The following is a 72,089-nucleotide window of genomic DNA, read 5'->3' as shown; positions in this document are numbered from 1 at the left end:
TTCTCATGCAAAGCCCAATATTGGCCCAATTTACTAAATTGGGCCCACCTCACCAAATGGGCCTAGATCCAAGGTCCATAATAATTATTGGGTCTAAACCATTCCATCCATAATGTTCAGTCACGGCCCAAGCCCCACTAGCCCATAAACAGCCCAATCACCTAAGGCCCAAAATCAAAAACCCAACAGAGGGCGTACGCTGGGCGTACTCCTCTGGTACGCGGGGCGTACGCTCGTCTGTACCCAAAAATCTTTCCAAGTGCTTGATGGCTTAAGCACTTAAGCCCATATGCTAGATCCAGTGACAAAAAGGGCCTAGGACTCATAAAGTCTCAATCTTTATCCTTTTGGACGTCCATAAAGCTCTTAACTCAAGGTTTTAACCCATTAAGACCTTCCTACTTCTTATATGGGACAACCAAAGCCATTGGGACCTCATTTTTCTTACTCAAGACCTCTCTAATGGTCTGAAAGGACAACTCATCTTAACCAAAACACATCATACATCAAGATGGGGGTTTTTGGGACAAGAATGGTGTCAAAACTTCACCATACATAGATCTACACAAAATAGATGTCAAGCAAGAAGCTTTATACCTTCAAGTGGTTGCAAAGGGTGATGCTATCTCGGATCTACAAGCTCCAGCCACCAAGTTTCCTTCTTGCCAACCTCTTCTTTCTTCTTCTAAGTTTTCCTTTGCCAAACTAAGCTCCACAAGGTCAAATATCCACAACAATGGAAGAAGAACGGCTACTTAGGGTTTCTGAGAGTAAGAGGGCAGATATGGAGGCTAGGGTTGGAACCATAATGTTCCTTATATAATGGATGGCCCTAAAATTAGGGTTTTAAGATTCTGAGCGTACGCTGGGCGTAACTCTAGTACGCTGGGCGTACGCATCCTTGCACCCGCGGTCATTCACCCTATTACGCTGGGCGTAACCCAGCCTACGCTGGGCGTACCCACGCGTGTCCCAAAGGCATGCATGGCCTTCCTCGTCAACTTTTCCCATTAAGGGCTATAAATGTCAATATCTTCAAAGTGTCATAACTCCTTTATTCTAAGCCCGTTCCCGGCGAACTTTATATCCACGCGAAGGTGGCGAGAAGCCCTACGCTTCTATAAACATACCCCGGTCCGAAACCTTCCCGAATGAAACTCATTGCCCACAAAAGACCGAAACGCCCTTACTCTTGATCTCGGAAATTCATAAATAAGTACTTTTCGAACGGGGCGTTACAATTCTCCCCCACTTAAATTAGGCTTCGTCCTCGAAGCCTGCGGCAACACAAACTTCCGGATGATACTCCTACAATGCATCCACTGATCTCAAACCGGCTCAGTTTCCCTCAAACACAGGTATCGAATCTCTAAATCCATCTCTTCCCTTGCAGGGTTCCGATCAACTGCTTCAAGCCGGTCACCGGCTTCTTTTCTCTGATGACAACGCTCATCAACTGAGTGCCACCTGAAGACACTACCTTACTTCTGTCTCAATCTCCAATCGGGAATCCCTTACCTTCTCCTCTTCCAAGGAGACCGAACACATGCATGCGCATCATCCAACATTGCCACAACGGGCATCCAAACCGTATGTGCTTCCATATATCTGGTACAATCCCAGTGCTTACCACCAATAACCGAAGCATCTTCGATCATCCTTTTACTCTGCATTCCTTCCTCTCAGAGGACCCACACTCCTTCCGGAGCTACATACCTTTCCTTTCCAGGAAGTCTACTCATCAACCCTTACCACACCTATAAGTGCCACAGAGCTATACTCCGCTCTACACTATCCATGTAGAGCAAGCGTTATTCTCTAACTCCCATATACTCTGAATCCGATCACATAACTAACAAGGCCCACCCACGGCCTCCATCCATCTCCATCATCATGATCAATACTTGGGGCCAGACCATATCGATTACTACTTCATGGCGACGTATTTACTCATTCTCCTCATATCGATCTACTATCACATACAGAGTCTTCAGCATGACTGGACCGCCTTTCCAAGCCTTCAGCCTATCTGGACCACTCTCGGAACCTTCAGCATGTCTGGATCGCCCTCCTGGGCCTTCAGCTTATCTGGACCGTTCTCCGAGCCTTTGGCCTGACTGGTACGCCCACCGGCCTTCAGTCTATCCGGACCGCTCAAAGACTGTCGCACATCACTCTGATCCATTCTTCCCGGGAATCTCTCCCATGCAGTCTGTTCTAGCCCTCTTGGGGTTCCGAACTTCAGTTCCATTCCCGGAATCCTTTCCATGGCCTAAACCCAGGCCTCACATCGACCAACTACCTTAACTGAAATCATGGTCTGTTCCCTGCCCCACTTGTCTATCACTTGTTCTAATCATGCCACACTCTCGGCTAACAACACTGATAAATCTAAACAGTTAACCAGCCCTGGATACTTGCTGTTTTACCGGAGAATTTTCCAATTCTCCCCACTTAGTGTACCAACTACTAACTTCCGCTGACAAACTGTCATAACTCGATCGACCTTACTTGATAAAGTTCTCCCTCATCTCCCGGAACTAAATCCCTCCGAAGTGAGCAACCTTCACAGAATACTCTCCCGTCATCGCACATCCCGAACTCCAAGGAAGTTCGAATCCCAACTGAACACTTCTCGCATCGCATTTGCTATCCCTAGCAACGAGATCACATACCTTATCTTTCGACCAAGAATCCTCTTGAACGCTAACTACAACTCCTAACTACTAAGATCCTCAATCATACTACGAAACATTCGGAACAAGGCAGACAGATTTACAATACCACATAATCAACAAGATAACAAGACATCAAAATGGAAACATACCCGTAGCTGCATCTGGCTCTGCCCTGACCTCCTCTGCTGTAAGCTGGAAAGCGCGTCCCTGAGCCCTCGGAGGCTCCGCTCCACCCTGACCTCCACCCGTAATCCTCAAAGTGGTCGGTGCTGGAACCTGCACCGGTCTGGAGACAAGCTGTGGACAGTTGGACCTCAAGTGACCAACCTGATGGCAATGATAACAAATCCTCAAATCCTGAACCGGGGCTGACTGACGACAATCCCTCGCGTAATGCCCCTCTCTCCCACACTTGCGGCACGCACCACCGGACCTACAAACTCCGGTATGACCCTTCCCACACTTCTCACAAGTGTGGCTACCCTGACCTCCCAACCTGGAATCAACGGTCTTGGACCGTTTCGGCGCCGGCTGCGACTGCACCGGGGCCTGCCTCTGATGTCGTAGTTGTAACTCAATCTCCAACTCACGCCGCCGAGCGGCCTCCTGCAACTCCAGCAAAGTCTCGCACCTCTGCGTAGACACAAACTGCCTGATATCCCTCTTGAGCATACTCAGATATCGGGACATCTGAGCCTGCTTCGAAGCAAACTCAGGGCAAAACATCGCCCTCTCAGTGAACATCCTGGTGATCTTCGTCACCGACTCTGAATCCTGCTTCAGCTCCAGAAACTCCTGAGCCAACCTCTCTCTCTCAACCCGTGGAACATAACGGGTACTGAACATTTCCCGGAACTGATCCCACGTAACCGCAGCCCGCTGCACGTCAGAATAAGATCCCGTAGTCAACCTCCACCAATCCTTCGCTCCGAGCCTCAAAAGGTTCAGAGCACACCTCACCCTCTGATCCGCAGGGCATGAACACGTGATGAAACAACCCTCCACGTCTGACAACCATATCATCGCAACGATCGGATCCTGAACTCCATCGAAAGTAGGGGGCTTCGTATTATCGAAGTCCCGATACTGAAAACCTCTACCGGTTCCTCCCCCTGCCGCTGCTACAGCCGCTGTAGCTGCCGCGGCAACCGTCTCCGCAAGAGCTGCGTAGCGCTCATCAAAGTACTCAACCATGGCGGTCTTGATCGACCCAAACATCTCCGGCAACTCAGCCCGGAACATAGCAGCAACCTCATCATGCAGGATCTCACGAATCCTGGCATCCAACTCTTCCGTACTCATCTGACCGATGACCTCGGGTGACACTGCTCCATCCTGACCACCCTCTCCTGATCCCGATCCCGAACCGGATCCTGCCCCGAAACGTCTCGTAATCGCCATACTGCAATACACCAACAAGACCCTTAGTCACATCACATATCCACCTGGGGAATTATCTCATAACCGATACCCTAGAGAGTTGTGACTTCCTTGATACGCGTATGGGTCCTGTGCTTTCAGTAGTACGGGCCCATAATACCTTCCTTGATACGCGTATGGTATTTTGGGGTCTACTTACTGGCTCTGGCTGATCGTACCCTCTGCATCCTCCTTTACTTATTTCAAAAACCTTTTGAAAACCATTTTGAAAATCCCTCCTTGATTTGAGACTGGATTCACACGAATGTTCCTCCAATTCACTCAAACCAAGGCTCTGATACCAACTTGTAACACCCATAAAAATTGAGTCAAATTAAAACATTTTCATTCATTCAAAAACCATTAACTTCATACATCTCGTTTTCAAAATAGTTTATTATCAGAGTATCCCCCATAACCATATCATAAAAATCGTAAAACATGAGGAGCGGTACGATCACAACTTCGCCTTGCCACGATCTCCTGAAGTACCTGAAACATAACACTACAACTGTAAGCCCGAAAGCTTAGTGAGTTACCCCCAAAATACCAACCACACATAACATACTCATATCATATCACAAATAGAACAGCCACGCACATCGGGTCTACTGTGTGACTGGTCCGCCCGCACCGGGCCTTCAGTCCACCTGGTCCACCCTCCGAGTCTAGCCATGTACGTCGAGTCTACAGTGTGATTGGTCTGCCCGCACCGGGCCTTCAATCCACCTGGTCCACTCTCTGAGTCTGCAGTATGACTGGTCCGCCCGCGCTGGGCCTTCAGTCGGCCTGGTCCACTCTCCGAGCCTCGGCACGTCTGGTCCGCCCTCTTGGGGCCTTCAGCCTATCCGGACCGCTCGCTGGGCCTTCGGAATATCCGGTCCGCCCTGGGTATGTTGGCCTACAGCACTAAGCAGGACCCGCCTCAACCCAACCCCCGTCATACAACCATGTGCACATAATGTTGGATTAATGTCTAAGTCCATAACTATAATTGGTAAGACTTGACCCGACCCGGCATGGTCCATTTGGGTTGCATGGCATCATGCATTTGGATAGACTATAATGAGAGAAATAACACTTAAGGTTGGTTAATATATTATAAATTCTAATATATTAATAAGGTTATTTAATTAGTATTGATCAAGAATTAATTTGGAATTAATTAAGTGATCAAAAGGAGACTAATTAAATATATGGGTTGATTGTGTAAATCATTCATTCTTATATATGTGGGCTTGTGATCCAAGATTCCTTATGTTGGACTAAGTCCATGGGGTGACCCATGGATACTCCATGGAGGTTAAAATCCATGGAGCATAAGGAATGGGTAAAGTTATGAGTTACATGGTGTAACCCTAATAGCCACCATATAAAAGAATCCCATGGCTCAAGAAATCGGGCACTAAGGTGTGAGTGTGAGGGCTAGACGATTTCAAGGAGTGTTCAAGTTTCTCTCAAGTTATTCCAAGTGTATTTGGTGTTGTGTGAACCATTTGAGGTGTCACACTTGGGGCACTAGGCACTCAAGCTTCATGAAGACATTCTACATCAAAGAGGTATGTATTCTATCTTGTTATATTTATTATTTTGTATGCTAGATTAGGATAATACCTTGGATGTTCATAATTGTATGTATAATAGAGAAAACATAGATCCAAGGTATTTAGGGTTGCATGTACACTTAGGAGTGTTAGAATGCTCATAACCCAACAGTGGTATCAGAGCCTAGGCTTGTTTTCTTGTTATACTTGCAAAAGTAGCTGAAAAATCGAGTTGGATGCATATATTCGATTGTTTTGGCTGGAATTGGACTAGGAACATTACCCTAAGATGTTTTTGGACTTATAAACTTGTTTTTGATGTGGTAATGTTCATGCTAATCCAATTTCTAAGATAATTGTCATAATTTCAAGATTTGTATTAGTTTGTATGTTCATGCTAATTTCTTGAAGATTGATGATTTGAATTATCTTGTTCTTATGAGGTTCTTAGATTAATAGAAAAGTTGTGTGAAATAGTTGTTTTCAATCCATTTTAATCTAAGAGTTGATTCCAAAGTGTGTTTTGTAACTTGTCCTCAAGTTATATGAAAAGTCACATTTAAGAATCATAAAACTCATAAAAGTTGGCAAAGGTTACAAAATGAAGAGTCTAGTTCTAATTAAATGGTTTTATGACTCAATAACTTGTCCTCAAGTTATGGAGGTTCAAGAGTCTCTTCATTAAATTTAAAATAAAAAAAAAGTGTAACCTTAATTAGTTCCATAAGTTACAATAAAAAAAAGTTATTTTTTTTTATTAATTAGTTTAAAGTCTTCCATAACTTGTCCTCAAGTTATGGAACTTGAAGAGTTTTTTTGTTTTTTTTTTTTAATTAAAACTACTTTAAACACATAAGTTATGGAATTAATTAGTTTTGAATATTTTCAAAACTTGCCCTCAAGTTTTGGAATTTGTAAAGTTTTCCTTATGAATACTTTAATTCCAAGTTAGCCCTTAGAATTTTAAAAGTTAAAATTCAACCCTTATACTTTATAATATTATAAGTTAATAATATTTATATATATGTATAAGAGTAAAGTCAGTCTTACCGTTAGTAGGCCTCATTCACGAAGCGGTCTATAAGGGGGGTATAAGGTTACTGCCTATAAAATGGCAGTTTAATGGGTGTCCACTCTCACCCACCGTTTACTTGACTGGTGGAGGGTCGTTAGCCGAACGGGTAGGACAAGGACTATAATTCTCCTTTCATTAAAAGTATTAATGATAAATACTAAGTAACTAAACTCTTATTAATACCCAATCTTAGTTACTTAGGAAAATGTGAATTTGGTGCTAACCCATGAAATTCCACTTTGCACTTTGCTTAAGTCGTTAGTGGAGCGTGTGTGGTTAACCGGCACACTAACCTGGACTTAACAAGGTAGGCAAAGGGTAACTTAATATTTATCATAGTATCGGTGGAGCGTGTGTGGTTAACCGGCACACTGATTAAGGGGTAAATATTAAGGGTACCAAGTATATTTGCATGGTTATTCACACCTTGTTTTGTGATCCTCGGCATCCCAGTCACAAAACCTGAAGGGCACACTCGAGATTGAAACATGCCTTTGAACAGTTCAATGAATCTCAAAGATCTAGGACTTTCAAATCCAATTAAAACCTAATAAATTTTTTCGTTTTTCATGGTGGAAATTGGTGAATCGTCATTCACCTACCTTCAAATATTTTATAGCTTGGATTTACGGCATCCCTCTTCTAAGTTATAAAATAGTTTGTTGGGTCCTAGCCTTAATATTTCATATTGGGTGTCATATTAAGGACTTTAAATCAACTATCTTGAATATCTCCCAAAAAGATGTCTGGTCTAGACATTTATGATCTTCCCAAATCTCTTGAAACAAGCTTTCCTAAATGAAGATGATGTCCCATGGATATCATACTTCTTTCACCTCCTCCAATTATTCTCCCTAACCCACAAGTTCCTAAAAAGTTTAAGGTCACTCAAGCCCTATTGGCAAGGCAAGGTCTAGGTGTGATCACATCTTGGAGATGTAGTCACATATTGACAAGCCGGGAGAGTTGGGTGTCAAAGTCTTGAGAAAGTTGGTGGCTCAACTACTTTCTAAGTCACATAGTGAGTTCTTTTGGGAATCCTATGAAACAGACTAAGACAAGACCCTTAATGATCTTATCTATTTGCTAAGATCAACTTCCTAAAACGCTATGGACATTGACAATGATGACATTGGATATCCAGTAAAGCTCTCTCTTCCCAATGGAAAGGGATCGGTCATAGTCAACTCGGTTGACCCAATGGTAAAGAGAGAGGCGAAGTCTGAGATAGTCCCATTATCAAGGGTCCATAGGTAACTATTGACAAAGGAAGGGGCATTGGTTACGAAGCTGCCAAATTTACCTAAGGATGTTAAAGTCAATAAGTTTGGCTCTACTTCAGGTAAAGTCCATTGTCTAACTCTATTAAGTACATGCTGATTCTGATCGCGAAGATGGATTTCAATCGCATGGTTCGGTGATCAGAATTTTGGGCTATTACTTAAGAGTTATGATATTTATATTGCTTAGGAATAGATAACAACAAGGTTTTCATATGGATTGTAAGGATAAGTTTTTCCGCAAAGTTTTAAAATAAAAGAAAAAAGTTTTGATTTTATTTATTTTAAGTATCCTTACAATGGCATTTGTGAAAGTTGTTGCTTATAAGATTCCATTGATAGCAATATTGGAAAAATGGATTTGATTCTTTCGGTTGTGGTAGTGTCTAATATTACCAAATAAGGAAAGATTCTCATCACCCAAGGTTCAATTGGACCGAAACTTGGAATCATGCAAGTTGTATAGTATGATGAATGAGAACTTTCAGCTTGGAAAATTAAGACTAATTCCTTATGTGAATAAGGAAAGGACTAAGGGATCGAGTACACATTCTTGTGCACTGGTCAAGTCCACCACAAAAGATCAAGAAGACTATTCGTCATGATTTACTTAAGTTCAGTAAATATGGTTATACTTATAAGTTTAAGTATAAGTCTGTAGCATTGGAGAAATTTCAATGTGAGACAGAACGAATAAGAAGAATCAAAGTATGGCAGAAAGATAAAAGTTTCTCAAATCTGAAAAGATGGGAGAGTACTTTAGTATCATGTTTATGATCATCTTAATGATTAAGATACCATATCACAATTGGTCCTCTAAAGTTATCTTAGTGCATTCTTATGACTAAGAAGAGGAGTCATGAATTGTTGAAATGGTTAAATCAAAAAGATGAGTCATACTTCGTTCCAAAACAATTCTTAGAGTCATACTCCAAGATTGTAACTTGAGTGACATATCTTAAAGAGGGTTTGTTAACACTAGTCAAATGTAAGAGTAAAAGGTTATCTACTCTTGTACATTTGAAATTGGTAAGTTGTGATGTTTTGGATAAAACAGAGACCAACTTAGGCCAATTGTGTAAAGTGTTAGTCTTGATAAAGAATCTGCACTATCTCTTGAATATTTTACAAGGGAGTCTTATATGTCAAGAGGACAGTGGGAGTCTTAAAGCTCTTGAAAGTTTCAAGACTTAATCAAGAATAAAACCTAAAGTCCTTCACTAGCACACGACTTGAGGTTTATAACCTATCGTGTTGAAATTTTTGTGCCTATTCAAGTTGGCTTTGCATAGGAGTTCTGAGAGTTCTCAATTGGTTGCACAACTACTTGGAAGCAATGGCAGGCACCTGAGCTGCCAAATGGCAAGAATTTAAGATTGCACAAGTTTAATCAATATGAGTTTGGATTTGTCACTAACCTTGTCTTGTGATTATGGTTTTGACAAATTCACATGGATAAGAACACATACACTATTAAATCTAAGTGTCATAAGGTTTCTCTCCGATTCATGAAAATGATGGTGAGGAAACACTTTCACTAAGTAGATTTTAGCTAGATAGCAATTGTGATATTTGCATTCTCAAAGTCGTTAGTGGAGCGTGTGTGGTTTACCGGCACACTAACATGGACTTGTGAGAAGTGGAAAAGGTCTAAACAATTGAGACTATGATTACGACATCCCTTTTCATAGTTCTAAAATTGTTTAGACACACATGTGAGCTATCTAAGAGAGGTGTATGATTTTGATAAAGTTTTATCAAAACAATCTAGTATCAGAAATCTGAACTTTGGTAAGAAAGTCAGCTGATTTCTGAGTACATGTCAAAGCTAGTGGGAGCATAAGTGTTATGCTAATAATCATCATGTTAGTGGGAGCATGATAATTATGACAAAGGTTGCAAGTTAGCAATGTTAATTATAGAAAACAAAAGTTTCAATTCGTGAGGTTGCAGGGGTTGAAAAACTTGTTTTGCTATAATTAAGGGAGAGGAAATTATACTTCATTTCAATTCTAAAAGCTTAGATTGAGATTTTAATCGTATTTAATCAAGGATATATATATGAATTTCATGTTGGAATGGCTCAACATAAGGAAATTCTATATATGGGTCCATTATTTGCGTTCTAAAATTCGATTATGATTACGGCATCCCTTTTCATAATCTAAATTTTGAGAACTTGGCAAATTGAAATGGAAATATTATAGCAAAAGACTGGTTTAGTCTTTATGTGAGACATCATGAATCGTGTCCCATATGCTTCGGATATAGGATCGATTACATGTGCTATATTCATCCTTTCTAAAATTTTCCAAATGCCTGGGGCATTATGAAGGGAAAAGGTCTAGAATTGGATATGACTAAAATGATTAAGCAATTGTCGAGGACAATCTAAGGTTTACCAAAGATTGGTTGCTCAAGGACAGTTGGAAGTATAATGTTAATTCTGGAAGGACCATATTGACATAATCTGTAAGGAGGCAACTCTTGTTCAGAAGTGATAGTCAAAATGGAATATGGAAATGTTTCAAAGTTAGAAATTATTCAATCTGTGTAAGATTAGGAAACTTAATGAAAGAAGGATGTTTCCAAGGAGCTGATCTCCTTTGGAATGCTCTGTAATGATTATTGTCAAGTCTTTCTGACTTCGTGCATAATCATTAAGAGGATCAATGCATATAAGTTTAGAATCTAACAGATTTCAGTAAATGGCATGAATTTGGAATTCTTGCATTTGCAGTAAGGATTTGGGACTGTGAAAAGAGGATCATTGGAGTGATGTTCAATTGATCTATTTTACAAAGTAAAGATCATAGACAAACATAGTATGCATACTTGGTGTATGGCATGACTAGTGTTTAGAAAACATAGTGTACATGCTTGGAGCATGGGACAACTATTGTTTTAAATTCAAGTATAAAGTTGATAAAACCGAAACAATGAATAATGAGTAATCAGTATGGTGATAAATAAAAGTGTTTATTTATATTCATAGGGTTTGATACCATATTTGATTCATTTATTCTTGTGTTTCACTTTGCATGTTTTGACTTCCAGAATAACTAAGTCGCTCTTCCTGAATGATTAAGTTATTCAAACCATCCACAGTCGGTCATATGTTGGAAGTAGATATGAATCAAGACTGTCATGGGTTGGTTTTTAGAGGTCCAAGTTGGTGGACAAAGTGGTGCTACAACACTCATGAGTGCTCATAAGTTCTGAGTATTGGATTCAACCCGCGCTCATTTGAATCACTTCATGGATTTTATGACGAGTGATCATGAGACGATAATATCTTATATTCTTCAAACCTAGAGATATGAGTTGTTACTATGAGTTGGTTATACATTGATTGCACGAAAACGCATTGGTAACTCGATGTTATAAAACGTGCCTTTGTGTATGATTCAACAAGTAGTAGAACAAGCCATATGAGTCGAAGTTTATCCATTCCTTTTACCTTCGGGATAAAAGCGATATCTGTGGGCCCCTCGATGATTTAAAGATGATACATGTGAGTGCTTGGCCAAGCCAGGACTGATTTGATTTGTTCAATCAGTCAGTCATCATGAATCGGAAATCGGGAAACAACAAATGGACAGAGAGAATGATTGATAATCCATGTCTCAGTCCATATGATATCTAGAATGGAGGAATATATGATCCCTTATCTAATGGACAAGTCATTGACAAAGGTCAGAGTTCATCGACAAGGTCAGAGTTCGACAGAAGCTTTTGAGAGCTACGATTGCTGATCGGTTCCTGAAGTCATACGCAATAATAGTTTTAGACTTATCCAAGTGGGAGACTGTTGGATTAATGTCTAAGTCCATAACTATAATTGGTAAGACTTGACCCGACCCGGCATGGTCCATTTGGGTTGCATGGCATCATGCATTTGGATAGACTATAATGAGAGAAATAACACTTAAGGTTGGTTAATGTATTATAAGTTCTAATATATTAATAAGGCTATTTAATTAGTATTGATCAAGAATTAATTTGGAATTAATTAAGTGATCAAAAGGAGACTAATTAAATATATGGGTTGATTGTGTAAATGATTCATTCTTATATATGTGGGCTTGTGATCCAAGATTCCTTATGTTGGACTAAGTCCATGGGGTGACCCATGGATACTCCATGGAGGTTAAAATCCATGGAGCATAAGGAATGGGTAAAGTTATGAGTTACATGGTGTAACCCTAATAGCCACCATATAAAAGAATCCCATGGCTCAAGAAATCGGGCACTAAGGTGTGAGTGTGAGGGCTAGACGATTTCAAGGAGTGTTCAAGTTTCTCTCAAGTTATTCCAAGTGTATTTGGTGTTGTGTGAACCATTTGAGGTGTCACACTTGGGGCACTAGGCACTCAAGCTTCATGAAGACATTCTACATCAAAGAGGTATGTATTCTATCTTGTTATATTTATTATTTTGTATGCTAGATTAGGATAATACCTTGGATGTTCATAATTGTATGTATAATAGAGAAAACATAGATCCAAGGTATTTAGGGTTGCATGTACACTTAGGAGTGTTAGAATGCTCATAACCCAACACATAAAACAATCAATCACATAACAAATCTCTAACCAGACAAGTAGTCTAACAGATCACATAGAATATCAATATCCTAACCATGATTCCGACCAAACCGGTCACTAGCATAACATTACCCTATATCCCGGGTACCGACCTTAACCAGGTCTCTAACGCATAACATCCTAACTACCAGGATACAAACATTAGCAAAGCAATAACATAACAACAACTACCCGGATTCCCATCCGATAAAGGGCCGGCCTTGGTACCGTAGACCCTGTCGATAAAGTGAGGATAACTCACCTTGTGGCTGCCGAAATCCTGCAAATCTCTGACTGCTGACCCACCGGGAATCCCAACAATCACATGCAAATCATCACATTAGAATCCATCATGACTTTCTAGGCCAAGGGCCCACAACACTCATTAATTCCATCATCATCTTATTGGGCCAAGACCCAAAACCAAATTCTCATGCAAAGCCCAATATTGGCCCAATTTACTAAATTGGGCCCACCTCACCAAATGGGCCTAGATCCAAGGTCCATAATAATTATTGGGTCTAAACCATTCCATCCATAATGTTTAGTCACGGCCCAAGCCCCACTAGCCCATAAACAGCCCAATCACCTAAGGCCCAAAATCAAAAACCCAACAGAAGGCGTACGCTGGGCGTACTCCTCTGGTACGCGGGGCGTACGCTCGTCTGTACCCAAAAATCTTTCCAAGTGCTTGATGGCTTAAGCACTTAAGCCCATATGCTAGATCCAGTGACAAAAAGGGCCTAGGACTCATAAAGTCTCAATCTTTATCCTTTTGGACGTCCATAAAGCTCTTAACTCAAGGTTTTAACCCATTAAGACCTTCCTACTTCTTATATGGGACAACCAAAGCCATTGGGACCTCATTTTTCTTACTCAAGACCTCTCTAATGGTCTGAAAGGACAACTCATCTTAACCAAAACACATCATACATCAAGATGGGGGTTTTTGGGACAAGAATGGTGTCAAAACTTCACCATACATAGATCTACACAAAATAGATGTCAAGCAAGAAGCTTTATACCTTCAAGTGGTTGCAAAGGGTGATGCTATCTCGGATCTACAAGCTCCAGCCACCAAGTTTCCTTCTTGCCAACCTCTTCTTTCTTCTTCTAAGCTTTCCTTTGCCAAACTAAGCTCCACAAGGTCAAATATCCACAACAATGGAAGAAGAACGGCTACTTAGGGTTTCTGAGAGTAAGAGGGCAGATATGGAGGCTAGGGTTGGAACCATAATGTTCCTTATATAGTGGCTGGCCCTAAAATTAGGGTTTTAAGACTCTGAGCGTACGCTGGGCGTAACTCTAGTACGCTGGGTGTACGCGTCCTTGCACCCGCGGTTATTCACCCTATTACGTTGGGCGTACCCACGCGTGTCCCAAAGGCATATATGGCCTTCCTCGTCAACTTTTCCCATTAAGGGCTATAAATGTCAATATCTTCAAAGTGTCATAACTCCTTTATTCTAAGCCCGTTCCCGACGAACTTATATCCGCGCGAAGGTGGCGAGAAGCCCTACGCTTCTATCAACATACCCCGGTCTGAAACCTTCCCGAATGAAAATCATTGCCCACAAAAGACCGAAACGCCCTTACTCTTGATCTCATAAATTCATAAATAAGTACTTTTCGAACGGGGCGTTACAATATGACTGATTAGTAGATCTGTATGATTAACTGTATTTGCTGGTTTTGCGTTTATGTTTATCTGTTACATATGTCGACATATGGTGGTTGGCTTGAGCCAGTCCTGCTTTGTGCTGAAGGCCATGATACCTGCGGGGGGGGGGGGGGTACGGATAGGTTGTAGGCCCTGCGTGGCGGTCCAGTCATGCCGAAGTCCCGTAGAGCGGTCCAAATAGGTTGTAGGCCCTACGAGGCGGTTCAGTCAGGCTGAAGACTCATATTTGCATGTTATTGTTTGTTATGTTGTGTGATTGTACTTTGGGGGAACTCACTAAGCTTTAGCTTACGGTTTCAGTTTATTGTTTCGGGTACTTTAGAGGATCGTGGGAAAGCAAAGACTTGATCGTGCACATCTTCCTATTTTCATGATATTGGATTTTGGGACACTCTGATATGATTTTACTTTTGAAACAATGGTTTTTCATGTAACAATTATGGATAATGAGTTGTTTTGAAAAGTTGTAATTTATTGTGATTTTGGGATGTTACACTACCTCTACCAACTAGTTAATTCAGCCAGTGGTTTTAAATATACAAAATAAATATTATTTTTGATAACTAACATCATTAAGAAGAGTTTATTTGTACTTTCAAAATAAGATTAATAATGAATAAGTTTTAATAAATGGGTTTTATTAAAAAAAATATTTTTAGCTTTATGAAAAAGTCAATATTGAATACATTTTGTCAAAATACTTAACAAAAAATAAAAATAAATAATTCTGTTGTATTACAGTTCATATATAACTTATATATTAAATTAATAAATAAGCTTGTAGGATTACTCACTTATAAACTTTTAAGATATTTATGGATGTTGAAAATTGATTTATAAAATATAAAAATTTGTAAGTTAATTATGTGTTACAAATGAATAAATAAATAAATACATAAAATGTGCAATGAGCAGACACCCGCTAATATTTACAAGAATAAAATTGATATATTTTTTTTGAAATACAAAAAACTAAACTATGGTATCTAGCAAAGTTATTTACTCTTGCTTATCCATAGTGTAACTTACTTTTTTCCTATCATTTAGTCTTAAAAAAATTGGCTTGGTGTTTGTCCATCACAGTTTCTTGTTTTTTACGAGGATGATAGGGGAGAAGGTTCGTCATTTCGACAAAAATGCTAAAACTTTGAAATATGTCCCATACCATCTCCTGACAAACTCTAATTAAAACCACCATGACTCGGACACTGAAGCTCCCATATAAAGGTAGTCAACAAATAGTTGGTTTATCATTTACTCTTACTTGTAGTGTAATGTTGGTAATGTACCTTACAAATAGTTGGCACACGAAGGAGCTTTGACAAGCTCCCATATAAAGATGTCAGTGTTTTACCCGGTAGTCAACAAATAGGGAGTGAATTTTTTTTTTTTATAGATCATTCAATATATGTTATATATATTAAGTATATTGAATGGTCATTTATTTTTAAGTTTTTGCACATTTAACTCATTCTTTATTCAATAATATTTTATCCTCTTAACTATATTTAAATTTTAAATATTTCTTATTTTTTACTTATTGATTTATTTTATTAAATATATAATCGTGTTTCCATTATGATAAATTTAGTTTGTTACCATAATATAATATTTTCAACGCCCTTTTTGATTTTGTAACCATAACTAAATATCTTTTTTCATATTTTATATATTTCAATAAAGATGTGATATTCTTGTATTTAGATATTAATGTGTAATAATAATATTTTATAACATATTTCTTGTGTTCGACACGCAGTGTTTGAGAAAAAAGAAAAAAACTTTGTTCGGCGACAAGAGCGTTTAGCTTTTAGCCTAAACAAAACGCTCCAAAATCAAAAGCTACATGGAGTAGCTTTTAACAAAACGCTCCAAAATCAAACGCTACTCGCTACCAGCCACCCGCTAACCGCTAGTTTTGCCGAACAAATCCAAAGACAAATAATTTAAATTTATATAAAAAAATTATTGACGATATTAATCATTGGAGAAAACAATTAATCAGTGGTTAAAATTTGTGGCCGGTTGAATATTGATATGAAAATAGTTTTGTTTATTTCAACAACACACCTTATTATTTTATTATAAAAGTACCGAGATGCTTTAAATTTTGTGATTATAGAAAGATAAAGAAAAATATATGGCCTAAAACAAAAATGACGTAACATAATAAAATATGTTATTTTTAATTACATTTAACCCTAAAATACATACATATAAGAATAAAAGAAAAGGCAACATTCATGTTCATTCATTGAAGACTCTGTAGAGTACAAAGAGGGTCAATACACACATGTCTAATTAAACTTAAACATGACGACTTTAAAAATTCGTGGATGCACAAAATCCAATAGGCAATTTGCACATAATAAAATACAACCAAACTGCCCATAGCCCACAGGAACACAAGAAAAAAAAGAGTTCTGCTTTGACTTTGCCTCCTAGAGAACATGTTACATACAAAGAATCACCATGTCCAGGCAACTCATTCCCCAAAAAAGGAGCCAAAATGACATCACAAAGTAATTTTTTAATCACTAAGTAACCAAGTGTGAAATAATAAAACTTAGATCACTTGTTTATTGAAGAATTTGTGGATACGATACTCGGATATTTAAGGTTATAATAAAAAGTTTCAACCTTTAAACAAGTCAAGTACCCGCAAAATCTTTCACTGTGAATCCAACTTTCTCAAACTTGCCTTTCTCACTATTCTCTCTAAACTTCATATAATCACCACACAAGAAGGGTTTATAGGCTCTCAAACTCTTGTCACCCACAACTTCATCAGGTGCAAAAACAATCTTATTATCCTCAAAGCACCAAAAGAAAGCAAGCGAAAACCGGTTTTTATGTTCCTTTAAAACGACTCTATGTTCAGATGACCTTAACTTTCCATTACTCCAAGCTTGCATCAAATCACCAATATTCACAACCAGTGTTTCTTCACACGGGTCTATGTCCATCCATTTCCCTTCTTTAGATCTGACTTGAAGTCCACCACTTTCATCCTGATAAACTATTGTTATGCAGCTCATATCTGTGTGCATGCCAAGCCCTTCAATGTCTTTTTTTATGATTTTGGGTGGCGAGTAGTTTATTATCCGTAAATACCCTTCGGAGTTTGAGAATTCGGGTTCAAATTTCTTCCCAAAATCTTCCCCCAAACACATTAATAACATCTCAATGATTTTATTAGATAGGGTCCTCATGGTGCTCCCATATTCTCTTAACACCTCACTGTAAAAACCAAATAAAAGAAATGGAAAATTAATTCATTTGTAAGCAACAGAAGTGACAAAAGGAAATCTCAGATATGTTTCTTAATAAATAAAAAAAAGTCAATGATAGTATTTTGTTATTAGGATGCCACAATGCCATGTTAAGTTACCTGAATTCCGACTTTGTGTGGTTCAAGAGCACATCAGCAGATCTCTGTGCGGATTCAAGAAAATCAGGTCCAGAAACACGAATCGACTCAAAAAAGGGAGAGGCGATGAAATGAGGAGTGTAGGTTTTGATGTTCGATAAGGGACCAGCTTTGAGTTTCTGTTCATATGGTAGATCAAAGAGCTGATAAGATAGGAATCGAAGTTTATTGTAAAGCTCTTTCGAGATCCCATGGTTGATTATGTGAAAGAATCCCCATTCTTTACAGGCTAAAGAGAGGGAAGAGAGGTGCGATGGGGTTAAGGGTTTAGATACATCAAAAACAGGAAGATCTATGGAAGTTTTGGATGTAAGCATGGTGATGATTTGTGCAAAAAGAATTAGTTTGCATGAAGTTTATAAACCGGTTTGCAGTTTGGAAGAGACAAACTTTATATATATACATATAAGTATATAACTGTAAACAAATTTAATATTTCCAAAGTACCTACTTCTTTCGAGTCAACTTTTTATAAGCATGCTTGTTTACACATGGGGCTAAGACAAAATGTCTCATGGTTTATTATTAACGTAGGACGAAAGCACACAAAATGTGAAACACACGTACAAGTAAATATATTCTATTGCTGAATCGTCTTTAGGCATACCAATGAGGCGCTATATAGGATGCCTCTAGTTTTGCTAGATTCAACCAGATTTTCAAACTTCAAAATTAAGCGTTAATAAGTACACTTTTCTGTCTAAAATCTAAATTAAAGTGTGCTCAGTTGATGTAAATCTCTTATTTCACAAGATTTAAATTAATATGAGTGGTAAAAACTTTTTTATAAGTATTTTAAACTATTTTTTTGCAAAAATAGAACATAGTTATCCAAAGCTCAAAGGCTATCTCATTATATGTATAGCCAAAGGGGTAACGTAAAAAGGGTTATGGGACATTTGTTGTCACTGAAGAGCAGTTTATTTTACATAAAATAATCACATTTGTTTATAAGTTTAGCATGCTAAGTTTGGGGGACAAGCATCTAGTTGTAAGTACAACAGTTGAAGAGGCAAAGAATGTAAAAGCTTTGACTTACAGTTTGGCAGCTCTTGGAAAGATTCCTTGTTGTCTGGATCTTTCGCAAGGAAAGAAGGTCAATGATGAATAGAGTTGGATTTAGTAAAATAAAAATAAGAAACAAATGGGAAGCATGAGCCAAGAAAGGTGGAGTTTGAAGGTGAACTGTTACTTTTGTCAAATGTTGGCTCTTGGACCTAGATTATTTCCTCAGAAACTGTTCAATATATTATTTTTTATACCCCAAGCACAAATTAACATGTTAGTCTAATAACCTTTAAAAAACCCGAAAACTCTCATTGAAGTTATCTATTTAGGGGCATACATTTTTTATTCACATGTTATGTGGGAATGGAGTTGTAGGAACTATGTGGTATTGTTCATTATATGGGACAAAATGAGAGTGAAAAATGATTTTTAGATTGTTTTTCTAATGATAAAAGAGGGTATTCACATGTTTTTTTCACAAACAAAAAATGTATGACATGATATGACAAATTTTATATTGTTCATATATACATTGATTGTTGGTAACTCTTTTCCATCAATTATGTTATATTGACAATTTGATATATCTTAATTAGCAAAATTATTTGTTATCGACTTATGGTTCCATCTAAAGCAATAACTTAAGTTTCTTAAGAAACCATTAATAATACTGAGTGAGAATGCATTATACAGCTCATGAACTCCTTGCATGGTTTTCCCCAAGTCAATGCAAGAGACAAGAGATGATATTAGAAATGATTCAACTAACAATAATTATTATCAAGTAGCTCTGTTTCATCATTGTGCTCATTATATTTATATTCATCAAGAAGTCTTACAGGTACGAGTTCAATGTATATGAGAAGCTCAGGTGACTGTTGTTATGAAAACGAAGGAATTGCACATGCTTCATGGCTTCATGCCTCATTAATTCTTAAAGAATCTGCCACTTAGCTGTCGCTTTGACGGCTCCTAATTAAGCTGATAACTTCCAGAGATTAAGTGGTTGGTTGAACATGCCAACATATATAAAATCCATGTGCAGTTTTTAAGCTAATTTAGCTTAGCTGGAATAAGCTGCTAAATAATCTTGTTTTAATACAAACCACATATAGGATATAGGATATATAGGATATAGTTAGACGTGAGTTCCTTTTTGATAACTAAATGAAGCAAAATAAATGGGACATGGAATTTATAAATTAAATACATGAAATTTTGGCACACAAAGGAGCTTTGACAAGCTGTTATCTCCCACCATGTACCATAAGAAGTAGAGTATAGTTTCTTTCGTTGAATATCACACAATTGGTTAATTGTATAATTAACAAATGGCATATATCTAATATATCTGTATGCTACTTGGGGTATAATTTTCAGTAAATAATATGTTAATTTTATATAGAAGATGTACAAAATATTTATTTTATCCAACTATGCTTTAAGAAAAACTATACATTGTTTTTGTATCATCTTTTTAGCTTTAAATTTGAACCACATACTAAATCGGCCAAGGAGGACTGTCTTCATGTAACGAATTTTCGTGAAGGCAAAGACCTTGAAATGCAACACTATCTAATTGCATCAACCAAATGGCTTCTAGCCTAGCGGTACCGGGTGTTGCATTCCCTCCTTGAGGTTGAGGGTTCAAGTCTCATTGGAGACATAGGTAGTTTTAGGAGTAGTGTAGATTTGTTGTTCTAAAAAAAATAATAAAAAAAAATCTAATTGCATCATATTCAAAATCGATATGTAGTTTTCATAAGTTAAATGGACACATCATTATTTTGACATTTTTTTAAACCCCGAAAAAAAATTAACAGACAAATAGGTTAGTCGTTGGTTAACAAATAAACCATTTTTAATTGGTGAATATATTCTCGATTCGAGTCCGTGAGAATAAATAGCTAAAACAAATAACCTTCTAATCCACCTTTCTCATATGTTTAAAATTTGGTACCTTTTCCGATATAGTATTTGTAAGGGATGGAGATTTGATATTAACTACTCATCCCTAATAAAGAAGACATCGGTTGTCGAGCTAAATAGTCTTAGTGGATTCTTGTTATGTTTTGTAAGTCTAATCCATAAAAAATGAGTGGCATTGTCTATGAAACACAATAATTGTATTGTAATTTTATAAAATCTTATGTCCTGTGTGTATATATATATATATATATATATATATATATATATATATATATATATATATATATATATATATATATATATATATATATATATATATATATATATATATATATATATATTATAACGCCCGTGTTTCTAGGCTAGGCATTAATATTGACATAATAGTATAGGTTAACCTTTATAACTTATTTTGAATAAATGAAGAGGAATTATGTGATTATTATGTGTTTTATGCTTAATTATTAGGATTTAATTAATTAAGAATAAAAATGAGCGTCGAAAATAAATATTAGATAAAGCCGATATCTATTAAGAAAGTTGTAGTGGTCGTGACAAGGATTCCGGATATATAAAAAATAACGAAATTCGAGTTATAACGAAGAAGTTATGACCTGTCGAAGTTTCGCGACAAAACCGGCACGGTGCCGAATGTCGTAAAAAGTGAGTTTTTGATAAACTACTTTTTAGCCTTAGTGATCTAAACGAAAGTCGTAGTGTTCGTCAAACCGAGAGTATGTATAAAAAGAACGCCCAAATCTGACCTCGTATGAGGAAGTTATGATTTTTCTAAGTTTCAGCTTAGCAGTAGACAACTAAAAACTCGAATTTTAGATCGAGTGATTTTTAGCCGACACAACCTAAATGAGAATAGAAGGTCTCGTAAATAGTAGTACAACGGTAAAAAGACAGACGAAAACGGACGTCGGATGAAGAAGTTATGAATTTTTAACGAATTTCCTGTCCCGGTCTGTTAAAAATAATAATATAAAAATTAAAGTTAAAATTAGCCGACAAAGTCTAAACGAAAGTTGTAGAGCGTAATTTTACCTACGCGTGCATATAAAGAACGTCAAAAACGGAGCTCGTATGCGAAAGTTATGGACTTTAGAAGTTTTTGCACAAAAATCGAGAAAATTTGCATAGTTATGCTTCGGCCACGTCACCTTCGCTCTATGCGCGCCACGTGTCCGAACTGCTGAGTCACCCGAGGCCAGGTAGCGAGGCGTGTCGCACCCTCCTCGCACCGAAGGCTCGGCCAATCAGAAGCTGCCCCGTGCCTTCTCCGTGTCCGATCTCGGTGAGTCATCTGAAGCAGGTGAGTCATCCGAAACTTGACTAATCCGAAGACCACACGTGTCCGAGCCTCGCACCGCCATCAGCCTCCGAGCCTCACAGCTGCGACGCGTGTCTTCTTCTCGTTGCTTCGGGTCCGAACCTCGGCCCTATAAATAGAAGGTTGCGAGCCTTCTCGGGTAATTGTGAGAAATTGCCATTTTATACCCCTTTTTCAATATTTTCACTATTTTCGCTTCCCCCGAAGCCCCGGTATCAATTTTAGCACCCGAAACACGTCCCGAAGTTCCCGAGAAGCCCGAAAAATTTATTTTTTCGGTTTTGAAGTCCGACCCTCGCAGAGCCCGGTTTCTAAATAAAACTCTCGGTTTTATTAGAAACGATCGTTTTAGGAAACGAAGTGCTGCCCGATTATCGTTAAATCAAGTGAGTGTATAGTCACTTTCATCTTACACATAGATATGAAGTATTTTATATAAAATACGTGCTATGTGTATATATGTTGTTTGTTTGTTTGAGATGGATGTTGAATGAATGTTTTATACATGTTTAAAATGATTTAAAATGTATATATATTTTATCTTCAAATATGTTGGGTAAAACATAGGTAGATAAAGAATGAAGGATAAAAGTACAGTATAGATGTACGTTGGTAGCTATGAATTTAGTACAATATAGATGTATGTTGGTAGCTATAGATTTAGTACGTTGGCAGCTATGAACTTAGTACGTTGGCAGCTATGGACTTAGTGTCTGTTGTATAAACTTTGGCGACGATGTGACTTCGTGCCTATTTGACATAAATTGCTGAGGGAAAGCAATGTTGTCACCCCGATGTTTGTTTTATTTGATATAAATTGCTAAGGAAAAGCAATGTTGTCACCTTATTGGTTGTCTTGTTTGACATAAATTGTTGAGGAAAGCAATGTTGTCACCCCATTGGTTGTCTTATTTGACATAAATTGCTGAGGAAAGCAGTGTTGTCACCCCGATGGTTGCCTTATTTGACATAAATTGGTGAGGAACCCCCGAAACAATGTTGTCCCCCTAATGAAATCCTTAGGCTAGGTCCCTTGTGATAGTTGTTTTAGGGACGTAAAATGAGGATAACGGGAATGAGTAATTAGGGTTATTTTTGGTTGATGAAATTAATAAAATTATTGTTGATTGATGACTTAATAAGTTTATTATTTATTGTGGGTTGAAAACCCTATATGCTCACCAGGCTCCCAAGCCTGACCCACTCAGCCTTTTTATCTTACAGGTAGTGGACTCCGAGCATAGTCGGATGATGATGAGAGATTTTTGGATTATAGGCCAGTAGTTGTAAATAACTGTTGTAAGGCTTATAATGTCTTGTTTATGCTTATGATCTGTATCGGAACATGACATCCCGAGATTTTGATATAAAATATATATTTTTAAAGAAAGGTTTTGATAAACTTTTATCATGTTTTGTTTTGGGAACAAACTCTGCAACATCTTTTAAAAGGATTACTCTGATTTTATTTTAAAAAGCATAAACGAAATCGGTTTTTTCTGGCCGTGAAATTGGGGATGTCACAGTTGGTATCAGAGCATTAGTTTAAGCGAACTAGGAATTTGTAGGATTTCTAGACTTAAACTTAGAATGCTAAGTGATGATTGTGAGATGAGTGTCTACCATATTTTAGACACGAGCACTAGTATATTTTAGGAAAGATGCCTAAAATGCTTTTAAGTGCTAAATGCTATATGTTTGCCATATATGATATTATTTGTTTGGATCTATGGTCTGTTGCCGACCGAATCTGGAAACTTTATGTGTGTAGGTTTCTAAGCGTACGATTACGATATTAGAACTAACATGTAACGTTTCGGAGTGATAAGGAGATTTTAAATACCTGTCGTGGATAAAGGTTTTAATTCACCTAATTTGGCGTATAGATCATAATGGCAAGAACCCGAAGTGGAGCTGGAAATGTAAATAGAAATCAGCAACCTCAACCCCAAGTGATGGAACAGGTGCCTATAGCAGGAGTTGCACCAGAACCCATCACCATGGCTGGAGTACAAGCCATGATTCAGACAATGATGGCTGAACAAAGGGAGGAAATGAGGCAAATATTGCTGAACAACAGGAGTGAACCCTCAATTCCTGTTGAACAACGTGAATTAAATGACGATCGATCTGAATAAGGAAACAACAGTAGATATGTTGGTCATAGTGAACCGCTTGTGGTTGGGAGAAATAACCACGAGGATAGAGTGGAGAGAAATGGGTGCAAGTATAAAGACTTTATGACTTGCAAGCCATCAACCTTCACTGGAAAAGAAGATCATGTCGGAGTAATGGATTGGATCTCGGAAATGGAATTGGCTTTCATGACGTGTGGTTGCCAAGGCAAGTTACAAACCACATTTGCAGTGCGTCAGTTCAAAGGTAGCGCTGCTCGTTGGTGGAATACTCTGGGGAAAACCCTAAGCCCTAATGAGCCACTGCAACTGACTTGGGCAGAGTTCTTGGTGCACTTCAAGCGCAAGTACTGCTTGGCCCAAAATGAGCTTGAGCTAGAAAACCAATTCCTGACGTTGAAGAAGGAAAGTATGACCATTGATGAATATACCAATAACTTCACAGACAAAATGGAGTTTGCTTTGCGTATTGTCCCAGATGAGTTGACGAAAATAGATAGGTACGCAAAGGGATTCCATGGGAGTATGCAGTGCCAGTGCGTCAAGCACTTACTTTGGAGGCAGCTATCTGGGCTGCCAAGTCTGTAGAAGATATGATTAAGGGAAGAGCCGCCAACAAGATCGAAGTTGGCGAGAAAAGAAAGTTTGAAGGGACTTCAGGGTCCAACGAGAAAAGAAAAATCTCGAAGTCTGGAGGAGGAGGAGGCGAAGCAAAATGGTGCGAGAAGTGCAAAAAAAAAGCACTTCGGGAAATGTAGCGAAGAGGTGACCTGCTACAAGTGTGGGAAGACTGGGCATTATGCCAACGAGTGTCCGTCCAACAAGAGGATGTGCTATGGATGTAACGAGGAAGGGCACATTTTGAAAGACTGCCCAAAGAAGAAAGAGGCAGCAAGGCCCAATGTTCCACCAAAACCAAAACCAACGGCATTCCAAATGATCCTTAATGAAGCAGATGGAAATACAAGGGATCAGGAGTAAGGACCTTATATTCCTAAAACCAAGATATAAAGTAGTCATGCAGTTAGTAACAAGCGGTGTAGCCTATTAGAGGCATGGTATAGGGTAAACTTGAACCTCTGTGTAATCGTTTCAAGAAATAATATAAACCCTGGTTTTGTCATCTGATGAATTGAATGACTATGTGAAATTCTTGTATGGTGACTTGGAGAACTGCGAGACAATACTCGGGACGAGTATGAGTAGGTGTGAATGGTAGTAGAGGCCTATACTACCGGAAGCACAGGACTCATACTTGGATCAAGGAAAGTCACAAGGTTACCAAAAAGCTAGAAATTGATTTCGTTATTGTTCGAGTATTTCATTACCTTCGTTTCGGTAATGACTAAGAAGATGATTGTTATTCCGACCCTAGAGGTCATATCGAATCGAGTCCGACTAAGATAGGTATGTTACATGGTTCGGGAAAGTTGAGTCCAAGGTTTTTTTGGACCGTTAAAAGTTATTCAGAGGATCGGGAGTCAAGCTTACAAGGTAGAATTACCAGAAGAACTAGAGGATATTCATAACACCTTCCATGTGTGTCATTTGAGGAAGTTCACGGGAGATGTGCCCGACATAATTCCAATTTCTGAATTAAGGTTGGATGAAAACAAGAGGTTAATTGAAGAACCAGAGGCAATCGTTGACCGTAAGACTAAGAAGTTGCGACGCAAGATGGTCAATTTAGTGCTTGTGCGATGAAAACATACGAATGGGCCAAATCTCACCTGGGAAACAGAGAGTGACATGATGAGTCGTTACCCGTATTTGTTTGCTGATGTGTGATTCCGGGGACGGAATCATCCTAAAGGGGGGAGAATTGTAACGCCCGTGTTTCTAGGCTAGGCATTAATATTGACATAATAGTATAGGTTAACCTTTATAACTTATTTTGAAGAAATGAAGAGGAATTATGTGATTATTATGTGTTTTATGCTTAATTATTAGGATTTAATTAATTAAGAATAAAAATGAGCGTCGAAAATAAATATTAGATAAAGTTGATATCTATTCAGAAAGTTGTAGTGGTCGTGACAAGGATTCCGTATATATAAAGAATACCGAAATCCGAGTTATAACGAAGAAGTTATGACCTGTCGAAGTTTCCCGACAAAACCGGCACGGTGCCGAATGTCGTAAAAAGTGAGTTTTTGATAAACTACTTTTTAGCCTTATTGCTCTAAACAAAAGTCGTAGTGTTCGTCAAACCGAGAGTATGTATAAAAAGAACGCCCAAATCTGACTTCGTATGAGGAAGTTATGATTTTTCTAAGTTTCAGCTTAGCAGTAGACAGCTAAAAACTCGAATTTTAGATCGAGTGATTTTTAGCCGACACAACCTAAACGAGAATCGAAGGTCTCATAAATAGTAGTACAACGGTAAAAAGACAGACGAAAACGGACGTCGGATGAAGAAGTTATGAATTTTTAACGGATTTCCTGTCCCGGTCTGTTAAAAATAATAATATAAAACTTAAAGTCAAAATTATCCGACAAAGTCTAAACGAAAGTTGTAGAGCGTAATTTTACCTACGCGTGCATATAAAGAACGTCAAAAACGGAGCTCGTATGCGAAAGTTATGGACTTTAGAAGTTTTTGCACAAAAATCGAGAAAATTCGCATAGTTATGCTTCGGCCACGTCACCTTCGCTCTATGCGCGCCACGTGTCCGAACTGCTGAGTCACCCGAGGCCAGGTGGCGAGGCGTGTCGCACCCTCCTCGCACCGAAGGCTCGGCCAATCAGAAGCTGCCCCGTGCCTTCTCCGTGTCTGATCTCGGTGAGTCATCCGAAACTGGACCAATCCGAAGACCACACGTGTCCGAGCCTCGCACCGCCATCAGCCTCCGAGCCTCGCAGCTGCGACGCGTGTCTTCTTCTCGTTGCTTCGGGTCCGAACCTCGGCCCTATAAATAGAAGGCTGCGAGCCTTCTCGGGTAATTTTGAGAAATTGCCATTTTATACCCCTTTTTCAATATTTTCACTATTTTCGCTTCCCCCGAAGCCCCGGTATCAATTTTAGCACCCGAAACACGTCCCGAAGTTCCCGAGAAGCCCGAAAAATTTATTTTTTCGGTTTTGAAGTTCGACCCTCGCAGAGCCCGGTTTCTAAATAAAACTCCCGGTTTTATTAGAAACGATCGTTTTAGGAAACGAAGTGCTGCCCGATTATCGTTAAATCAAGTGAGTGTATAGTCACTTTCATCTTACACATAGATATGAAGTATTTTATATAAAATACGTGCTATGTGTATATATGTTGTTTGTTTGTTTGAGATGGATGTTGAATGAATGTTTTATACATGTTTAAAATGATTTAAAATGTATATATATTTTATCTTCAAATATGTTGGGTAAAACATGGGTAGATAAAGAATGAAGGATAAAAGTATAGTATAGATGTACGTTGGTAGCTATGAATTTAGTACAGTATAGATGTACGTTGGTAGCTATGGATTTAGTACGTTGGCAGCTATGAACTTAGTGTCTGTTGTATAAACCTTGGCGACGATGTGACTTCGTGCATATTTGACATAAATTGCTAAGGGAAAGCAATGTTGTCACCCCGATGTTTGTTTTATTTGACATAAATTGCTAAGGAAAATCAATGTTGTCACCTTATTGGTTGTCTTGTTTGATATAAATTGTTGAGGAAATCAATGTTGTCACCCCATTGGTTGTCTTATTTGACATAAATTGCTGAGGAAAACAGTGTTGTCACCCCAATGGTTGCCTTATTTGACATAAATTGCTAAGGAACCCCCGAAGCAATGTTGTCCCCCTAATAAAAATCCTTAGGCTAGGTCCCTTGTGATAGTTGTTTTAGGGACGTAAAATGAGGATAACGGGAATGAGTAATTAGGGTTATTTTTGGTTGATGAAATTAATAAAATTATTGTTGATTGATGAACTTAATAAGTTTATTATTTATTGTGGGTTGAAAACCCTATATGCTCACCAGGCTCCCAAGCCTGACCCACTCAGCCTTTTTATCTTACAGGTAGTGGACTCCGAGCATAGTCGGATGATGATGAGAGATTTTTGGATTATAGGCCAGTAGTTGTAAATAACTGTTGTAAGGCTTATAATGTCTTGTTTATGCTTATGATCTGTATCGGAACATGACATCCCGAGATTTTGCTATAAAATATATATTTTTAAAGAAAGGTTTTGATAAACTTTTATCATGTTTTGTTTTGGGAACAAACTCCGCAACATCTTTTAAAAGGATTACTCTGATTTTATTTTAAAAAGCATAAACGAAATCGGTTTTTTCTGGCCGTGAAATTAGGGATGTCACATATATGACATTGGTTATCGAGCTGAATAATTTTACTGTAATCTTATTATATCTTCTCCAGAAAGAATCTGTTGTAACATTGGTTGTCGAGCAAATAATCTCATTATAATTTTACTATATGTTCTCAATTTCATCTAGATAATTTGAGTCGGACAAAAAAGATACAATAAAAATACAATATGGTAGTGTCCGATCATGATTATATTGATCTAATATAGAGAAAATAGTTAGATTAATTCACTCATGCATAAAAATACTATATGATTGTAATATAATACGATTACAATAAAGTTATAAAATAGACAATTTTAGAAAGAAAAAAAAAATCAATTTTAATCGACAAGACGAGGTAATGGATTTTCATCGCATGTTTATAGGATTTTGTATGGTTTTTTCATTTGCTTAGATCGGTGATAATAAAAGAATAACCTTAAACTCTAGCAAGTTACTGTTGCACTAAGATCAAATACTATGTGTGTGAACCGGTATTGATGGTACCTTAATCACCACTAATTCATGAAATTCAGACAAATTTCCCGGTATATAATTGCCGAAATATAGAATAACCAGTACGTCCACCCAACAAAATTTCTTTTTGTTTTGGTTGGTTTTTGTGCTCATTTGTCACATTTGTTCGTTTTTTTATAAATACGATAATTTATGAAATTTGTTTACGCTTAATAGTTGCATATGAATATTGGTAATGTGATGTATGTGTATTTTGGTTAATTTTCCTCTTAGAGACCGTTTTGTTGTTGTTGTTGTTGTTGTTGTTGTTGGATGTATTTTAAACATAACTAGATTAGATTCGCAACTTGCATGTCATTACTATTTTTATTTTTTTTTATTTTTTTGTAAATTGTTAATATAATAGATTTATTTTATTTGATAATTTATTTAAAGAATATGGTGGAAATCGATCCAAAATAACTAAAAAAATGGTCAAAAAGGTTGTTCAAAAAGTTGGAGCACTTTGTAAGGCACGGATTTTAGAAGACTATTTTATATAATATTTTTTTAAGTTTGTCTTATATAATATATATTAGACGAATATTTATGTATTGCATAAAATAAATTATCGTAGTTAAAATTTGGCAAATAGTGAAAGTAATTATGTTATTAATACTAATCATAAAATAATAACTTCTTACACTAATTTATTATATAAAATTGTAATGATTTTAAGTCATGTTATAAATCTATTAAATCCATATTATTTAATGATCGATACTCACAGTTGATATGTAAATAAAATTAAATATAATTCTTGATTTAACTAACTTAAAAATTACTTATTTGATATTCTTTTTGTAAGGTAACGTACTGTAATTTATAAAGTTATGTTATTTTTTAATATTATAATTGTTAATGGTTATATGATTTTTAAACAATTTATTTGAATAATTTTATGTTTATTTAATATTTTGATTTATATTTTGGATTTAACATGATATTTAAATTAACATTTTCAGTATTTATATTGATAATTCAAAAAATCTACCATTAATATGACATACTTCACATTTAATAACACATATAAGTTTATATATATATATATATATATATATATATATATATATATATATATATATATATATATATATATATATATAGGTTATTCTATTCAAAGTAATTATTGTGTTATTGTATGCATAAATGTGGGCCAATCAAATTTACTTATTTTAAGAAAGTGATTAATATATATTATTGAATTAAATATAATTGAAAATATCATCTTAATTAATTACAAGGGTAATTTAGTCAATTAATATAGATTTAATAAAGGAAAATTGCATTTTTTAAGGTATCATAGATTCTATTAATTATAAAAATCCGATTTACGAATTATAATTCTTTTAATTCGGACATTCTGATAGAATATGTTTATGAGTATATTCAAAAATAAAAATATTCTTGAACCATAAATAATAAAAATATTTTTGAACCTATTTCTTGATCATGAATTTGAAAACTTCTTGTTTAATAACAAATTCTTGAACAATCAATTGAAGAATAAAAACAAAAAATACATTATTTCTTATAGAATACGGGTAACAATTGTTAAGAATTACATTTATTGTTAAAGAATAAAACTAAAAAACAATCAAAACGGGAAACAAAACATTAAAATCTAACAACGACTAATACATTCTAAAAGAATAATGTGGTCCGTTTCAATTTTGTGGTCTGTTATTCAAGCATCAACTTCTATGATTCCAACAGAATTGGAATTCGTCATTCCATTCCAACAGAATTGGAATTCGTGATTCCATTCTAATAGAATTAGAATCTCACCAATATCATCCATTGAATCGTCTACATAAACATACTTGATACCTTTTCAGAATTCAACCTTGTCAAGATCCTGCACTGTCCACATAAATGAAGTGTTAAATCAGGAAAAAAAATTCGAATGAAAAGCAAATTAATCATTTCCTGTCAAAAGAATCAGAAAAAAAAGACAAGCTATGGAGATGATCAAACCTTTGCAACAAGAACTTACGCTCCTTGAATTGACTCCTAGCTTTTACCATAATTTCCATTCGGCTTCTTGAATGCCTTTCAATTTGAGCTTCCACCCATATCAAAGGCTTCACCTGAGTGCTAAGTCGATATGTCATCAGGTCAAATGCTCCATCAGGAGGCACAAATGATATTGTTCTGGTGGAACATAATGTCATCCAAGTCAATGAAAATGAAAAACTATCTATATATATAATATATGTGATATAAGATTTAAAAGAAAATGAAAAATTACTGGTGGAACTTAATTTCATCCAAGTCAATGGCTTTTCCCTTTGTAGTTCGTCCTTGTGCCTCCAATATTACTCAATCATTCAGTCCAAGCTTACACTCAAGCATACCAATGTAACAAGAATGAAATAAAGAACCCTAATTTGAAACTCACCTGGAAAATTAAACAAAAAAACAACAAATGAAAAACTGAAATCAAGAACCCTAATTTGAACAAAGAAGATGGAGATGGTCGATGAAGTGATTAGTAGTGATCACAAGGGATATATGGAACCTATAATTGGAGCAATACCAGAAAAAAAAAACTTTTTCAATCTCTTCTTTTTCGCTCATGTAGCCGAGATCGACATGGTGCAGGGGCTTCTTAGGCTTGCTTTTTCATCAAGATAGGAGGGCCGGTAAGGCTTGATCGGAGGCAGCAGCCTCCGGTTTCTTCTTTGGTTTTTCCAGCGAACAATAAAGATGACGAGAGAGAGAGAGAGAGCTTCTCCAAAACGTCTATTGAAAGTCGGTAAAAGGGAATGTGTTGTTGGCTTTATCCAATCTCGCCATCTGGTTGGGACAGAAGGGCGGTGGATACGGTGGTCGGAGGAGCAAGAGGGTAGGGTGGCGGCCGGTGGTGGGAGGCATAAGGATGGAGGTGACGGCTGGAGATGGTTTGATTAGGGTTACGGTGGTTTTAGAAAGCCTAGTAGCTGAAGTCAATGGTTACCATAATTATAGGATATTATTTGTGGAAACTAATTATCAAATTACCTATTTACCCTTATTTATTTATTTAATTATTTATTTATATTTTAAATTTTGATTGGTCCACATTTATGCATACAATAACACAATACTTACTTAAAACACCTGAACCTATATATATATATATATATATATATATATATATATATATATATATATATATATATATATATATATATATATATATGTATATATATATGAAATATGAAAAGTTTGGGGTTTTCAAATTTATGTGGCGAAAGGAAAAATATTTTTTTATATTATAGATTTATAGTATAGAGTATATATATATATATATATATATATATATATATATATATATATGATGATTCATGACAACATTTTATCATAATTGTTAGGCTATAAAGAATGGGTGCACCAAACCCACTCGCCAAGCTTGTTAGCACACACCAACACCGCCCCCTCGCACATGCTATAAGGGGGCGCTAAGCACCATGCGCCAGTTCATTAGCGAGATGAGAGAGGTGAGACATAGAGAGAAAGGGTGGAGAGAGAGAGAGAGAGAATGATTGTGATTGGTTCTTTTTATTTTAGTTTTTTCTTTTTTTTTTCTTCCAAAATCAATACAAAACTCACCAACACTCTGTAACATCATGTTAGGCTTAAGTGACATGCCAAAAAATAATGTGATCGCATTGCATGCACACCATCACTCTCTCTAGTCTTATGACTAAACCATTGATTATCAAATTCAAAGCTAATAGATAATATAATTCGATTTAAATATAGGGAATAACAACATAGTTTTGTTAATTTTTTTATTATATAGTATTTCATTTTGTTTTTTTTTACCGTAATATAATTTTCTAGAACTTTATAATAATATTGTCCAAATACAATATAACATGAACTCTAAATTTGATTAAGCATTTTACAATCTAATATCCTAATATGTAAAACTTACAAATATAATTCTATTAATGGGGTTTAAATTAAAGTTTATTAATAATAATATGAGCAATATTTTAATAAAATAAAAATAAAAGTTGATCAATTGCTATTTTTAGGGCTCATAATGTATGTTTTATTAGGCCTGTTTAATACTTGTCAATTGTTATTATCATTCATCATTTATCAATATAGGAACTGGGCCTGAATAAAAGCCCACTACAACGTCACGAATTATCTCTTCCAGTTCCAGACAGGAGTCGGGAGCGCCTACCGCTGCATTTCAAATACACAAACGGCTACTTCTCCCCTCTTAATCAATCGTCTTCGACAATCTTCTTCTCTCTGCCCATTCTTATTTCAATTCTCCCATAAATTATTAATCGTCTTCATCACAATCTACTCATACAGCTTTGTCCAATTACAGACACGATCGTTTCACTGCTTTTCCGACTTCTGCAAATCTCTGGCATTAGTCGGCAATTTCAGAACTCGCCCACTTTTTTACACTGGTATGTTAAAGTCTCTTTGTATATTTATGTGTTAATCAAGGATCAGTTTATTCTACCCCTAGCATATAGTCGTGATTTAGTGACGGCAGTTCTAGTTCGATGTGCTTAGTCTATAAGTATTACAATTGTTATATTTCCTCATGCATATGTACTTCGATATGATTTTTTGTTATTGTATTATGTATTCTGTATGAATTAGTTCGAAATTTTGTTTGATTTAGCAGAAATTGCAAGTACGAGGGTTTCTCATCTTTAATCTCAGAATAATTTTCTAATATCCTTGAGATTGCAATTGATATCGGAGTTTGAAGTGTCTATGGCTCCATCTTCAAGCAATCAGTCTAAGTCATCATCAAACCTTGGTGGAAAAGTACGAATCATTGCAAGGATTCGAGGTTTTTCGGATCAGGAGTTGGCATCTGATGCCGCACACTCAAAGTCTATGATATCTGTCTTTAAATCTGGTGATGGTGTTAAGCTTTCATTTGATGATCAACTATCGAGGTACTTTTTAAGTTGAATATTTAGGTAGATTTGGTTTGTAGTGAGCACAAGTTTTGCTTAGTTGTAGTTCTCGCTTTTAATTTATGAACTTCTTAATTGTTATTTCTTTCAGCCGGAAAAATGATTATGATGTGGACCATTGTTATCAGCAAAATGAAGACACTGCCCTAATATTCTCAAATGAGATAAAGCCTCACATTTCAAGGGTTTTTAATGGTGAAAACTCAACATTTATTGCATTTGGAGCCAGAGACGGTGGAAAAACATACACAATCAAAGTAAACCTGGTTTTAGTTTTATTTTTTAATTCATTGTGTTTGGTTGGATGGAAAATCTAAACTATAATATGTACAATTACCATCAAAGATCAATCTAATTTTTTATATCTTCTTTTTGAAGGGTTCCGAAGAAAAATTAGGTTTGGGAATGTTGGTGATGGATGAAATTCTGAAAACTGTAGAAGGAGGAAAACATACAATCACAGTATCAATCTTTGAAGTTTTTCAGGATCATGTTTATGATCTATTAGATCCCAAGAATCCTGAGGTTCAAGTACTAGAAGATGCTCATAGAAAAATAATGCTTAAAGGGCTTTCTAAGGCAAGTAAATCGTTATAGCATTAGATGTCGCAATGCAAATTGCTCTTGTTTATTTAAAATTTACATTTAAATTTGTGACAGGTACCCGTGAAATCATTGTTAGAATTTCAGAAGTTATACTTGAGTGACAATAGTTTAAACAAACCAACAAAAAAGATAACTCTAGAGTTGCCAAGAAGGAGCCATAAAGCTCTCATGATAAACATTTTAGCTTGTGATGAAGGAGGAAGCTCTAAACTTGTTGGAAAGATGAACTTTATTGATCTTGCAGGTTTGGAACAACACATATATCATATTTATTTTTCACTTAACAATTTTCCAATTTGCTATGTCTACTAACAATATCATATTTGTATTATCAGGGTATGAAAATTCGAGAAGAAATACCTTTGATGGAACCAATCTTAATGAGTCTACACGAATCAACAAGTCTTTAAATGCATTGCTTAATGTGATTCATGCCATCAATGCCAATGAGAGTCGTGTCCCTTATAGAGAAAGCAAACTTGCAAGAGCACTACAAGATTCATTTGGTGGAAATAGTCATATATCAATGTTATTTTGCTTGGTAGGCTATTCTTTTTTATGATTTAATATAATTAAATAAATTATTTTGAGCTCATTAGTTTCTCTTTGATTGCAGAACCCATTGTTTTGCCCCGACACTATTCATACAGTAACTTTAGCTTCAAGGTTGAAAAATATAAAGCCTTTGGTTACATGCTCTGCTGCAAAGAAACAAACCAACTCCACAGCATCTATTTCTGGAAAGAAACACACAAAGCCTCCTTTATCTGCAAATAAACTGGATTCTACAACAAAACAGCAAACCAACTCCAGATTACCTTTGTCTGCAAAGAAAACTAATTCTGTGCTAAAAGGAAGGTAAAATAATAGATTTCAGTGTTGTACCTTTAGCCCCTAATTTAAAATAAATTAAAAAAAAAACATTTGTGTTTCTAATTAAGTTGCTTGTTGTTTGGACTCGAAGGAATCTTTTTAGTGGTACAGAGGAAGCAAATGGTTTTAAGGAGAAAACACCGAGCATGGTATAAATCTCTTAATCATTTTGTATAATTTGACATATTCTATTGTTTTTGGTATATCTAGAAATTAACCATTTAAGTTTTACAATGTGAATGCAGGAAAATAATCTTCCAAATATAGTGAAATCAGATATTCCTGATAATGATTCCACTGTTGTACCTCATGCGAAGGAGGTATGGTTTTTGATTAAAAAATATTTACATATCTCTAGGGTTAAATGTAAGAATTAGCAATGTAATGCCATTTATTCAGTTATTTGTTTATTATAGCATCTTATTTTCATTTCTTTTTATTATATGATAAAAAAAAGTGATGTATCTTTTAAGTAGGATGCCATAATAAACAAAAAAAAAATGGAATTACATTGCTGTTTCTTGCATGTAGCACTGTCCTTTATTATCAAATTCATAAATTACTATCTAATCTCGATGTTATTTGCAATAAAGTATAAGACACTGACTCTTCAATTTAAATGCAGGAAAAATGTTCATCAGTCACTGTTTTATCCAACTCAGATTCTGCACATGTTGCTTCCGACATTGTACCTAGTTCACATGAAGAGGTAGAGTAATGAACAAGTGGTTTGATATTTTAAAAGAATAATTATGAAGAAATGATTTGAGGATTTATTGTTATATTTTATCTTGTAGGATGCTTCTGTAAAGACACAAAACAACCTTCCTCATGTCAATGGTAAGTCTTTTAATAATTATACTTTTTAATGATATTTATGAAAAAAGTAATTAATACTTGACACAGGTGATAACATAGAGAAAGAGAACAATAGTTTGGTTGCTAACGAAGGCGCATCACCACCTATAAGTGTTAAATTGAAAAGATTAGCAGATAATTTGAAAGCATTATCTTCAACTCCTTTGCCTGTAAGTAGGCTGCAGAATGCAAATACTCAAGTCTGCAATTCTGTTGATACTATGGAACCAAAAACACCTGTTGTTACACATAAAATGGATACTTCAAAATGTCAATCTGGATCATTCAGCAAACGTAGCTCGGGGTTGAAGGTTAGTTATAACATTTATAACTACAACATTTCCTTCACTTAATCTATATTATGAGTTATTACTAATTATACCATGTTTTTCTTTGCAGCAAGCACTTGTGCAAAACTATCTACATTTTTTAAATACAGCTAGCGAGTTAGTATTTTTTTTTTTTCTTTCATTGCTCACTTCATATGTTATTAAAAATGTGTGAAACTAACTAATGTCCTTTGTTTTTTTTTTTTTTTTTTTGTGTGTGTGTGTGTGTTAACAGGGATGACTTGAAAGGGATCTCGGTAAACTTTATTGAATGTCATAAATTTGTATCGAGATTAGTATTTCTAAATTCTAATGTCGAGTTTTATGCAGGGTATTAAGGAGAAGAGAGCTTCATACATTCTAGAACTTCGTGAAAAATCACCCGAACCTTTTAAAAGCGTAAGAAATTGTAACTATATATACATTTTTCAAAAGAAATATTCTTCCACAACTTTGTTGGAAATCTTTTAGTGTGTTTATGAATGCATATAGTCATTGAGAACTAAATAACTCATCCTATGTTTTGTTTTGTAGCTTGATGATTTGCAGGAACTTGGTCTTTCAGCAAAACAGGTATGAATTTTTGGTTAATTTAATTACGAAATAGCAACATAGTATATGAAGTAACATGCATGCATACGTGTTTTTTATGGTTTATAGGTCAAGAACATGATGAAAGATGTTGTTAGGGATCTTTTCAGCTAGCTAGCCCTGAATACAATATATAAGTTGTGTTGTTTATATCGACAATATAAGTTGTCAACTACATTTGATCATTTGAATTTGGTTGTCACTTTTCAAGGTCTAGTTTGTTTGGTTGTGTTTCAAAGGTGTCACTTTTGTTTGGGCTGTAGTTTGATAAAATATATACCTATAATTACAAAATATCGGGTCTTCAAAGCCACAAAAGGTTAAATTTCTACTAGGAAAGACTTTGAGTCGCCAATGATTATTTGAAAAAAGTTAAAGGGTGTGACACATGTTATATTACAAAACCTTGAATATTTTAGGTTTCGGAATTTCCTAGGTTACAAAATATCCTTAAACTGAAATTTTGTTTTAAATTGTGATTTGTATTATTAATGTTGAACCCTAAATGTCTTTATGAAGTTACATAATTCGAGACAAAATAAAAAATAAACAAAGTTTATATGTAGGAATATTTCACAGTTCATCATGCTTTTTTTTTTGAACTGCGGCCATCTTATGATATTGTCAAAAAGATAGGATAATGACTTGTAAGGTAATGAACTTCGTTATGTATATACATTTGGTTCACTTAAGTTTTTTTTGTATATGTCTTACCGTTGATATTGCCAAAAAGTGGTCATTAATTGGTTTGGAACCGAAAAAAACCGAAACTGAATTCAAATTAAACCAAATTTCAAAATTGATTTTTGGTTTGGTTTTATACCAAACCGAATTACGAATTCATGGTTTGAGTTATGGACTTGTGGTCTAGTAGAGTTTGAACCAACTGAATTACCAAATTTACTTAATTGAATTCTTATTAATTAAATATTATATTTTTTTATACTTTAAAATTTAAATAAAAAAATAAAAATATATTTTACTATTTCATATTTTACTAACACATCAACTTTCCAATTCCAAAATCACAAAAGTTTATTTCTTTAACATATTCTTCATGTCATATGTTATGTTTCGTTCAGAACTTCATATTTGATAATTGAAGCTTTATATTTTTTTATTTGAAACTTTGGATTCGATGTTTGGAAAATTTAATCTTATGAATTTTATTTTTAACCTAAAAAATTCGTTTCCTTGGTTTTCAAACCGAACCAAACTTCTTTTTTTGTTTTATTACACCATCGACTTCATCTTTTATTGAGATAACCTATTCCCCACACCCCATGTCACCGGTTATACCCATATAGTCAATGTTATAATGAACCAAAAAATGGTCAATTGGATACAATTAGAAGTTTACTGACTTTAAAGAGCAAATAGATTGTTATTAATTGTCATTTTATGATATTTTTCATTTATTGAGACAATTCTTTTAGCAAGACGCTAAAACAAGGAATTACAAGAAACAGTTTAGCAAATGAGAACAACACCATTGCTGCCAATCTAAGTTTTCAAAATTAGATATATTCTTAATCCAATTAAAAGTGAAGCTTTGAATGTCATCCGCCATCTTTAAGGGGCTCAATCCAACTTTCTTGAAAATGAGCCAGTTTCTAACCTTCCATATAAGCCATAGAGCCGTGTAGACCAACGAAAGCCTAAGGAGGGAACACCTTTTGTTACGATGAGGAGAGTTGAGCAGCAAGAAAAGATCACTTACATTGAACGAACTATGGGGAAAGATAAATGACCAGAAACCAACCAATTCCAAATAACTTTAGCAAAGTTACATTCAAAGAAAACGTGATCGACATAGTCAATATCCATGTTGCAGAAACAACATAAAGCAACATGCACTCCCCTCCTAATAAGATTCGAAGAAAGCGGAATCTTGTACTTAAGCAACCACTAAACAAAACAGTTAACTTTTAGCGGGATCTACCGGACTCAAGCAAAACTTGAATCAGTAACACACAAATCAATGTCAGCCACCAAACTCCTCAAGAAATTGCCCTTTTTTATCCCCAATCCATTGCTACCTGTCCTTGCTTTTATTTAACGAGCATTTATTTAAGGAGACAGACATAAAAATATTACATCTTTAACATATAAGAAAAAAGAATACTAGCTTGAAACTAACATAAGATTCAAAAAGAAACTAACAACCATATGCACACATATACACAACATTTAAACTCATAACCTTTAGATTATCATGATAAAGTTTTACTCAGTTGAATATGTTTTTAATAAACGTTGATATTGTGGGATCGAAGTTTTTGATTCACTTAACTTAGGTGATATTAAAGGCTTTAGTAAAAAAAAAATTACTTGCATGGTACAAGTTAGTGACACAAATAGATTGTAAGGGGAGAAATATGGCAACAATGGGAATTTTTTTAGCACATTTATAGTATAAAAGCTTACAAACACTCCTTTATATGTCTTTTTTAATATATCATTAACTTTGATACCCACAATATGGATACCTCGTTTAATATGAAATTTGTACATATATGTCTAAAACCATGATTTCTCCCCAAGTGTATCACTAACTTCAATACCCATTATACCGAAATTTATTAAAAGGTTGAGTTTATATGTTTCGTATATATGTTTGTTAATTTCTTTTTGAATATTATGTTAGTTACAAACTAGAAAAAAAAAAAAATATATATATATATATATATATATATATATATATATATATATATATATATATATATATATATATATATGATAAAGATGTGATCTTTTTACGACCATATATTTATTTAAATGGTAAATAGTATAAAATAACAACCGGTAACACTTTATGTATTATTAAGTCATTGAATTTCTTCTAATTGTATCCAGTTGCCAACAATTTTTTTTTATTATAACATTGACTATATGGACATAATCGGCAGCATCAAGTCCACGTAAACAGGGACAGTAAAAGACGAAGTCGGTATAATAAAGCCAAAAAAATTGTTGGTCAATTACACCATAAATTTATGTATTAAATATTGGGTTAAATGTCCATGTTTACTTTTGTGTCTTTTTATGTCAATTTATGCAAGACTTCTTAACGATTTATACAACCACCAAATATTCAATTTGTTACAAAAGTTTTTTTCCGTTTTATATGCTTAAATTGCTCTGTTAATTTTTGGAAACGCGGTCGCATAGTTTGCATGAAAAAACCTATTAGTAAAGAAGTGAAGCATGATTCCATAAATAATTCAATATGCATCCAACCCTAAAATAGTAAAATAAATATATTTATATTGTGTTGGCTTTCTTTGGGTTTATCTCCAACTCAAGAACACAAAAACGAATTAAAGTTACGATAGGTTATGATGAAGACAAGGGGTAGTTTTGTCATTTAAGAAGATATTCATAAAGGCTTCCTTTTCCTTTTTCCTTTTTCTTTCTCTCTCCAAATGTTAAGAAGGAAAGTTTTGAACATTATGTTTGTAAAGTGTAGAAGAGAAGACATGAGAGGATTGGATGTGTTTATGCTTATGATGTTTAGCTAGTTCTAGACAACGGTGCAAATGCAATGCGCCTGTCATGGCCCAATGATCCCATCCCTGTCCCCGACACTCTTTTTGGCCAAACAGAGTTTAGTCTTCTAGCAAAATCCTCTACTTCCCTACAACACATAACCAACAAAAAAAAAATGACTCACTTATGCTTTATATTTCATATCTTAAAAAATATTTTTTTTTTTAAAAAAAAAAGGGAGGGGGGGGAGAAACAAACCTGTCAAGTTGTTCCTTCATTGCAGGATCCAACTCATCATCAAAATCAAAGTCGGAAGAATGCATAATAGCCGTAGGAGAATCAGATTCTAGCAGCTTTGAAATTTTACTTGGACTAGACGCAGACGAACACAAACTATCTGTTTCCTAAATCATCATTTATTTTTAAAAGAAAAAATTAATTAACAAAATAAAAAACCGATTATTTAGGACAGATAAGCAACCAACCTTTTTATGATTCCCATTCTCAATGATGTGAAGGCCCTTGGGATGATCCTTTCTCCTACGGTTTTTCTTTTTGTTCTTGGGAGCACCAGAAGCAGATGTTTTAACACCTTTGGAATCTGAAAAGGGTATATATGTAATTTTACTTGTAAGGTGATATCATATCATATCAGATTAATGAAATACCTTTTTCATCTCCGCTGTTTATGAATAACAAGAGATCATCAACAGAGCGATCATCAACACGCTCACGCTCATGCTCCTCTTCAACTTCAACATTTTCAAGCATACACTACGAGTTACATAGTTGACTAGGTCAACACCCAAACATGACATACTAAATTACTAATTGTTACAACATGTAGATGATAACAGAGAAATTATGAGCTGCTTACCTTTGCTTTTTCTCTGATTTTTAATTCTTTTCTCTTTCTTGCATATAACCTATTTAAGAGACGGATCCGTGGATCGTTGGTCCTGATTCTCAAAGGTTCCAACTTCTCTTCCTGCAATAAAGGAATAAATAAAATAAAGCATTCCAATAATAAATAAATAATTTGTGTTACCTCTGTAAGATCATCAGGAAGATGAAAAGTGTGACGTATTTCTTCAGGAGTTTTGCCTTCTATCATGCGGGCAAGTGCACGGCTTGTGAGGTCAACCAGTGGTCTTAGCTGGAGACTATCCGCGCCAGATGTCAATTCGCATAACTTTTTTGTATCCAACCGTATCAACTTTTCATCAAAACTTTTCCTCTCCTATACAAAAAAATGTAACTACCTTTTGAAATGAAAAATGAAAAATGAAAATGAAGAGGTTGACTAGACCTTATTAGATCTCCCTTGCACTTGATGAAAGCGACAATAGTCAAGTATTAAGCCCAAGACAGGTGTAGTGACTCGTTGAGGAAGTTTTATAGCATAGTTTTTAGAGGACCCCATGCCTGTTTGAAGGACTTCTCTGCATATCATTGGACAAAACATTGCAACTTCTTCCTCCACTTGTTGAGTTGAACCATCGGGAGTTTCTAGCCAGATGAAAGACTTCATCTTCATTCATAAACCACCAAAAAAAAAAAATAGAATCATAACAAATATTTAAAGAAATAATGAGTTCATGTTACTGTAAGAAACTACTACAGTAAGTATACCTCTGGTTTGACAATAGCCATGTGCCTTATGAAACTCAAGTTCCCAAATCGCCCTGTGCCTTTGATTTCAATATGGAAGTAATGGGAGAACAAAGGGAATTGAAACTCTTACTGATGCATTCCACATTAGCAAATTACCAGATTCAGATAACAATACTACAAGCATTTTTTTTATGAAGAGGGCTTCATCAGACCTAGTTGCCCTGATCAAACTTGAAGCCAACAACAAAGGAAAGCCTAGAAACTGTTACGACTTTATACCTGAAAAAATGTAACAAGTGATCTCCATATAAACTATCCACACATTTCAGAAGCTACTCATCATACAAGAATACAAAGTTTTAGGGGTTTTTGAATGTGTGGTTTCAAAGTGATTATTGTGACTTGAAGAAGCAGATTAGCAGATAACTACTGATTACAGTTAGAATAGTAGGTAATTTGACATTTATCTCTGTAGTCGTTTTATTTATGACTACTCTTACTTCTCCAAATCTTGTTATTTTAACCTAAGATAGCAGAGATTCGTAATTATGATCAATTTTTGCTAAAATCTAAAAATTGATTAACTTTAGTAGCTTTAGTAGCACATTCAAAAACTCTCTTAGCATATAATCAAGCTTCTCCACAAATTCTAAGTCAATTTCAGAATTCATCTTCTCGCATAAATCAAAGGTATCATTTCGGAAAAGAAAGAAAAACCCTAAAAAGGAAAAAAGTGCTTTTCTTTGTGGCAAATGTATGCTTTGGTGTGATATGTGACTGTGTTGCATGGACGTATAAATACCTACAAGCAAGGAAGCACATACAGAAAATGGCGAATGTGTACGTATACGTGTACGTATTTATATAGATACGGCCACAATATTACAAGTTTGATTGTGCAGGTGACTGTGAAATGACTCCGATCAACTATTAATCATGAAACTCTCTTCACACAAAGAAATTGCACAATGTGAACCGATTAAGCCCTAAACAAGTAAACCGAAATTAATTTTTAAACCAGATAATCGAAGGCTGTCCAAAAATAAGCTACGACAATAAAATTCGACCTTTACATACCTTCAAAGATGAATTCTCGGGTTAACCTCGAGACGATGGGAAGATTAGGGCAAATTTTTTACTATGTGGAATAGGTAAATCGTTTGAAGTGAAAATGGAGGTCGAAATCTGCAGCTAGGGTTTTTCTTTCGTTCTTTCTTTTTCTTCTTATTTTGGTTGGAAATGATGGTTTTAACGTGTTGTGCACGTGTCGATCAAGGTTTACAGGGAGTGGAGGACTGGCGGCTGGTGAGAATTTGGTAGAGGCTGTTTTTTGGACTTGGAAAAAGTACGGGGTTAAATGTCAAATGTTATTGATTTTTTTATTATTTTTTAGTTTTAATATTATTTTTTCCAAAAATATCAAATTTATTGACTTTTTTGAATGCTGCTCGTCTCATTGGGCTTAGATAGAATCGTATCGGCAGCACCACGGCATTAGTGACGTGGACTCATCAAATATTGGTATGGGAACTTGGCATGTCGAGCTCGGAGTCCAAACTCGACAATGAGAGGCTGGGTCTCTTTCTTCTTCCTTCCGTCTTCCCCAACTCGGTAGCCCACGCTCTCTCTCTCTCTCTTCTTCTTTCCTTCTTCCCCTTTTCTTTCTTGTTGGAGCTGAGGTGGAGTTCGGTTTGGTCAGCACCACTCTCATCAGCCTTAGGTTAGGGGTAGGTGACTAGTACATCTTGTGTTTTCGTATATGTGTTAGCAACAATGGAACAATGAAAAAGTACATGGTATAACATACGTTATTTTTGGGCATCTCGTTGGAAAATTTAAACATCATAGAATTTTCCAAAAAAAATTACCTTATGTCGGAAAATTTAATGAGTAGCATTGACTATCCCTGAAACCCCCTTGATTCATCCCCTACGTGTAAGACATGAATTTACACGACATGAATTGCAAAACATGTTTTGGTATCAAACATTAACACAACACGTAATTAATCTGTGTGATATATGACACGACATAAATAGACATATTTTTAACCATATTACACAAAAAGCATTGATTTACACGAATTTATACATGTATTGTCTAATACCATTTTTTAAGCTATGAAAACATGCATTTAATTCGTGAGTATATATATATATATATATATATATATATATATATATATATATATATATATATATATATGTGTGTGTGTGTGTGTGTGTGTGTGTGTCGCATGTCTATACGTGTTTATACGTGTCGCGTGTGACACAAATTTAATTCAGTCTTATACTTGTTTAAACAAGTAGATTCATGTTTGACACGTGTAAAACAAGAAACACAAATTTAGAATTTGTGTCGACACTAGTATACACGAAACACAATTTTCTAAAACTCATATACGGAAAACTCGTGTCGTGTATTAAATTGGAGGGTTTGGTGTCAAGCCTTCGAAGTTCCACCCCAATTTCTTCCTTGCCCAAGATTTGTCAAATGACATGTAAGTGTTGAAGAGAGATAAACAACATATACCAACTGTCTTCTTCCAGCTCCACTTCAATTTCTTCTTGCTCACATCATCCTCCACGTCACTTTTGCCATGATCTTGCCTCTTCTACTCCCACCAGTCTTATGATTTTGAGTTTACAATGTTGAGTTTGTATCGGGCACTAATGAATCATGGTGGAATGGCAAGAAAAATAATTGTATTGTTTGTTTTTTTATTTAGACATTAACTTATTTAAGATCGACCATAATTTTATCAACTTTACTTTATTTTGATATTTTTTTAATATTTTATAGTTTTTTTCCGGATTAAACATCAACTTTATTTTTTTTCTAGAAAAAAAAACATGTATTTTTCATTTTTTTTAAAACTCTCGCATTTTCAATTTTTTCTGAAAAAAATCCTAATATATTATTTTTACCAAAACAACTCTCACATTTGATAAGTTTTTTCAAAAAAAAAAAATAATGTCATATGAAAAAATAGAAGAATACAATGCTTTTTAACGAGAACAAATAAAATTGAGGTTTAATTCGTAAAAAACAATATATAAAGTCTTTTGTGATACTAACTCATACTTATGTTATTTTTATAAAATATTCTTTTTATTTGTATCTTTATTTTATATACTTCTTACTTCCTTATAAGTAAGAAGTATAGAGTATGCAAAGTAAGATGACGTATTGGTAGTAGATGTATGTGATATGTGACAGTTTATTTGTGAATAACTGTTAGAGAAAGATTAAACATTTTGTGTAATAAAGGACAGCTAGAGAAATATTATGAAGTTAAATAGAGAAGTGGGAAGGTGGTGGACTTATGTGAAGAGTCTATGTGACACACATTTCCCGATTCCCGGTAGGTAATTTATTTTAACGTTTAAGAATAATAATAACAATGATATTAATAAGAATTATAATATTAATTGGATATATATATATATATATATATATATATATATATATATATATATATATATATATATATAAGTCCAAGGTTGAAACAATAATTTTTTGGAAATCAAATTCGTAAGACAATTATGTAACACCGTAAATTTTCAATTAAATTTTTCATTTTAAAATCACATAATTCTCATAACATATTTCACAAAAATCTCAAGTATCTAATTATCAAAACACAACTCCATAAATGTTTGATTAAAAATCCAGGATCCTCAAAACATAACTATTTCACTCGTGTGTAAAATCAAGCTGGCGCCTTCCCGCGATCCTGAAAAGTACCTGAAACACATATCACACAACACGGTAACACGAAGCTTAGTGAGTTCCTCAAAATACCACATACACAAATAGTAAGCCTCTCATGGATATAGCTCGGCATGGACCCTCCGGTCATGCGTCTCGGTGAGGACCCTCCGACCATGCGTCTCGGTGAGGACCCTCTGGTCTCACGGCTCAGTGTGGACCCTCCGGTCTTCACAGCTCGGGTCGGACCCTCCAGTCCTGTATCTCAGTGAGGACCCTTCGGTCTCACAACTCGGTTTGGACCCTCCAGTCCTACTCAGTATGGCACAGAATAATATAGCATATATCACAAAGACAAGATGCACAATATCACATAACTCAATATAAACACATGGGACCCTCCGGTCAATAACTCAAATAAGACCCTCCGGTCACACAGTATTACCACTCAGGTAAGTATAGTGAGAAGACTCGCCTCGAAGCACGCAAGCAAATACACCTCGTGCACGAATCACCGATCTAGCCTCCGCCTATCACATATGATAATTATCTCTAGTTAAAATCACAACTCTAAATAAACTCATACTAGCCCCTCTCTAACTCTTGAGAAGGGTAAAAGACCATTCTACCCCTCCATGGTCTCCATTACTCACATTTGGTCAAAACCCTAAAAGTCCACAGAAGTCAAACTCGAGTCAACAGTCCATGTTGACCCAACTCGTCGAGTGCATCAAAGCAACTCGTCGAGTCCCCTCGTTTCCTCAGAAGCCTCATGAAAACCAACTCAACTCGTCGAGTTGACCCGTCAACTCGCCGAGTTACAGCATGCTCAGACTTATCGGGATAAACCCTAACCGACTCATCGAGTCGGCTCATCGACTCGTCGAGTCCCTTAAGTCAAAATTCTCATTCAGACGTTTTAAGGCAGAAATGCTACTCCATACTCTGGATCTGACCTCCTAAAGCTCGAATATCATGTAAAGCTTTCAGCTTTACGTCCATGCATGGCATATTGGCTCAATAATGCCAATACAAGCTATTACAAGGGTTTGGTGCTCAAAAGTTTGCCTCTAGCTCCATAAAGCTTGGGTCTTTGGGCTCACAAGACCTCCTACAGTCCAGATCTGAGGTTTCAACCTCAAGATATGCTCAAGGGACTCAATAACACAAGGTGGATGGGAGAAAACCCTAAAAGCTCCCCCAAACCAAGATCTACACAAAGAATGATCAAGTTAGCATCTTTTACCTCCAACAGAAGCTACCCACTGAAGAATCTCTGGATCCAAACGTTCCTCCTTGGTCCAAGCCAAGATGCTCTCCAAATCTTCTTCCAAAGTTGCACAAGAACACCCAAAATAGTCTCTTTCTCTCTCACAATAGATGGAATCGATCTAGGGTTTCTTACAGGGCTCTCTGGAGATAAGGGAGGAGGAAATGAGGGCTTAAGGGCCTTTAAATAGGATGCAAGCCCTAAAATTAGGGTTTTCTCAATACAGACTCAACTCGTCGAGTCCATCCCCCGCTCACTTGTATCACTTCATGGAATTTATCTCGAGTGATCGTGAGACGGTAATATCATATAAGTCTTCAAACCTAGAGATATGATTTGTTGCCTATGAGTTGGTTATGCATTGATTGCACGAAAACGCATTGGTAACTTGATGTTATAAACCGTGATTTTGTGTGTAATTCAACAAGTAGTAGAGCAAACATATGAGTCGAAGTTTATCTGTTCCTTCTTGGATTAGAAGCGATATTTGGGCCCCTCGATGATTTTGTTTTGACCTATGTACCGGGCCCGGTCAGAACTAAATTGATGTGTTCAGTTAAGTTCTATGTCAAACAAATCGGAAATCGGGAAACAAATGCTGGACAATAAGCAAGACCTTGTTCCATGTATTTGTCCGGCTGATATCTAGAACAGAGGATTGTATGATCACTTATCTAAAATGGCGCTTCATAGTTCAACAGAGTTTAAAGAGCTACGATTGTTGATCGGTTCCTGAAGTCATACTTGCAACTATAGTTATTAGACTTATCCAAGTGGGAGACTGTTGGATATAGTGTCTAAGTCCATAACTATATTTGGTATGTACTTGACCCGACCCGGCATGGTCCATTTGGGTTGCACTTCACCCGAACAATTTAAGGATAATCTTTTGAGAATAGTATAAGTTATGATTTATTAATATATTATAAGTTCTAATATATTAATATAAAATCATATTATTTAATTAGTATTGATCTATAATTAATCTAGGATTAATTTAGAGATCAAAAGTATGACTAATTAAATATGGGCTCTTGTATTTATATAGTGTGGGCTAATGCTTATTTGGAATGGGCTAGGCTTGCATGGAAAGTCCATGGATACTCCATGGAGCTTTAACCCATGGATCTCATGGAAATGAAAAGACATGGGTATTAGGGTTTACATGGATGTAACCCTAATCCACCACACTATATAAAGGAGGCTTTGGTTCTTGAAATCACACTAGTTGTGGTGAGTAAAGTAAGAGGGCCGATTTCAAGAAAGGTGATTACTATTCTCTCAAAATTCCAAGTTTGTGGTGATTTGTGATTTCCATTTGAGGCATCCACACTATTGGTGCTAGGCTCTAAAACTCCAAGCAATCAACTACAACTACAATGTAAGTAATTCTACTAGCTTTATTTGATTCAAGTTCCCCATGCCATGCTAGATAGGATAAGAACCTTGGAAAAATAATTATTTGCATGTATCTTAGTCAAACATAGATCCAAGATTTCTAGGGTTGCATGTACACCATAGGAGTGTTAGAATGCTCAAAACCCATCAAGATCGACGTTGCGGAGGAAGGTCGGGAAAGAAGGAGAACAATTCGGAGGGAAGGAAGTTGTCATCGTCATTTTGGTCGTCGATCGAAACTCTCACTGGAATCTTTAGCAGAGAGAAAGAGGTAGAGAGAGCAGTTGGTGGGTTTTGTCCTTTTGACCTCGTTTCCTTGGCAATGTGTTCTTCCAGCGGATGTTTTCAATCTCTTCCAACATTAGTGGGGAAGAGAGAGTGTAATGTTCTTTTTCATAGGGCGATGTCATGAGTATGTGCTTGGGCCTGTTGTGTTTCCTTTTGTGGTTGGTCCTCGCCTTTCCGGTAAAACCATGAGGAGCGTTTCGAGTAAGCATTCAACTCCCGGTGAGGTCATGATAGGAATCTAGTGATACCATCTAGAGGATGTATGCTAGCATTTATGTGATAGAATGTAAGTAATATGTGACTTATTACTTGAAGTATGTGTTATTATGTATATTGTGTATGATATGTATAATGGGGGAGTGTTGTGATTACTCACTAAGCCTTACGTTTACAGTTGCTACTTTATGTTTTTAGTTGTAGGTCCTCCAGGATCGAAGGGAAAGGAGCTGACATGATTGGAATATCTGGACATTCTCGCGGGGGGGGGGGGGGAGAGATATTTGGTTATATGTTCTTTGTGACATTATGGTTTTCAAAACATGATTTAGCTTCCGCAATTTTATTATGTTTATGTTGATATGACATGAGAAGATAACTTTATGATTTGCTAATAATTATGAATAAAACCTTTTGGTAAAACTTATACTCTGATTTCAAAAAGAAATTATGGTTGGATTTTGGGATGTTACAGTCTAAGATTAAGTGCATAGTCCAAGTAAAGAATAAAATGACCAAGTGTCATATAAAGAACGAGAAGTTAGAAACATCGGGGGTGTGTGACTCCCGATGTGAAAGATAAGTATGCTTGGTAAGATACATATTTTGATGTATCAAGCATAGATTTTTTAAGAAGTGAGAAAGTCACAACAGTTGGCTTGTAAGCAGCTGGGGACTAAAGAAGATGAATACCCAAGAAATTTTCATGTTGAAAATTGGGTTATAAGAAAGGAGACAGAGTAGTTGTGAATCAGGTGATGAAGTGGTAATATTGAATCTAGGTAAGTATGATGTGAATGAAGTGCATGGGCGTTGCAAACACATGGTGCTTATTGTGGATTCAGTGGAGCCATTAAGTTGCCAGGGATTAAGTGAGTTGAGATAAGAAGTGCTAGCATGGTAAGTTGAGAAAAAATTACCATGTAATAAATAGAATACTTGTGAACCGGGGAATAGAATGGTGATATTGAATGTAGATAAATATGGTGTGTATGTAGTGTATGGGCGATGCAGACACATTGTACTTATTGAGATTTAGTGGAACCATTCAACTACCTGAGGATCGAGCGGGGGAATAAGAAAGGAGATAGAAAACTTGTGAATCATGGAATGTAATGGTTAGGTTGAATCTAGATAAGTATGGTGTATATGTAATGTATGGGCACGGCAGACACTAGGGATGAGAATCGGAACCGCCCGGCCGGAACTGTCCCGGGAACCGAACTTGGTGGAAATTAGGAACCGAACCGGACTGCCGGTTCTACCAGTTCCGGTTCCTACCGGTTCTTGTCGTGTCTTCAATGTTGGAACCGGTCCTCGAGAAATAGCAACATACAGTTCCGGTTTTTGCCGATTCTACCGGTTTTTGCCGGTTCTACCGCTTCCCGGTTCCAAAAATCCACAAGAATATCGTCCCAGCCCGATCAGTTCTATCCGGTTCCAGTTCCCCGGTCTAAATGCTCATCCCTAGAAGACACATTGTAACGTACCATTTTCACAACCAAAAAACTATTTTTATTGAAGTAAAACTTCCCAATTATAAATCCATTATGAAGAAAAACATTTATTTCAGATACATTTATTAAAATCAGAGTAATAGTAAAGTGCAGGAATCTCCATTGTTGTTGATGAATGTGTACATCCATGCCTTCGACTTCCCATGATGACCGATGATACCTGAAACAATAAACAATTGGGCAAGAATAAAAGCTTAGTGAGGTTCCCCCAAAATACCCCATACGATAATCATACAATCATGCATCGAGTCCACTCAGCTATCAGGCTGGAATACCCCGGGTTTGTTGGCCTACCGCCTCAACCTAACCGCTCTTCCCGAGCCTTTGTGCCTTCGGCTTACAGTCGGCCCGCACCGATTATCTTGGCCTACAACACAAAGCAGGACCGCCTCAACCCACCACTACCATATGTCGACATATAAACAATTAGGATCAAGTATACACGTAATAATAGGAAAGCAACAATCATACAACTCACTACCGCCTACTAGTCCTCATACCGCACATTGTTCCGCTACCAACTATCCTCCATGAAATGCGTATCCATAAGTAACCAGAGGTGAGATAGTCACCCGAACAGATGATCCTACTCTAGAGCCACAACCAAACAAGGAACAGGCAAGAAATCCTAGATCAAGAGTTCTCAGGCTATCCTACATGACCACATACAGTCATAGGGCACTCCACCAGATAATAACCAGCAAGTATAGATAACATATAGATGTACAGATCACTACTGCATAACAATATCCTATCTACCAAGATACATATCTAACAGATCACTACAACATAGCAACATCCTATATACCAGGATACAGATCTAATAGATCACTACAACATACAAATATCCTATATACTAGGATACAGATCTAACAAATCACTACAGCATAGCAACATCCTATATACCAGGATACAGATCTAACATATCACTAAAGCATAGCAACATCCTATATACCATGATACATATCTAACAGATCACTACAGCATAGCAACATCATATATACCAGGATACAGATCTAACAAATCACTACAGTCTACAGCATAAAAACATCCTATATAGCAGGATACAAATCTAACAGATCACTACATCATAGTAACATACTAATTACCAACAATCCAAGGGATGCATAACCGTAGATACTCAGAGATGAGATAGACACCTGGACAGGTGATCCTACTCTGGAACCACAACCAAACAAGGAACAGGTAAAAGAGCCTAGATCAAGAGTTTGTAGTCTATCCTACATGACTATATATAGTCCTTAAGGCATCCCTCTACTAACAAATAACCAAAACTAGTGGGCCGACATTGGTACCTTTGACCCACGGGTATAATGAGGTGAAACTCACCTGAATCGAAGAACTCTGAACACTGCGATACGACCCTTTTTCAGCATTGCTTGCTCCCGCGAATCCACTAACACAAGAACCAGATAGAATCTCAATAAATACCCCAAAATCCTCAATTTTGACCCAAAGTTAAACTTGGTCAAAAAGTCAACAGTTAACGGTCAACGAAAGTCAACAGTCAACAGACTGTTGGAAATATTTTTATATGATTGTCACTTGAAATAAGCTGAGTCTATGTCTATATCTCTCTAACAAAAATTATCAGAATGCTTCATGTTGGAAAGATCCTGAAGATTCAACAAGTGTTTGAAGAATCATATGTTAGAGCACTTGAAGTGAACATGGAGCACTTGTTGTACACATTGAGCACTTGCAGTTGACATGGAGCACTTGCTGAACATGGAGCACTGCTGAAAACAAGTTAGACCATCATGATCTCAGATGGCACATATAGATTATATATAGAGCGTCAAGATATTGGTAGATCATCTAGAATATTGATGGCTTATCAGAAACATTATTGGCTCATCCACAACTCTATGGCTCAACAAGACTTTGATGAATCAACATGATCACATTGATGGCTCAACGAGATTGCTCATGGCACATTATGTACAATAATGGCAAGTCCAAGTTCTCAATGGCGCATGTAATTCGTTCATGGTCCATCATGAACACGTGGTTATACATCTTCAAGTTCAAGACACATTCCAACATTCAAGAAACAACTCAACTTGATCAACGACACTTCTGGAAGTTAATGACATCTTAGAAGACAATTGAGCAACATGATGCTCATGTTGCTCACCATATTTTCAATGTTGATCAAGAAGGCTCAAGAATTATGAAGACTCATAACTTGGATGGAACCCTAACAGAATTAGATTATTCCATCCATTCTCCGTTAAGTAGGGCAAAGGTGTCAATTGATGACTAAGTCATGATGACGTGTCAACACCTGATTGGTCAAGCCATGTCATGAGCTTTTGCAAAGCCTATAAATAGGCCCCTTGGGATCCATTATAAAGTTGCTCTTTCTGCTTCATTTCTGCTCATTCTGCATAATTGTTGTTTAAACTAGTTTTCAAAGAGCCATTTGAGTGTTTTAGTGTGTTTACTATTCAAACAGTTGTCACTGAATCTTTATGAATATGAGACACTTTTGAATCATTGATCTTGAACATACAAAAAAACGTTTTTATCATTAACTTGGTGATTAACAACTCTTTATTTTCCGCATTACTTTCCACCCGACGATTCTGAAACTTTGTTTCAGTATTTCCAACACTTGGACTCTTCTAATCTAAGGTTTACTGATTTTCTCATTTTTTTTCAGTTGGTATCAGAGCTCGAGTGATTGACTTTGAGACTTCGAAAAAATTTTCACAAAAATATTTTTTCTTCAAGTTTCAAACTAGTATAACCTGTTCTCAATGGCAAGTGTGAATCAAAACCAAAATGTTAATCTATTCGGTTTTAATTGCAAACAGTCTTGGAGCAGGAAATCGTGCACCTATCCTTGTGCCTAGTGAATACACTTCATGGGCAGATCGCATCAAGTACTACCTAGAAGGTCATGACTCTGACATCTGGACCTTCATTTCCACTGGGAAACATACTGCATAATTTTTGAAGGATATCAGAGTTCCTGAAGCCGATGTCTCTCCTGAAACCTCCAAAGTTATTTCTGGATCTGTTTCCTCTCCTACTCAACTTCGTGAGAGTAAAATCAAGAAGTTTGAGGCTAAGGCATTGCAAGAGCTCTTATTTGGAATTCCTCATGACATCCATGAGCAACTTCTTGATGAAGATAAAAGTTCACCCTTCAACGTATGGAATGCACTCAGGAAACAATTCAAGGGAACTGATAAGATTCTTGCAAACAGGAAGAAAGCCGCATTGATAGATATGGACAACTTCAAAATGTTACCTCATGAAACTCTCTTTGATGCATATTGTAGGTACAAAATTGTTGTCAACAGGGTGAAGAAGCTGAAAGGTGCAAGATTACAAGAGGATTTCAATCTGAAATTCTTGAACAACCTATCTCCTAAATGGGATACAGTGCGGATGATCATACTGCAAACTACAACCAATTTAGACACCATGTCTTTGTTTTATCTGTACGCCGAACTTCAACAACATGAGCCTAAAGTCAACAAGCTAGCTCAGGGAACTCCCTTTGAGAATCAAGGACTTGTCATGGGAAATTCAGCATCCATGGAAAATCCTTCCCAAAACTTGATTGATCATCATAATCCAATCCCAAACCACTTTACTGATCAGTTTGCCAACCAATGATATGGAGCGTATCCTTATCAAAGTTCGAGTATGGATAAATTGTACAATCAGAATCCTTACATGCCAACTCAACAACCTCTTCAGATAGCAAATGGGTACATGGATAATCATCAAGCTTTCATTGGAACCACAATGGAATCTCCTCAAATCAGCGAGGAAAATGAGTATGAAGAATGCTTGGCACTCCTGACCAAGTTCAATCCAAACTTCAAGAAGTTTGTAAACAAGCCAACTGGGAACTTCAGAGCACAAAGTTATCAGCAACCCCAACACTATCATAAGAACTCTGGAAACTTCCAAGGAGGAAGCAATAGTCAACAAAGCTTCAACTCTCAGAATTCAAATTCTAAAAGTTACAACTCTCAGAGGACAAACATAACGGTTCAAGATAACAAGTCGAAGTCATGTGATGATAATGAAGTAATCAGGTGCCACAATTGTCAAAGTGAAAATCATTGCACCAAAGATTGCAAAATGAAGACCAATAAGGTCAAAGATGAAGCATACTACCTTTAAAAGGCGAAACAAATCAATAAGCAGTCAAAAGACAAAGCCTTCATGGTCATGGAGACTCCAAATATGGAAGTCTGGGAAACATATGACGAAGTAGATCAAGCATAAGAAACAGAAGCTTACAAGAACTACTTCTGCTTCATGGCTGATGATGAAAAAGAGCCTTCTCCTATTCATCAACAAGTTTTTGAGAAGGTACATTTCATGCTTCGTGATAATCATTTAACTATTGATCCTTTTCTTGATAACACTGACCATATTTCTGAAATAATCAAAGAATATGCCACCAACGTTGAATATCGTGTCAGTTACTATAAAGACGAACTGACCGTCACTCAGTTCAGATTTGAGGAATTAAGATGTAGTATGGCTTAGTTAGAGAATGACCTTGCAATCAAAACTGAGGCACATCTTACGTCATTTGAACAATATGAAATTGTATTGAATCAACGTGACATTATTGCAAAAGACAATCGTGAGATGTACACCCAAATCAACACAAAAATCAATAGTTATAAGGCATCCAAAACCCTTCTTGAACAGAACTCACATGCCATTCTCAAGGGACCAAAACCATCAATACTCAGCCAGAGTTGTTAGCATGTGATCCAAGTCTCTTCATTGGAGACGATGAGGATCAAGAAGAGGTGGTAACTTGCAGTCCTGATGTAATTACCACTTCATTCTCAAGCATCTCATTAGAAGTCATATCATCCCACGATCTTCCAAACTTGGACACTAAGTATGACTCTTCAGTAGAATTTTCTCTTGAATGTCCAACCATGGAAAGTTTCAATTCAGAAGATGCCACTTCTGAAAAATCAAATGTCCCTGACTCAAAATCTAGTGATAAACAGCCCAAATCATATGAGCCAGTAGGATATTCCAAGACTGAACCTATTGAATTCCTCAGTCAAGAAACATTTCCATCTCTTAATGCTTCAGTCTCTGGAACAAAGGACTTAGGATGTAAATACTCTAAGAATCAACAGAGTGGGAAGTCTCCAATTCAAGTCAGGAAGGATGAAACCTTGAAGACTATGAGTAATGAGAAAACTGTTGTTGCAAAACTCAAGAGACCTTTCGTTCCAATAAAAATCACTTCACCCATCCCTAAACAACAAGATACAATTGTAAAGCCAACTAATGTCTCTAAAGATAAGGGAAAAGAGAAAATTGATGTCTCTAAAAGAACAAGGTCCAACTGTAGTCCAACCTTCAAAACCCAAAGTGGTTAAGACTACAAATAATGGCAAGGATATAAAGACCAATAGAGTACCAACGGCTAAGCCAAGCCAATGGAAGACCAGACATACCAGTCCTCCCAAAACTTCAAAGACTCAAAGAACCTCTCCTTCAAATCATGGTTTCTCAAATTCTGGATTTCCAAACCAAACTGAAATCAACTATCAGAATAGCTCCAGACCTAACAATCTTCCTGATTGGTCTGAAATGATGAGACCGATACCTGTTCCAACCAACCCATTCATGTATCAGAATAGTAATTACCCTATGAATTCTATTCTTGGTCTATATTGTGGTTTTACTCCATCCATAGGAGGGAACCACATATTTAGGGGAAACTCCAGGTTTCCAATGACCAATCGGTTCGGGGGAAATACCCAGTTTCCCATGTTTGATAAATTCAGAATGCCTGTGAACTATGGATTTTCTTCTCTAGGAATTCCTACTCAGTTCACCAATCCACCATTTTTCTCTCATACCAAACCTCAAAAGAAAACCTCTAAGAAATCCAAAAACAAGGTCTCTGAAAAACAAACAAAACACAAAAAGGTTAATGATAAACATGAAAAGGTTGTCCCAATTCCAACAAGTCCGAAGAAAGCTAACACTCAAGGACCCAAAAAACATAGGTACCTAAACCTTCTATCTAAATGCAGGCTTTTTGTGGTGGGGTATCACACGACGATACATGGTACATTGACAGTGGATGCTCCAGGCACATGACCGGGAACAAAGGATATCTCATAGATTTCAATATCACAATGCCAGGTAAGTATGTTACTTTCGGAAAGAACATGAAAGGAGAAGTTATAGGACATGGAAACATATTGAACGGGAACTTTACCGTTAAACGTGTAGAATATGTATATGGTCTTAAAAATAACCTTATCATTGTTGCACAACTGTGTGACAATCATCATGAGGTTTTGTTCACCAAACCCAAGAGTTTGATTATAGATACCAGCAAGCGAATCCTTGTTGATTCCCCACGAAATGGGAACATGTATCCTCTTGATATTGAACTAATTGAGGGAATCCCTGATATTTGTCTTCTTTCCAAAGTTGCTTCTGACATTAGTTGGTTGTGGCATATAAGACTCTCTCACCTCAACTTTGGTTATATCAACAAACTCATTGGAAAGGATCTTGTGAGAGGACTACCATCGTTAAAACTTGACAATGATATACTTTGTGCTGCTTGTAAACAAGGCAAATTTTCCAAATCTCCACACAAAAGTATAACAAAACTGAAACATCCCAAAAATATAGACCAAAAATTTCGTTTTTAAATCATTTATAATAAAATCATAAGTCATCCATCATCATAAAGAAAACCATAATCATGTATCTCAGAACATCGTGTCAAATACTGTATCAAAATCACATGAGAAAAATATGAGAGTCTAAAACATCCCAAACTGAAACTGTGGTGTGTGTCATGCGATCATCCCGAGCCCTTCCCTTTGCTAGTGGAAGTACCTGAAACCAAAACTGAAAACTGTAAGCATGAAGCTTAGTGAGTCTCCCCAACTACCACATATCACATAACATATCCTGGGCCCCACCCTGCTACATCGAGTCAAGCTCGGCATCGGCTTTCCCGGCATCGGGCCCCGCCGGCATCAAACCCTATTCGGCATTGGGCCTCGCCCGACATCGAGCCCCGCCCGGCATCAAGTAGATCTCGGCATACATATACATATCAACAAACATATAACATAAGCACATAATCCTAGCATGAAACATTCCTCGGGCCCCGCCCCGGCATCGGACCTAGATCCGGTAACATACTAACATTCCTCCGGAACCGTCCCGACATCGGAACGGAGACCAGAACATACTATCATAACATATTAACTAGACATTCCTCGTGCTTGCCCCGATATCGGACCTAAGCCCGGAACACATAACACACACATGCAAGAATCACAAAGACATCAAGCATACAAGCATACAAGCATTCCTCGGGACCGCCCCAGCATCGGATCGGAATCCGGAAAACATATAAACCTACTTCGGGCCCAACCCAGCATCGGACCGTGGTCCGGAACTACTACTATCTAATCGGGCCGACCTTGGTGCCTTAGACTCGTTCTTACTGGAGAAAACTCAACTCGCAAAGCTGTCTGCAAAAACTCACGGTGAGGAATATCTGATAGCTGCTCCAACGACTCCCCGACTATCAATATCACAATAATACTTAGTCAGAATTTGATAATCCTTCTCAGGGTAAAATGACCATTTTACCCCTGGTCAAAGTCAACATCCTGGTCAAATTCAAAGTCAAGGTAAACTCCCAGTCAACTCCAACTCGTCGAGTCATCTCCCAACTCGGCGAGTTCATGGACAACTCAGTCCCGTGGTCAACTAAGTCAACTCGTCGAGTCCCTTCCTAGACTCGTCGAGTTCTTCCTGTCATAACATCGGGACATATTGACTCTAACTCGTCGAGTCCCTCCTTGAACTTGTTGAGTTCTTCAGCTTCCGAGTCCTAATCTTGTCCAACTCACTGAGTCATCTCCAATACTCAGTGGTTTCACTCACAACCAGAAAAGGGGTTAGGGTTCACGACCCGACTCGCTGAGTCCAAGAACAACTCGTCGAGTCCTCCATGTGACATACCCATTCAGTCGATTCTAATCCATTCCAATGCTTCTAACTCATAGATCTGGACTCCTTAGACTAGCATTACACGTAAAGTTGCTAACTTTACGTGCATGCATGGTGTTATGAAGCTAAAACACCCAAAACAAGCCAAAATGAAGGTCTAAGTCATAGAATGGAGTCATGGCTGAATAAAGGTGGCAACTTTTAGCTTCTACAGCTCAAGAGTGCCCAGATCTGAAGTCCTTACATCCCCAAAGGTCCAAAACTCGGAATGACCTTGGACATGACCCAAAAATGACAACCTACAAGCTAAGAAGGAGATTTAAGTGAATAACAACCAAGGTATAAGCTTTATACCTCTATGAAGATAGAAATGAGTCCTTAGCTCTGGATCTTTAACCTTCCTTCTGCAACTCCAAGCTTTTTGCTTCCTTCTTCTAGCTTTAATCACAAAAATGGCAATAAATAGCTCTAGATCACTCAAGTTTGATTAGGGCTTCGAGATTAGGGTTTGGAGGTGATGGAGGCTGGGATGGAGGCCAGATACGATGCTTAAATAGGGTGCAAGCCCTAAAGATTAGGGTTTCATCCAGCTTGTCCTACTCGTCGAGTCAGGTCTCCGACTCGTCGAGTAGCTCACTTAAAACTCGCGCATATACTGCCTTGTACTCGACGAGTTAGGGGCACCAACTCGTCGAGTAGCCCTTCCAAAATGAATAAATAAATGAATTAAGGGCATACCAGGAACCAGGCGTTACAAAAACACAGTGTATCTGAACCTCTTAAGCTTATACATATCTATATGTGTGGTCCCACTACAGTTCCTAGCTTAAGTGGTAAGAAATACATTCTTGTGATTGTTTATAAATTATATATATATATATATATATATATATATATATATATGTATATATATATATAGGGCTAGGTTATAATGTGGATGATATTTATTTTGTGGATGTAAGGATGAATGTGGACCAATTGTTTTAGTTATTTTAAGAAAAGTGATTTATCTATATTATTAAATTAAAGAAAAATAAAATAATATCATTTAATTAATTGAAGAGTAAGATTGTACATTTGCATTACTTTCAAATTAGGTAACATAAGTTTTAAAAAGAAAATTTTCAGATTTTAAAGGATATTTGATTATCTTAATTTTGAATTCTAACATTTTAATTATTTGAATTTTAATTCAAATGTAATTTTTAATTATGTCTGATTTTATTCTATCGAAATGACACAAATATTAACCATAAACAAGTAAAGATATGTTTGATTTTATTATTCCAGAATATGGTTATATTCAAAATATTTTTTGAGAATTAACACGCTTAAATAATATAACACAAACTATCAACAATAAATTTTTCTAAAGAATACTGAATTTATATGAAACATAATTTTTCTTTAAGAATTAGTAATTACATCAATTCTTAAAGAATACAACTATAAACAATAATCTTATTAATTCTAAAAAACAAATATGAGTGGTTAAGAAATTAAATTTCTTCTTAAAGATTAAAACTAAGAAAGGTTAAAAAAGAAAAAAAAAACATCAAAATCTAACAAAAACAGTAATCCATTCTAAAAGAATATTATGCTAAGAATCGTTTTAAACATTCTGACAGAATACATTCTGCAAGAATATACTCTCATTCTCCATGTTTTTTTCCCATATCAACGCCAGCCTCTTCAAAACCTAAACCCACAAAAAAAAACATAATCAAATTTCAAAGAATAAAAATTTCATCATATATGTGAAACTAGACATTACCTTGACCTTTGCTTCAATATCAATATCTCTGATTTCATAATCCGCTTCTATCAAAATGTGATAACATTACCGGTCAATAGTACATGCAACACAGTGACACCCATTTGAGAAATTTATTTGTGGGGTTCAAGTTACATTTTATAATCAAACAACTAAACCAATTCAGCTACCTACCTAGACCATCGCATGATCGTTGAAAACAGTTGAAAACTACAATCAATACCACCATGTTGCCAAGAACTTAGGAGTAGCAAGCAAACCAAAAAAATTGAACAAAAAAACTACCATAGACAAAAAAAAATCCAAATTAGGTTAATACTTCTTAATACTAAAACAAATTAATTAAATATTATAGGAGATGTTCATCAGTATCGATATTGTGAAGGAAAAATTGAAACACAACCGATTATTAAAATAGAGATTAAATATGAAATCAAATGTGAAACACCAGTCGACTTTGAACATTATAAAGCCAATCTAGCAAAGAAATATTAAAAAATGAATGGACTTTGAAACATTAAAAAAACAGATCGTATTAACAAAAATATCAAAAAAGAATATACCTGGAAAAAAAACTTCTAGCAAAGGAGACACGGGAGAACAAGAAGAGCAAGACGGTGTTAGACGAGAGGGTCGTTGTTGTTTTTTTTTGCCGGCGATTGAATGGGGCGACTTATATGGTTGGCGGTTGTAGAGACGCAGGGGGAGATATTGATGTCGACGTCTTTGTGTGTTCTGGTGATGGCTAGGGTTTTATATCATTAAAGTAATTTTCCTAAATTAAATAGATGCAAGAGTTAATTATTTAATTACCAAAATTAATTAATAGTAAATATTACAATTTTACCCTTATTTATGATTTTGAAATGATTGGCCTATATTAATCCCTATATCCATACAATATTTGTTCATCCACATATGAACCTACCTATATATATATATATATATATATATATATATATATATATATATATATATATATACGGGTGAGATCCGTTGAGAACTCATAGTTTCCTGAGAACCCGACAACTAAATGTGGAGCGTTGGATCAGAATTAACTCATTAAGAGCATGATCGTCATCTTACCAATCTAATTTAATGTTTATTTTTTATGTTATTGGAAATATTAATAAAAATGTGTATAAGTTAACATAATAAATCAATTTTTTTATTTTATTTTTTTTTAATTTTTGATTTTTTTAAAAAATGCAGATTTTTAAATTTTTATTTAGAAAACATAAAATTTTAAAAAATTTGAAAAAAAAAATATCAAAAAAAAACTGCAATTTTTTAAAAAACTGAAATATTTAAAAAAAAAAACTCTAATTTTTTTAACCAAAAAAATCAACGTTGTAGGTACATATATGCATATTTTTTCAAGTGCATATCTGCATATTTCTTATACTATAATATTCGTAAGTATATATCATAAAAAAAACTCATTTTTATTTATTAATCTGTAAGCACAATAGTACATGTATTTTATTCTATACAAAATAAAATATAAAAAAACAAAAAATGCCACAAATTTTCAAAGTGTTTTCATGTTTTCGTGTAAAGATTTTCATATTTTCTTCAATTTATCACTTTTCACCTCTTCAATATTTTCCACAACTTCTACCAAATCTACAAGAAAATTTAAAAAATGATTAATGCAAGAACACTCACAAAAATACATATGTATATAACATGTAAGATTCACATGTGATTATATCATGTAAGATTCACATGTGATTATATGATATGATATTCACATGTAATTGTATCTTTTAAGATTCAAATGTGAAATTCATAAGAAAATTTTAAAAAATAATTAACGAAGGACACTCACACAAAATGCATGTGTGCATATAGACGTAATTCATATGAGATTAACTTGTGATTTACATGTGAATCACATGTAATTCATATGTGATTCACTTGTGACTTACATGTAATTCATATATGAATTACATCTGATTGACATATGAATCACATATAATTCATATGTGATTCACTTGTAATTTACATGTGATTCATATGTGAATTACATGTGAATCACATGTAATTTATATGTGATTCACTTGTGATTTATATGTGAATCATTACACACTTCTAGTCTTGTTTCCAATTAATTACTAAAATATTATGTAACAAAAAACTCACAAATTATAAATGTTCAAACTAAATGGCATATTTCCACATATTTATAAAAGAAACGGATTATGCAAATTTAAATATAAAATGGTCATTTTTCAATCCTTTATCATAACCCCAAGTTGGCTTATGAACAAGGCTTATAGCCCTAACATGTTTCTTTATTTCTTATTAAATGATGTATAGATAAAGCGTTGGGAAAAAGGAAGTAAAAAATAAATGAGGGAAAATTTGTAAAAAATTATGACCTAATAGGGAAGACTCCGTTCTATGGCTTTCTCTATAAAGTCGTTCTCTTTGCATTGAGTAAAATAGAAACACCTATATATAGCTTACTGGATTAAATCTTTCCTACTAATTCCATTAAGTAAAAAAGAAACAACACCTAACTTGGAAATGACTAAACTTTCTTTACCTGTTAGTTATTGGTGAGGAGTTGATTATTGTATCAATTCACGTCTTAGATTACTATCATTATTCAAATTCTTCTAACGATAGTATCATTCCAATGGAAATACATACAGGTGAGGAAGTAGCAGTCAAGAATTTCATATGTAAACATACATAAAACATAAAACTTTGAATATATATATATATATATATATATATATATATATATATACACAAAAATAGTCACATACCAAGCCTGAAAAAACTATGAAATGACTGGATTTTTGAAGCAAATGTCTTCAACAGCTAGTACCCATCATTGCAAATCAACATTACATGTTGGGAAACCTTTGAATCCCCACATAGCAGGATCAACCAACCTGTCAGAAGTACCCAACACAATTTTAAACAATGCTCCAAATTTCCTAAACTATACAAGCCTTTTCTTCATCAGAAATGTTACAAAAAAAATCAAGAAACGAGAGGATTTTGGATCTACATTTTGAAACTGATAATCGTAACTTCAAATCAATGAAATGGGATAATCAAAAGGACAATCAAGGAAAGCTTTAATATGTTTCATAGATTCTTGTAAATTCCACCTTAGATCAATAATCGAAAATGTCTGAAAGAAACTCTTTTACTCAAACAACACACAATCAAATACCCCCATATTAGTCAAATTTCAATCAGTACTATGTCAGAGAAGCTTACGCAATTGCACTAGGCCAAGTACAAGCCTAATTTCAGTCAGATCATGAAATTGAAGAGAAGTGAAAAACGAGAGATGATTAAATTGAAGAGAAGTAAAGAAAAAGAGACTAACTGCCTGGCGTGGACATGTAATTGCTAAAAACGATGAGAGGAACACCAGGAGGTCGAGATTTGACGAGGTTAAGGAGAGTGTCTAGGTTATGAACGGAAGTTGAGTTTAGGAGACTTGCAACCACTTTAGCGAATGTTCTGACCGCCATTATCATCTTCTTCCTTGGTAATCCTCCCAAGTGATTTGGCCTACTCGCCCACTCCATTATCCGCCCCATAATTGATTGTTAATACACCACCACCACCACCGCCACCACCTCTGCCGCTGCCTCCGACAACAAAATGGGGAAAAACAAGTTAGGTTAAAATTGATCGATCTTCTCCTTGGAATGAACCATGTCGCCTGTTTTCCTGTTTCTCGGAGATCGATTTGTGACAGACTGATAATCGGATCCGTTACTTTTAGGTGTAAGCTTAGGAGAATTAATCGGTAGGATTCATGGAAACTCCTTTGTGTTTCTACGCTCAATGGATTTCTCTTGACAATTGAATTGCTAATTTTTGAGTTACTAAGAGCGTTAGAATTTCTAGCTCTCACCGGACTCCTTCCACTCCGATCGAGTACTCCACGCTCCTTCCTTGGACTTACCGACGACAAACTATCTCTGACGTATCGATTCATACATCCTTAATCGTTTCATCTCTAGATGTTGTGCGGATGAGGGAGGAATGACAAGAAATATCTCGCAATTTAGATGTGTTTGTAACACCCCGAATTCAGAAGACCTAGAAAAGAAAGGTACACCTCAAGTCAAGAAGTCTACTCGCCGAGTCCAGAGGGATGACTCGACGAGTAGGACTGAGTTTTTGTGACGCGGGTTAAGTGACCTACTCGGCGAGTTGGTCTGGGTTTGGGAAACCCTAAATTTGGGCTTTTGTTGTAACACCCGTTTATTTATTAAGTTAAATAAATTAATTAATGAACGATTAATAGCCCTAAAATAAATAATTATATATCAAAGGATGGTCTCGAAGGGCTAATTGTCATAATTTTAGAAGTTGGGGGTTAAAAGTGTAAGTTTTGGATTTAATTTGAGAAGGAATTCAGAATTTAGGGTGCGTTTGGTAATTAATGGACTTAAATTGAAAAGATTTGAAGGCTTAGGGGCTGGTTGGTAATTCCAGGACTTATTATGAAAGGAAATTATGGGATCAAGGGCTAAAGGGGTAAATATTGGATTAAGATTGAAAGAAAAAGGGAAGGAAGGGGCTAAACTCGTCATTATGGAGGTAAGTTTGGGGGATCGGGGTATATAACCCGTCACCCCTCCCGCTTCAAACCCTAACCCTTGGAGTTAGAATGCAGCCGCCACACTCTTCCTTCCGTCTCCGGCGCCACCATCCACCTAGCTCATTTCCGACCGCCTAGCACCACCGGACTTCCACCATGCGTTCTATCGGCGAGAGAGAGTTCAATGAGTTAAGCTTTTGGCGACGGGGCTGTGAGGGGTTAGGCGAGCGAAGCTGCTGCCGCCGCTGCCAGCCGATGTCGAGCACTGCCGCTATGATTTCACTGCCGGTGAAGCCGGGAACTGCCGAGGAAGGACCACCGCCACCGCCTATTCCTCGTTCTTCTGTGGCCTGACGTCGTGTATGTCGACGGGAACCGATGGTGGGCTTTGGCTGCCGTTGCTGGGTTTCCGGTCGTCGCTTGCCAACCGTAGCAGCTGAGTTGGGGACGTTTCGCTCTTCAGATCGTGACCACGAAGCGTGTGCAGGGGTTTGCTCGGCTGGGGATCGAGGGAATCGCCGCCACCACCGTGAGGTGGTGGCTGTCGTCGCTGCCTTTCCGTTCTGCCGCTTCTGTCGCCGCCTTGCGCCACCAGGTGGGTGGCTGGGGTCGTTTGGTGACCATATAGTGTGTGTGTATTTTCCGTTGAGTTTGTGTGGTGTGTTTTATTTGGCCGGAAAAGCCACTGCCGCCACGAGCCATCGTCGGCCACCACTAGGGTGGCTGTGTGTGTGTGTGATTAGTTTAGTGTGTCTGTGGTTAGTTGAGATTTAGCCTTGTAAAATGTAATTTGAATTTGGAATAATGAAAATGAACTAAACCACCACCGTAAGGTGGTGGTCGCCGTCGTGAGCCGCCATTGACCACCACTACCCTAGGTGGTAGTGAGTGGTGCCCCACAAGCAAACCCTAATAGACCTAGCAAGACCCTAATGGGCTTAAAGATTAATTTTGGACCTATTGGGCCATGTTTGAGAGGAAACCCTAATTAGGGTTTAGAAAACCCTAATTATGAGTAATTAGGCCTTAGACTTATTGGACGCATCTTTGGGCCATTGGGATTGGGTTGTGTATTAAGCCCAAATCACTCCATATCACTTATCTAGTAGAGTAAAGGACTTAATGAATTAAGTCCTTAATGGGTTAAGTAAGAAACACTTAACCCTAGTTATCATTTTATGTGAAACCCTAATTTCACTTGGGCTTTGTGTTGGGCCATCCAAGAACAAGCAAATGGACTAGAATAATTTAATGGGCTTTAGGGTAAGGCCCATAGGAGGGTGTGGGCCCAATTTAGAAAATTGGGCCATAGATGGGCCATAGTTGGGGCCTAGATGGTTGTATGATATTGGGGCCCTTAGAATGAGACATGTGGGACTGGATTGAACAATTGGGCCTTAAGGGAAGTCCATGTAGAGGTTTGGGCCCAATTTGAAAAATTGGGCCATAGTTGGGCCTTGGTCCATTATTAGACTTTTGGGCCTTTGGATTGAGCCTTGGGCTTGAGTCAAGCTAAGTTAAGGGGTAAAGTAGTCTTTTACCCCAAGCATGGATTTATGAATATGTGTTAGAACCCAATTACTAATTGGGTGTTATTTTGATATTGACAGATCGGAAATCTGTCATCGAGCAGCTATGGTTCTGTCAGCGGAACTTCAGCAGTGTGTGGTGAGTTTCCTTCCAGTAGGAACGGGTCTACGGCCACAATGCCGGCCCGTTGTAGTTAGCAGTAGTTCCGGACTTCGATCCGATGCAGTAGTCCAGTGTGCTTGATGTCTTTGTGATTCAAGCATGTCTTTGTGTTATGTGTTCCGGACTTCGGTCCGATGCAGTATGCAGTATATGTGCTATGTTAGTAGTTATGATTACGCTATGCTATGTACAGTCAGTTTCCGGACTTCGGTCCGATGCAGAGGGCAAGGCCCTGGTTAGTTCCGGACTTCGGTCCGATGCAGTTTCCGGACTTCGGTCCGATGCAGAGGGCAATGCCCTAGTTAGTTCCGGACTTCGGTCCGATGCAGAGGGCAAGGCCCTGGTTAGTTCCGGACTTCGGTCCGATGCAGTTTCTGGACTTCGGTCCGATGCAGAGGGCAAGGCCCTTGTTAGTTCTGGACTTCAGCCCGATGCAGTTTCCGGACTTCGGTCCGATGCAGTGGGCAAGGCCCAATATGTGCTTGATATGTTTGTATGGTATGTGGTAGTTTGGGGGAACTCACTAAGCTTCGTGCTTACAGTTTCAGTTTTGGTTTCAGGTACTCAGTTTTCAAAAGAGGAGCTCGGGAAGATTGCAGTGCACACGCCATTTGTTCAGCCTGGGATGTTTTATACTCTGATATACTTGACAGTTGTTATAATATTTTGAGATACATTGCTTATGATTTTTATATGAGGTTTATCGACTATGGTTTTTATTATTAAAGTAAACGAAATTTTCAGACTGTGTTTTTGGGATGTTTCATTTGTCCCCTATTTAAGTATCTTATTCTCCATCTTTCAGCCCCATTCTCAGCCCCCACTGTCCAAAACCTAATCCACGAAACCCTAGTGCCTTCCATGAGCTTGTGAGCCATTTATGAGTATTTTTTAGTGCTTTGAAGCTTGAAGAAGAAGGAGAATCCTTGGGGATACAAGAAGAGGCTAGTAGATTCAGAAACCTCTTGCATTCTTCATCATTTTCTGGTAATTAAGTTTCCACCTTGACCTTTAACTTGATAGATCTCTTTTTGGTCACTTTATGAGGGTTTTTGGTCCAAGAACCCTAGCATGTGGAAAATGGTGTTGGATTTAGTGTCTAAGTCCATAACTATAATTGATATGTACTTGACCCGAGAGTAGCATGGTCCATTTGGGTTGCATATCACCAGGACAATTTGATAGGATGGACTTTTGAGAATAGGTTGTTTATGATTTATTAATATATTATAAGTTCTAATATATTAATATGAAATCATATTATTTAATTAGTATTGATCAAAAATTAATTTGGAATTCATTTTGTGATCAAAAGAGACTAATTAAATATATGGGGATTGATTTGGTAAACCATTCATTCTTTTGGTGTGGGCGAATGATCCATGATTCTTTAGGTTGGGCTAAACCAATGTTACAACCCATGGATGATCCATGGGGGTTTAAACCCATGGAGCCTAAGGAATATGGAAGGTCATGCACATTAGGGTTTACATGGTGTAACCCTATATAAGGAACCCCTAACATCCAAAATCGTGCACTAGAGGTTCTAGGAATTCATGAGCCGATTCAAGTGCAATAATATTCTCTCAAAAGTTATCCTTTGTCCAAAGGTGTGTTGTGATTCCATTTGAGGCATTCACACTATTGGTGCTAAGTTCTTAAATGCCAAAAACTACAAGCTACAACAAAGAGGTAATTCTATAACTCATTTCTATGTTGTTTATGTCAATTGCATGCTAGTTGTAGGCTTAATGCTTTGGAAACAATATTGCATGTATAATTAGAGAAAACATAGATCCAAAGCATTTAGGGTTGTATGTGCACCATAGGATGTTGTAGTATACTAAAACCCATCAGTGGTATCAGAGCCTAGGGTTGTTTTCTATTATACTTGATGCTTATTGTTTTTTTAAAGCAAGAAAAAATCGTTTTTTTGGATCTGCCTGATCACCACGAGGTGGTGACTATTCAGTGAAAAAAAAGTTCAGTTTTTTTGTCTGTTTTGGATTAGGATCATTACCACAAAATGTTTTTGTTCATAAAATTTGATTTTGTTGCTATGGTAATGATTATTCTCATCCAAATAAAAGATAATTGTCAAAGTTTCATGACTTGTATTAGTGGATGGACAACTATTGTGCGGACGTGTGGACAATGTTATTATATAAAAATTACTAAGAGAATAAGTTGTTTAATAATGTGAATACGTTCAACCTCACACAACTATCGTCATTTTCATGCATTCTTATTAATTCTTATTCATTTTTGTTCTCACGCATCGTTTTCACTCAGTTTCATTCTTACAGAATACAACTCAATAAACATTCTGACAGAATGAGAATAATAATAAAAAGTCTATAATAACCTTAAAGACGATTTAATTAGTGAGAATGTATGATAATGACAATAGTTATGTAAGATTGAACGTATTTACATTATCAAACAACATATTTTCTTTATCATTCTCATTGAATATCATTGTCCACACGTCCGCATAATAGATGTTAATCCACATTTGAACCTAGCTCTCTCTCTCTTTCTATATATATATATATATATATATATATATATATATATATATATATATATATATATATATATATATATATATATATATATATCATTTGAGCTATTTTTCTTTTAAATTTTTTAGTTATTCTTAAGGAATACATAATACATTGAACTCTATAGAGTTTAATGGATTGTCACATCATTCATTAAACATTTATACACATCACCAAAACTCATTAAATAATGGATTGTCACATCATTCATTAAACATTTATACACATCACCAAAACTCATTAAATACCTATTTACAATTTTATTTCTTCAACCGAACCATTTAATAATCATTTAACTTCTTAATTCAACTCTATCCCATGTCATTACTTACATTCTATTCAATTTTTATGGGAGATGATTTGTACACAACAATTTTTCTCCATACACAACAATTGGTGCTTTAAAATGTTGTACTGTACAACTCTATAATGCATAAATTGTTGTGTATGACAAAAAATTGTTGCGTACGAATCACTTCCAAATTTTTATTTAATCATATTTATCATCATATTCAACTCTTATACTATTTAATGATTTTGACTATATTTGTTTTCCTTTTCTTTTATTAATTATCAAAACCTCTTTTATATAAATATATTTTAGATCGTTGGTTTTTTACAGCAATATAGCAAGTTTACAATAGAATTAAAAATATTAGCATCACTTAAAAAACAAATATACCATAAAAAAAACTACAATAACATGTATACAACCACAAATTGAAAACTCTTGAAATAAAAAGCTCATAACACAGTTATTTCCCCAAAATTAACGACAGAGACAACCTAAAAATGAAAAAAATATCCCAACGTAATAACATATTCATGTCACATGACATCTAAACATTTTATGAACTAAATTAAAATCCAATAAATAAACATTTGAATTTGGGGGTTTCGATTTAATTCCATGTTTGACTTTATTCTTGAAATCGAATATCTTGGAATTTTGTCAAATCTAACCCGATACCAATTTGAATGTTCATTATTATTCCTGGATTAGAAATTCCTTATCCTTTTCAAGATTTTCCATTGCAGTCGCTTCCAAACTAATCTCTGCATCAATGCTCCTTCCACCATCCTTTCCTTGATACAAATAAACCATACCATCAAACCGGTTATTTGCCCCGCTTCGAACGCTTTCCGGTTTTCCAAACCCGAAATCCACATCGTAAACCTTAAACCTAGGCGAACTCCCGACGGCGACACAGTTCACGCCGGCGTCCTTATACTGAAATATAACCGGATTACTTTCCCACTCCTTGTTCCGTCCCTCAATAGCCTTCGCATCGTGGGCATCAATCGCTTTTTGGATCATCGACGCCGCGAATTCAGGCGGATTCGCCTGCAACAATCCAGCGGCTGTCACGGTGAAGATCGCTTGGATCAGGTTACCGAAGTAGCTGTCCGGCATTGGAGGGTCCACTCGTTTCCGGCAATCGGCGAAGACAGTGTAGACGGTGTAGTCCTCCGGTTTGAGTTGGCGAGCGCGTGTGACTGCGTGCCATATGTGTGTGGAGAGTGATTGGAAGGTGGAGAATGGCTTGGTGGATCCCTCCGGTGGGTTGGCGTTCACCTTCGCTTTGATTTTTTCGATTGCTGATTCCGAAAACCTGAAGATCTTCTCCCTCAACGGTGGCGCCGCTGCCGGCTTTGCATCGCCGTTTTGTTGCGCCGGAGGTGTGAGGTCTAGTTTCACGCGCGTGTTTCGGGCTTGAGTTCGGTCAAGGAAAGGCTGAACGGATATGGATTTGGATCCGTTGCAGATTTCGGCCCATGAGCTCATGAAGTGCCACGTGGATGTGCCATCTAAGATCGCATGATTGAACGTGCAGCCCAATGCAAGTCCATCTTTCAGCTTTGTTATCTGTATGAAAGCCCAAATACATTAATTTACTTTTGTAATGACGTATTTGCTAATAAATTTTAAAATTTAAAAACAAGATAAATACCTTTTATGAAAATCCTGTATTTAATATTTCATAATTATTAATTTTTAATGAAAAAAGCAATAATGTTAACATATTGAACAACTTAAAATGCAATTTATTACACTTAGTTTAAGACAAAGTTGGTAGGTATCAAAAAGTCAAAAATACTCATTTAGTGCATCATCTTAATATTTAATATTTAATGAGAAATAATTTCTGATTTTTGAGGAATTTCATAGCTGGAATTTATAAAATCCAAAAATCGAAATAAATATTTTATTTTATAGACTCCACTGATAATATTCTTTCGTTTATGATTGCATAGTGTTAATTTAGTATAGAGTTATCTTCAATAAACCCTCTAACCTTAAACAAACCCAACCTACCATTCTACCATCAGCTTTATAAGTATTTTAGTAGAATGTTTTTTGACATTCCTAATTGCTTAATTTGTCCAAGATGCATAATTAGTAAAAAAAACATTTATTAATTTAATTAACAAGTAAAGATAACTACAAACAGTTAATGACTTAATGAGTCTATTTAATTTCGAAAGATATGGCCATTAATATAAATTGTCAGGTATAAAAAAAAGATCTAATAATTATTATGAGAAAAAGGTATAAAATTTATGAATGGTATAAGTGAATAACCATATTGATCACTACTTGAGATTCGTCATAGAAAACCGACTTATTTCTAATAAATTATATTTAATATATTTTATTATTTCTCATGTCTGACTTCAACAACTAAAGATTACATAATATGGCTAGAAAGCATGTGTATCACTATTTTGCAATTGCTCTGGTAAAAACAAAAGAACTTAAATCATTCGTGCTAATAACAAAGAAACATTAAAAAATAATATAATTAAAAAAAAGTCAACAATACCTGGATCGATAAAAGTGGA

General features: G+C 36.1%; 5 protein-coding genes and 1 long non-coding RNA gene across 10 annotated transcripts in view; 2 read left to right on the top strand and 4 right to left on the bottom strand.

Moving 5' to 3' along the window:
- Positions 1-16,561: 16,561 nt before the first annotated feature.
- LOC145157186 (gibberellin 20-oxidase-like protein) lies at positions 16,562-18,047 on the bottom strand. Its single transcript, XM_079076272.1, has 2 exons — positions 17,655-18,047; positions 16,562-17,503 (listed from the first exon to the last, which is right to left on the bottom strand). Exons 1-2 carry the CDS (start codon positions 18,008-18,010, stop codon positions 16,915-16,917), a joined length of 945 nt encoding a protein of 314 aa, XP_078932398.1. The 5' UTR covers positions 18,011-18,047; the 3' UTR covers positions 16,562-16,914.
- Positions 18,048-33,080: 15,033 nt separating this feature from the next.
- On the top strand, positions 33,081-37,405 carry LOC145161635 (ATP binding microtubule motor family protein). Of its 3 annotated transcripts, none has more exons than XM_079081201.1 (17): positions 33,081-33,329; positions 33,554-33,833; positions 33,946-34,111; positions 34,233-34,433; positions 34,515-34,704; positions 34,796-35,001; positions 35,077-35,318; positions 35,437-35,482; positions 35,579-35,653; positions 35,959-36,042; positions 36,131-36,173; positions 36,240-36,502; positions 36,591-36,637; positions 36,756-36,777; positions 36,851-36,919; positions 37,055-37,093; positions 37,181-37,405. In XM_079081201.1, the coding sequence occupies exons 2-17, from the start codon at positions 33,646-33,648 to the stop codon at positions 37,223-37,225; spliced, it is 1,926 nt and encodes a 641-aa protein (XP_078937327.1). In that variant the 5' UTR covers positions 33,081-33,329; positions 33,554-33,645; the 3' UTR covers positions 37,226-37,405. The 3 variants fall into 3 exon arrangements, with proteins under 3 accessions (XP_078937327.1, XP_078937325.1, XP_078937326.1); XM_079081199.1 differs by having other exon boundaries at positions 35,425-35,482; XM_079081200.1 differs by having other exon boundaries at positions 33,551-33,833; positions 35,425-35,482.
- Positions 37,406-40,469: 3,064 nt separating this feature from the next.
- LOC145161633 (SKP1-like protein 20) lies at positions 40,470-43,507 on the bottom strand. Of its 3 annotated transcripts, none has more exons than XM_079081197.1 (10): positions 43,292-43,507; positions 43,017-43,200; positions 42,233-42,493; positions 41,910-42,131; positions 41,649-41,840; positions 41,478-41,588; positions 41,269-41,374; positions 41,086-41,201; positions 40,859-41,004; positions 40,470-40,748 (listed from the first exon to the last, which is right to left on the bottom strand). In XM_079081197.1, the coding sequence occupies exons 3-10, from the start codon at positions 42,251-42,253 to the stop codon at positions 40,625-40,627; spliced, it is 1,038 nt and encodes a 345-aa protein (XP_078937323.1). In that variant the 5' UTR covers positions 42,254-42,493; positions 43,017-43,200; positions 43,292-43,507; the 3' UTR covers positions 40,470-40,624. The 3 variants fall into 3 exon arrangements, with proteins under 3 accessions (XP_078937323.1, XP_078937322.1, XP_078937321.1); XM_079081196.1 differs by having other exon boundaries at positions 43,039-43,200; XM_079081195.1 differs by lacking the exon at positions 43,017-43,200.
- A 13,166-nt stretch (positions 43,508-56,673) lies between these two features.
- LOC145158768 (uncharacterized) lies at positions 56,674-60,092 on the top strand. The gene is made up of 2 exons (XM_079077616.1): positions 56,674-57,232; positions 60,046-60,092. Exons 1-2 carry the CDS (start codon positions 56,674-56,676, stop codon positions 60,090-60,092), a joined length of 606 nt encoding a protein of 201 aa, XP_078933742.1.
- Positions 60,093-61,867: 1,775 nt separating this feature from the next.
- LOC145157185 (uncharacterized) lies at positions 61,868-64,457 on the bottom strand. The gene is made up of 3 exons (XR_013737150.1): positions 63,760-64,457; positions 63,185-63,313; positions 61,868-62,033 (listed from the first exon to the last, which is right to left on the bottom strand). It is a non-coding gene; the product is annotated as an uncharacterized LOC145157185 (long non-coding RNA).
- Positions 64,458-69,908: 5,451 nt separating this feature from the next.
- The window catches only part of PEL3 (HXXXD-type acyl-transferase family protein), a 2,698-nt gene continuing 517 nt past the window's right edge, over positions 69,909-72,089 (bottom strand). The window contains exons 1-2 of the mRNA XM_079081194.1: positions 72,071-72,089; positions 69,909-71,112 (exon numbers count right to left, since the gene is read on the bottom strand). The exon at positions 72,071-72,089 is cut by the window's right edge and continues 517 nt beyond it. Of these exons, the coding sequence (XP_078937320.1) occupies positions 70,234-71,112; positions 72,071-72,089 (898 nt within the window). The 3' untranslated portion in view covers positions 69,909-70,233. The remainder of the gene's footprint in view (positions 71,113-72,070) is intronic.

This window comes from Lactuca virosa, chromosome 2, assembly GCF_052849685.1.
Source record: "Lactuca virosa cultivar CGN04683 chromosome 2, Lactuca_virosa_CGN04683_v6, whole genome shotgun sequence".
NCBI classification, from domain to species: Eukaryota; Viridiplantae; Streptophyta; class Magnoliopsida; order Asterales; family Asteraceae; genus Lactuca; species Lactuca virosa.
Note: the sequence above shows the minus strand (reverse complement) of the source record. Positions and strands in the feature narration are given on the sequence as shown.

Excerpts from the sequence above, each read along its gene's own strand:
- LOC145161635 (XM_079081199.1), top strand. The coding sequence starts at position 33,646 with ATGGCTCCATCTTCAAGCAATCAGTCTAAGTCATCATCAAACCTTGGT. Across the intron at positions 33,834-33,945 it reads TTTGATGATCAACTATCGAG|CCGGAAAAATGATTATGATG; the intron begins GTACTTTTTAAG and ends TATTTCTTTCAG. Across the intron at positions 37,094-37,180 it reads TTGGTCTTTCAGCAAAACAG|GTCAAGAACATGATGAAAGA; the intron begins GTATGAATTTTT and ends TATGGTTTATAG.
- LOC145161633 (XM_079081197.1), bottom strand. The coding sequence starts at position 42,253 with ATGGCTATTGTCAAACCAGAG. Across the intron at positions 42,132-42,232 it reads TGGCTATTGTCAAACCAGAG|ATGAAGTCTTTCATCTGGCT; the intron begins GTATACTTACTG and ends TTATGAATGAAG. Across the intron at positions 41,375-41,477 it reads AAATCAGAGAAAAAGCAAAG|TGTATGCTTGAAAATGTTGA; the intron begins GTAAGCAGCTCA and ends TGTAACTCGTAG.
- LOC145158768 (XM_079077616.1), top strand. The coding sequence starts at position 56,674 with ATGCAGGCTTTTTGTGGTGGGGTATCACACGACGATACATGGTACATT. Across the intron at positions 57,233-60,045 it reads TTGTGCTGCTTGTAAACAAG|AATTAGTAATTACATCAATT; the intron begins GCAAATTTTCCA and ends TTTTTCTTTAAG.
- LOC145157186 (XM_079076272.1), bottom strand. The coding sequence starts at position 18,010 with ATGCTTACATCCAAAACTTCCATAGATCTTCCTGTTTTTGATGTATCT. Across the intron at positions 17,504-17,654 it reads CACACAAAGTCGGAATTCAG|TGAGGTGTTAAGAGAATATG; the intron begins GTAACTTAACAT and ends TGGTTTTTACAG.